At 36.6% G+C, this 72,089-nt stretch overlaps 3 protein-coding genes across 3 annotated transcripts in view; 1 reads left to right on the top strand and 2 right to left on the bottom strand.

Moving 5' to 3' along the window:
- Window positions 1-33,610: 33,610 nt before the first annotated feature.
- On the bottom strand, window positions 33,611-47,676 carry LOC114269890 (protein DEHYDRATION-INDUCED 19). The gene is given in 6 exon segments (XM_082887815.1): window positions 33,611-33,945; window positions 38,491-38,774; window positions 39,524-39,621; window positions 47,040-47,072; window positions 47,075-47,182; window positions 47,282-47,676. Coding segments are annotated over 6 exon segments (717 nt in total). The 5' UTR covers window positions 47,367-47,676; the 3' UTR covers window positions 33,611-33,836.
- A 1,752-nt stretch (window positions 47,677-49,428) lies between these two features.
- On the bottom strand, window positions 49,429-50,108 carry LOC145799831 (uncharacterized). Its single transcript, XM_082889461.1, has 2 exons — window positions 49,913-50,108; window positions 49,429-49,667 (listed from the first exon to the last, which is right to left on the bottom strand). Exons 1-2 carry the CDS (start codon window positions 50,106-50,108, stop codon window positions 49,429-49,431), a joined length of 435 nt encoding a protein of 144 aa, XP_082745587.1.
- A 20,795-nt stretch (window positions 50,109-70,903) lies between these two features.
- Window positions 70,904-72,089, top strand: part of LOC114269891 (uncharacterized protein At4g28440) — a 2,851-nt gene continuing 1,665 nt past the window's right edge. The window contains exon 1 of the mRNA XM_028211259.2: window positions 70,904-71,538. Coding sequence (XP_028067060.2) covers window positions 71,244-71,538 — 295 coding nt within the window. The 5' untranslated portion in view covers window positions 70,904-71,243. The remainder of the gene's footprint in view (window positions 71,539-72,089) is intronic.

Raw genomic sequence — 72,089 nt, 5'->3', positions numbered from 1 at the left:
TTCAGAAATTATACACTAAGACGTATAGCTTTAAGCCCATCTTTCCTATGTGAGGTTTACAGAAAAATTAGAGCTTCATTTTTATATCTATCTTTGAGAGATAATTCTTGTAACTTTCTGTGAAAACAAAAATACTTTCTTTTCAACCTTGTAGGAGTGTAGTACACTCAATATTCTTGACTTAGAAAGTCTATGTAAAATCCGTGGAGGATTGCTCCATTTGTAAAGAGGTTGCTAGCACCCTCGTGAAGCTAGAGTATAGTTGAAAATCTCAAGTGAAGCTTGAGGAGTGAACGTAGGTCGAGTTGAAACCGAACTACTATAAATTTGTTTGCCTCTTTCTCCCTTATCTCTTTATTTTATTTAAATTATTGTAGCTATATTTCACATTTTCACTGTGCTAAAATCATTAACTGACATAATTGTTAGAACACTTGTTTTAATTATTTTTATTTCATTAACTATATTTATCTATTGTGCTAATCATAATTTTTATTAGAATATTATTAATTTTTAATTGTAAAAACCTAATTCACCCCCTCTCTTAGGTTATCTTTTGGGTAACAACATTTTTTTTTGGTAACAACATTTGTATTACAAAAAATGAATAATTATTTTTAAAATTATAATTGTCGTCCATTTTTTTAAAAATAAATGTGATTCAAATGTATATAGTTATGAATATTCGATCATCTTATTTTTTTTGTACAAATATTTTAACTAATGAGTCTTAAAAAATGAATAATTCAAATTACTAAAATTGATCTCAAAATAAACCTACCAAATCTAAACACTTTCTCTAAGTTGAATGACTAATTTAATGTTGTGTTTGGTTGAGGGAACTAAGAAGGGATTTGAAAAGGGAAATGAAAAATGTAAGTGAAATGTAAATAAAATATACCTACATTTTACCTAGTTTCACATTTTTTCTTTTTCAAATCTCTTTCCAAATCTCCCAACATTCAACGTAAGAGAATCTAAGTTGCAAAGCACGGGACCTCACTTCCTAATGAAAAAAACCAGTTTAGAGGGGGATTATTTTCACCCACGTTAAAAGTGTTTTTATTTATTTATTTATTAGTATATATGTTACTACAATGAGTTCAATAATAAATTACAATCATAATAAAAATTAAATAAAAAACAAAATTAATATAAAAAAATCCTCAAAGTGAGAAAAATTTCAAATAAATACACTTAAAATAAAACTCACACACAAGTCTAAATATTGGAACAAATAGCTCCTTAGCTTACGTTAGTGCTGAGTTTATCAATAACAAATGAAGGAAAGACAAACGAAATTAACTTTTATAAATTTGTTTAACTTGAAAATGGAGGAATGTAGAAGAAAATAAATTTTTTTGTACAACTCATATTAACATTGTAGTTGAGAGAGAGATTTATGAAGTGGAATGGGCCATGGTAAAGGCCGGGCAAAATGAGGGGCCGAACATGTTTGGGCCGTGATAGCTTGGGCTCGTCCAGATAAGGTTTTGCTCGGTTGAGACCCAGGACCATGTTGGGACCGAGCTACTTGGGCTTGTCTATGTAGAAAACCGAGCTACTTGAGTTGCTCGGCCGAGATGATTGCCTGCCATGCTGGATTCCACGGTTCACGCGTTTAGCGTGGTAGGAAGGCCTTCGGTTTGCTGGCTCGACCTATCTTGAACTCGACTTTGCCAGAATGCAATCGAGCTCGGTCGTTCTGGAGCTCGACGAGTGGAGCACTCGGGTACGCTGCGCAGCGCGGTCGTGAAAGGCCGAGGTGGTTCCGCCGGTCTGCCGGGCTTCGCTAATATAGCCTGACGGTTTGGTTAGGTGGTGATTGCAGGATTTGTGCTGACAGATGGGAGAGCAGCACCACGTGTCAAGAAACTAATGGGAGCAGATTTGGGTGCAGAAAGTATATAAGCGTGTCTGCGCCCCCCATGCCTGGCATGGAAAAAGATAATTTGGTGAGATAAATCTACACATTCAAGTCTCTCCTCTCTCTCTCTCTCTCTCTCTATCTCTGAGTGTATGCTAACTTGACCATCGGAGGGGTTTTCCAGCCACACACCGTTGGGTAGTTGTTAGCTATATATTTTGTAAAAGCCAGTTACAATCCGACACGTGGCAGAATAAGGGTATTATTGGAAAATAATTTAAGTCTCCAATCCTGATCGTACACGTGGTGATGATAATTGGTTCTCACATGGTCTGAGCAACATTGGATCAGTAAAGAAACGCAAGGTGACGTGGCTTCAACGGTTACTCATATTCAAATTCAAATACAGGAGGGAAGCCTAACTGCAAATGGTGGCATAATGGAGCTACTTCTAAGGCAACATGATCAACGATCATGGAGGAGCAGTTCGACGGTTCGAAGAGCAGTTCGAAGGTCATCTTTGACAAGTATAAATAGCAGAGAGACCCCCAGGAAAAAGGACGGAACTCAGATCATACATACCAGTCTTTATTTCATATTTTACTTTCCAGTTTTACATTCCTGTACTTTCAATACCTGCACTTTACATATCTGCACTGCACTTCAATTCATAGGAGTAGTCTCAAGTAGATTCAAGTGGACTGTTGCTGTAAACCTCTTCGAGGCTGAGTTCGGACTATTGTAAGTTTTTCATTTTTATGAAATACTTCCATTGTTCTTCATATTAATTGTTATTTCTCTTAATTTCTCCTAAGTCAAGCCACCATTAAAAGTCCTCTTCATTGAGGCTGAAAGAACTAAAACACAATCGTCTGGTAATTGGTTGGCAATCACAATTTCTGTAAGGACTGATTGATCCTTGCTGGCACGCTCACATTTACAAAAATACCCTTCGAAAAGCCAAAAAGCCAACATATATTTTTGGCACGCCCGGTGGGACTATTAAAATATGGCTAGACGAAGACGACAAGGAGAAAATGAACGCTTGGAGGAAGGCGTAGAAGGAGAGGTAGAAATACCTAATCCAGAGGATAATGTGGTAACACATCCTGTGGAAACTCCCATGTTATCAGAACCTTTGGTCGAACAGACCAGTACTTTTGAACAAGAACCATATGCTCGTAGTATTGGACGAAACCAAGGAATTGGACCATCCACCGTTCCATCTACTCAGCCAACAAATCCATGGGATGGCTTAGTAGATGCTATGGGACAACAACTAATGAACACAATGGAAAAATGGGCAACATCCTTCTTGGATCGAATGAATAATCACCAACCAACAAACACAAGACACACGGAGGAGGTTTTAAATGTCCCTCAGCAAAGATTGGCTAGAGATAAACAGCCTATGCAAGTTAATGGACATTCTAATGGTCAAACTAGTACCCAAAACTTTGAAAGACCATCACCTCAGTCTTGGTATGAACCTGTTTCGAGGCCTGCAGCGGGCCAAAATGCCTCAGTAATCAACAATGAAACCACACAAATTGGTGGACCTAGCCAAATACAAGAAACTGGCATAAGAACGGTTACAAATCCCATGTTCGAAGCCATACCTGGTACTAGGGGGTATAATAATCCTTTATTCGAATTCATACCCGGGGGGTTGGAAGGTTTTCCACAAATGGAAGGGATACAACATCTGTTCCAACACCTTTTGCAGGTCCTTTCACAGGACAAGCTCAAAGGGGTTACCCACACCCCCAACAGCAACCTGCACCACAGGGGCACCCAGTCCCAAATATGCAACCTTATGGACCAAGAGGACCACAGGCACAAGTTTGCCCACCAAACCCTGTGTTTGCCCCTCCAGTAGTGGTTCAACAAGCACAAAATTTGGTTCCTAGAGACCAGATTGCTGATATTGTTAGGGAGATATGTAGACCAATGGCTCGGGGGGTCCAGACTCCTATATACAGAAAACCATACCCAGAATGGGTAGATAGGGTACATGAATACCCAAGAGGATTCAGAATACCAGATTTTACTCTATTTTATGGAACTGGAAATCAGTCAACTGTAGAGCATATTGCTAGATTTGCTGCTCAATGCGGTGAATTCACTAATCATGATTATATGAAACTGAGATTATTTCCAAATTCTCTGACTGGAGGAGCATTCGTATGGTACATCAACCTTACACCTGGGTCCATTCAAAATTGGCAACAGATGGAAGAGGCATTCCATGCCCAATTCTTCCAATCAGAGCCAGAAGTTTCCATGGCAGACTTGGCTAGATTGAGTCAAAGGCCTGAGGAAAAGGCTACTCAGTTTATTGCCATATTTAAAAGGGCTCGGAATAAATGTAGAGTCATTCTCCCAGAGCCAGAGTTTGTAAGATTGGCTCAAAACGGTTTAGAGTTCAGGCTTCGAAAGAAGTTTGATTCAACTGAATTCAGGGATTTGGTCGAATTAACCTATAAGGTGTCTAGATATGAAGCATTATTAGAAGAAGAACAAGATCGAAATAATGCCTCGTATAAGACATATTATAGAGATCCCAATTATGAAATTGATGCAGCAGAGATTGTGGGCAAAGAACCTATAATTTGTGAAGCATTGATTCATAAAGACACCACCATCGACCAGCAGTTTAAAAAGAAAGATTTCCACAGAAAGTATTCTTTCGATCTGGCAAAAGCAGATGACATTTTTGACCATCTGCTTGCAGCCAATTTCCTTAAGTTACCAAAGGGAGTAAAACTGCCATCTCCAGATGAACTTAAAGGAAAAATATATTGTAAATGGCATAACTCTTGGTCTCACTCGACTAAAAATTGCATTGTTTTTCGAGACAGGATCCAGGAGCAGATTCGGAAAGGAAGTCTGAAATTCCCAACCAAAACAGAAAAGATCATGGGGATTGATAGTAACCCGTTTCCAGAAGTTGGAGAAGGCACAGTTAATGTGGTTGTACCAAACTTCCAGAATCTATCTCTGCAGGAGTTGGAAGAGGTCAACGTGCAAATGCATACTGCCAACCAGACAACTGCTAAGAAGGAGACTAGAAACCCACCAGCTATTGGACAAGGTTTCTCACATCAGAAGGAGCAATCTGACGAAGAAGCACTAGATGACAATTCCTTGGAAGCAGCTGTAATGCAGAGGATGTGTCCCAGGTGCAGACTGAGTCATAAATGGTTGAGGGGACTTCCAATTGATGGAAAGCAATACTACAGAGATGTTCAAAGACATTCTAAGCCAACCAATGCTTACAACAAAAGGCCGTATCCGGGTAGTGATAGGCAGCGACCATCAATGGTTGAACCTGCAGTGGACAGAATGCATGCTAAAGGCAAGAGGTCCTTGTATGAGTCTAGACCACCTAACTACTACAGAGTAGAAAGCAACCATTCTGAAAGAAGATTGGGGAAGAGTTCAGGTTACGGGATTAAAGCCAGGGATTGGCCTCCTAGACTAACCTCACGCAGAACTGAAAGTGGCCACTTTCATCAAAGGCCAGAAACAGACTCGAGACATGAAGTCAGGAACAAGCATCTACCTTCACAGCCAGTTTCAAAGGCGGTTTCGAAGGTAGAAAGAAGCAGTTCCACATCTGGATCAGTAGGTTCGTGGGTGCCTGGAGTCCCGGACTGGTTTGTAATGCAAAACAAACCTAGGGAAGTGCTTGCTTATGGAGATGTTGTAAACCAAGGCAGGATGATCAAGCCTCCTATGGTGGCTCCGAATAACTGGGTGCTGCTTAAACACCCAAAGACGAGGGAACCAGACATGGTCCCAGTCATCTCAAGATCACAGAGGAGAAAAATTCAGCGTAGGTACACCCAGTACCAGAAAGATCTGAAGGAAAGTGGAGAAAATTCTTCACCAGTCAAAACGGAAGGAAGGAAGAACCCAAAGTCAGACCATGCTCCAAAGCCGATTCCACAGAGCAAAGTGGTCTGCAGCCGAGAACAATTGGCTAAGGTTCATGCCGAACTAACAGCCAGAGAGAAGGCTAGTTTAGCTGGATTGGAGAAGGCTCTGATGGAGAGTAATAGTGAGACAGAAAAAGAGATTGGTACAAACTAAAAGAAAGAAATGATGGAAGAAGAGATGTTCGAAGCCTTCATGGCTGAATAGACATTTCTGACTGAAGAGCCAGTTGAGAAAGATCCTTCGAAGGGATCAGTTAGCAATGAAATACCAGAATGCATCATGCAGGATGTTTCTGAGGAAGTCGACCAAAGTGACCAAGAGGGGAAACAGGTACAGCCAGCCATCCAGTTTGGCTCGTTTCCCCCAGTATCAGTGAACATGGTACACATACTACCACAGGAATTCCAAGCTGGAGATGAGAATCAAGAGGGGAAGGAAGCTGATCCAGTTCAGATCTCTAGTGAAGACTCACAAGCAAGTATAGTGCAAGATAATTTCGAAATGGTTACCCCGATGGAAGATGAATATGAGAGCGAGGAAGTGGTAAGCATCAACCTATCGTATCCATTCGAGTATCCCTCGAATTCCATGACACAACATGTTAAGCCTTTGTACATCAAGGCTTTCTTCGATGGGATACAACTGAATCGAGTCCTAATAGACAATGGGGCAGCAGTAAACTTGTTGCCAAAATCTTCTTTGAAGAAACTAGGGAAAAGGAATCCCAGGTTGATCCCAACCAGCACAACCATCGCTGGTTTTGCTGGAGATAAGCAAATGGCTCAGGGGATTCTACCCATTAATTTAAGTGTGGGAACCAGGGATTGCATGACAGCATTCTTCGTAATCGACAGTAATGCTAAATATAATGCTTTACTTGGAAGGGATTGGATCCACACTAACAAATGTGTGCCTTCTTCTTTGCATCAGAAAATCATGATGGCTTTAGGCAATGGAGAGACAGAGGAAATCGATGCAGATCCTCAACCCTTCATAGCCTGTGCAGACTTTGCGGAGGCTAAATTGTATATTGAGGGAGTGACACCGCTCAGTATACTAATGAAAGATGACGGTTCAGCCGAAGTGACGGCTGATGAGGAAGTGACACACTTGAAGCACTTAGTCCAAGAAAGTGCTGATGAAGAGGTCGTTCTAAAGGATGACAATGATGCCTGGTTATAGGCAAAGAAGTGAAAAGCAAGAAGCCACATCCTTGGCTCTGATTAAATTCTCAACATTGGATGTAGAAGCTATAGTCCACAGAGTACAGGAGCAAGAAAGGGAGGCCATGATACTCGGCTGCAAGCAGAAACAGCAACAGGTCAGAATTTTGACCCTTGGGAAATATTGTGCATTGGACATTGAGACAAAAGTCTAGGAGATACAGGAGGAGGATGCCTTATGGACAGATTTTGTCTATGAGGAGGAGGGCAAGGATGTTGAACTAAAAAACCTAAGAGCAGAACAAAGCAAGAAGGCTACTTCGAAGGTTGAAGAAATCAAGGAAGAAGCTTTGGTAAGTCCTCAGGCACAAGACCCTTTAGAAGAAGTAAACCTAGGGGAAGGTTCTGTACAACAGCCCACTTATATAAGTGCTTGTTTGAATGCTCTGGACAGAAACCAGCTATTGGTTGTTCTGAAGAAATACAAAGATTGCTTTGCATGGTCTTATAATGAACTACCAGGATTGGATAGGTCATTAGTGGAACATAGGCTCCCCATGAAGCCTAATTTCAAGCCTTACAAGCAGAAACCAAGGAGGATGAGTCCAGAAGTAATTCAGAAGGTCAAGGAAGAGATCCTTAGACTCCTCAAGGCAGGTTTTATTAGAACAGCCAGGTATGTCGAGTGGCTATCTAATATTGTGCCTGTAGTCAAGAAGAATGGCAAAATGAGGGTATGTATCGATTTCAGAAACTTAAATCTGGCAACTCCCAAAGATGAGTACCCTATGCCTATAGTGGACTTGCTGGTAGACAGTTCAGCAGGTCACCAAGTCTTGTCAATGATGGATGGGCATTCCGGCTATAACCAAATCTGCATTGCAGAGGAAGATATCCACAAGACAGCATTCAGATGTCCTGGGAATATTGGCACCTTTGAATGGGTTAAAATGCCATTTGGTCTAAAGAATGCTGGAGCTACATATCAAAGAGCCATGAACACTATCTTTCATGACCTCATTGAAGGGTATTTAGAATGTCATATTGATGACATTGTGGTTAAATCCCAATCCATGGAAGAGCACCTGTTTCACTTAGAAGCAGCCTTTGAAAGAATGAGAAGGTTCAAATTAAAGCTCAACCCTCTTAAATGTGCCTTTGGCGTATCATCTGGAAACTTCTTGGGTTATGTGGTACACAAGAAAGGAATACAGATTGACCAGAACAAAGCCAAAGCCATCATTGCAGCCAGGCCTCCATCAAGTAAGAAAGAATTGCAGAAGTTCCTTGGACAGGTTAACTTTCTTCGAAGGTTTATTTCTAACACTGCAGGAAAAACTAAAGTATTTTCTTCCTTGTTAAGGCTGAAAGCTGAAGAAGAATTCGTGTGGTCAGCAGAGCATCAAATTGCTTTCGAAGGTATCAAAGCCTACTTGGCTAACCCTCCAGTGCTGATGCCACCAAAGGGGAACAAGCCCTTGAAGTTGTACATAGCTGCAGCAGAGGATTCATTGGGAGCTTTCTTAGCCCAAGACAACGAAGAAGGCAAGGAGCAAGCTATTTATTACCTTAGTAGGTTTTTAAATTCTTGTGAATGTAAATATTCAGCTGTTGAAAAGCTGTGTCTTGCTTTGTATTTTGCTGCAATAAAATTAAGATATTATCTTTTGCCTACAACTGTCTTGGTAATTGCAACCACAGATTTGGTTAAATATATGTTATCTAGACCAATGTTGAGGGGAAGAATTGGCAAGTGGATACTTGCCTTATCAGAATTTCATCTAGAATATGTCCCTCAAAGGGCAGTAAAATGGCAGGTTTTAGCCAATTTCTTGGCAGATCATCCATCTCAAACAGAGAGCCAGGAGATAATGGAGCTTGGTATGGCTAATGTTGAGCCATGGCAGATGTGGTTTGATGGGTCGAAAGCCAATGGTTTAATTGGAATTGGTGTTGTAATAAGATCTCCACAAGGGGTAGAAACCACACATGGTTTCAGAGTAGATGAAGCCACTTGTTCTAATAATCAGGCTGAGTATGAAGCTTTAATAGTAGGATTAGAAATCCTTATTGGGCTACAAGTACATGCAGTTGACATATTTGGAGACTCTCAATTGGTGGTTAATCAAGTAAAAGGGATTTTCAAGTGTCAAAGCATAAGTATTTTGCCATATTATGTTGCTGCATTACATTTGCTTTCTCAGTTTCAAATAGCAAATGTAACCCATGTTCCAAGATTCTTGAACATTAGAGCTAATGATGTGGCTCAAAAGGCTTCGAACTTCAAGAGAAAGGATAATTCTCAAAGGGACAAAAGTCAGACAACATACCAGAAATTAATACAACCTTTGAATAAAAGGAATATGGTCTTGGAAGCCAACCATAATGACTTACAAGAACAAGATTGGAGGCATCCAATAATGCAATATTTAGCTGGTCCATCTTCGAAGGCCAGCAGGAAGGTCAAATTGCAGTCCATGCAATATATGATATATGGTAATGCTCTTTACAAAAGAGGGGGAGATGGCTTATTGCTGGAGTGTTTGGGCCCAAAAGAAGCATTAACAGCCATGGCTGAGGTTCATGAAGGCATCTGTGGTGCTCATCAGCCTGGTGTAAAGATGAGATGGTTGCTTCGAAGGCATTCCTATTATTGGCCAACCATTCTTAAGGACTGCATCGAATATGCAAAACGTTGCCAGGCATGCCAAAAACATGGCGCAATAAGGCATGTGCCCATAACTGACTTACATGCAGTAGTGAAGCCTTGGCCATTCAGAGGATGGGCCATGGATATGATTGGCAAAATACACCCACCTTCTTCGAAACATCATTGTTTCATTCTGGTGGCCACTGATTACTTCACTAAGTGGGTTGAAGCCAAGCCATATAAGGCTGTAGATCAAACAGAGGTCATTGGGTTCATTAAAGACTTGATCCATAGATTTGGTATCCCACAAACCATAACTATAGACAATAGGACTGTGTTTGATGGGAAGATGGTGAGATCTTTTGTGGCAGAATTTGGAATTAGTCTTGTTAATTCCACACCTTATTATGCACAAGCCAATGGTCAAGCTGAATCATCCAATAAATCCTTGAAAAAAGGTATACAAAAGGTTGTGGAAGATAATCCTAGGGATTGGCACAACCTTCTGTTGGATGTTTTGTGGGCTTACAGAACTTCCCCAAGATCAAGCACAGGAATTACTCCTTATGCCTTAGTATATGGGCATGATGCAGTGTTACCTGTGGAAATTAATATTAAATCTTTGAGGGTAAAATGCCAAGATCAGTTAGATCCCGAGCAATACCATCAAAGCATGTGCTTGGAGTTAGAAGGCATAGATGAAGCCAGAATCCTGGCTTTGAATAACATTCTTTTACAGAAGAAGAAAGCAGCCAAGAATTACAACAAGAAAGTTAAACACATTGGCTTTGATGAAGGTGATTTGGTATGGAAAACAATACTCCCAATAGGAATTAAAAGCCATAAGTTTGGCAAATGGTCACCTAACTGGGAAGGGCCATATCAAATTCATAGAGTTTTGCCTTTTGGAGCATATCATTTAAGAAATTTAAATGGTTATGTACATCCCCAAAAAGATTAATGGCAGGTATCTGAAACCTTATTTTCCAACCATTTGGGAAACACAAGGAATAGGATAATACAAAAACACAAGGCTATTCGAATGATGCACAAGATTTGTTCTTTTATAAAGAATTAAATACGTTGTGCCACAGATTGGCCCAGAAATCATTACAATGTCTTAATTGTTTTTGTACAGTAGACTTTCTATTGCTAAGTAACGGAAATAATTGGATAGCTGCAGCCATGTCTCCTTTTCGATCAGTCAACTCTTGATTGGTGATGTGCAATTTGGTATCGGTTCGAACCAAGGCCCGGTTTACTGCAGCTAGCTCCTCTTCAAGTTGGGCTTTCTTCTCCAGCAGCTGAATTCGAAATTGAGAAGCAGAAGAGTGTTGTTCCTTGAGATCTGATACTTCAATATGCACTTGAGAAACAAAACTCTGATCCTTAGCCAGTTTCTCGTCTGCAGCCTTAGCAGCATGACAAATGTTGAGGTAGAAGTCAACAGTAGCTGCTGCCTGAGATAGATAACTTGAAACTTTCATGCCGGACTGCTCAGCGATTTTGCAACATTGAAGGAACCCATCTCTGATTATTGGCCTTTGCAGAGCCTCGAAGGGAATTCTTGAGAAAGAAATTAGCAGTTCTAGGCATGTGCCCATATCTATCAAAGGTGCAGAAGGCTTGCTGCTAGAGGAAGAACTCTCAAAAATTTCCAGCAAGGAGTCAGCCAAGACTAATGGCTCAGCTTCGGAATTAAATGATGGAGAGGTAGAGGGTGTGTCGGAGAAACTAGCCAGTTTGGCTTCAAAAATGTCTACCTCATCCATAGACATGAGGGGTGCAGAAAGTGTTGTGGTGAAAAGCACAGAGGACTGCATGGGAACAGGAGAAATAGGTGGAGCATTTCTGGCAGCCTCTATGGTCTTAACCACCAATGAATCAAGTGAAGAGGGGCTGGAAGTGGGTAAAGATGATGAACCAAGAGTTGGGGAACTATCAGCACCCTCTGAAGGAGAATCAACTACCATGTGAGATGGAGTAGTAGTAAGAGGAAGAGCGAGGATCGAAGAAGCAAACTGAGGCAGATCAAGAGTCAAGAAAGGAAGGTATGGCTCTAAGTCAAGGAAAAGAGATGCAGGGATACTTGGACTCGGAAAAGATGTATTGAATATAGGCTTAGGAAGTGGGAGCATGATTTGAATGGTTTTCACGCGTTGCATCTGGTCAACTTCAACTGAAATTGGGGAAGGTCTTGCTGGAAAGATGAATGCAGTGGTCGTTGCTGCAAAAAGAAGAAAATGTGAGGTAATGTCAAGTCTCAGTCTTGAAGATTCGACAAGAAAAGAATAAAGGCATGAAGAAAATTACTTGTTCCAGGGAATAGTTCAATAGTCTGTTGTTCTATTGCCATTTCCTTTGGTAATGCATCAACGGCAACGACCTTCTCTCTTAGGAATTGTTGCTGCTGCCTCCCCTCAGCCCTTTCAAGGACAACTATGGCTTTGGAATATTCTTGTTCTACAGCCTTATGGATGGGGTCTTCAAACGAGCCGGTAGCTAAAGCAGTAACCTTCCTCCTCTTTTCTATTACTTGGGCAATTGTCTCGGAATCAGAATCTTCAGTAAAATCGGAAGGAGAAACAGTAATTTTTCTTCTCATTTTCCTTTGAATTGATATCATTCGTTCCTCCATTGTCTTCTCGACCTCTTTAGGTTGGGGTCCAGACTTTTCAAAAATGATCTCCTCCTCTACCTTCCTAGCGGCCGTCTCCTCTTGAGCCAATTGAGGTACTCTTTTGCTTCTTTTCAAGGGAGACTCCTGTTCTTGATCTTCTTCTTCTTCTTCTGTCTCTGGAAGCTCAGTTTTTTCCTTTTCTAGCTCAAGGAGTCTCTTCTTCTTTTGTTGTTGACCACCTTCATAGAAGAAGGATTAGAGATAAGATAGCAAGCATTATGTGGAGAGGTTAGAGAAAAGGAAAAAGGGGTACATACTTCGGGTGACTCTGGGAGGAATTGAAGCAGCAGAAATAAACTGAGTTGTAGCAGGTATTGTAATTGAAACAGTGGAAGAAATGACAGTCTCAGCTCCCTTGGGCTTGGGCACATCCAGCACCTCCAATAGGTTCTGAGGGGGGATAGCCAAATAAACCTCCATGTTGCTCACCCACCAATTTTGATATCTCTTCAATTCAGTACCTTGAGGAGAGAAAGGGGTGAACTCAAAACTGGCCAAATCATCCATAAACTTGAAGGTTGCCTCTTCTAACCTTGATTTTCGAACCTTCAAATCCCTCTTAGTAAGGCTCAGATTGGTGTTGCTACAGAGAGGGATTGGGACCCCTTGTGTGAGACCAAATTGTCTAGCAAATTGGGCAGGACAATAGGGCTCAGCTATACATTTATAAGCTCTAGGATTGGTGGTCCCGATGAATATCTCTCGAGGAATTAGAAGAGAAGCCCATATCTCCTTATGAACAGGTAAGGTGCAGAGCTTGTCACTTAGGAAATTATTCAACCAAGTTGGGCCAATATTGGATTCGAAGGGACGGAAGTAATGAAGAGGAGGGGTGGCTGGTAGCTGATGAAAGAAAGAAAAATAAAAGGAAAAAGTAGAGGGATAGAATGAAGCATTGGCCAATCTTATGCCATGGGTAAGAGAAAACGGCCCAGAAAATTTGAGGCATTTGGATTGCAAGTCGGTGAAGTAGGCGAAAAGCCAAAGCTGAAGGATCCAGAATGGCCCCCCTTGGTTAGCATCTAAGGGTTTTTCACAAAAGAGAAAGCAAGCTCTATATGTATGGCCTAAGATATATGGGGCCAAGGCTACTCGTTTCCGCAAGACGAAGGCTTTGGCAAGAGGAGCAAATTCTGACATTATTCCTTGGGAAGAAGTACAGAAGAGAAATTTGCAAAGCCAGTATAACAAGAAGGAAAAGAATTCCCTATCAGTTACCGGACCCTCTTTTTTATTCTCAGCTCTAACAAAATCACTATAAGAGGAAGTAAAAGAAGGGAGAAGGAAAGGGACCGTTAAATCAGGGAAATCTGGGGTAATGGGAGTACCAATAGGGGATACTCCTAAAAGATGGCAAATGTCAAGGACAGTGGGAGCCATCATCCCACACCTAAACTGAAAGAAATTGAAAATAGGGTTCCAAAAACATAAAGCAGCAGGAATTAGAAAAGGGTCTTCTGAGATAGTTACCCTAGATAGTCGAAGAGCATCGAGAAGGCAGAGTTCTTGAAGGTCTAGTGTCCTAGCAGGGACAACCCGGTCGTACCATTCTTGCCACTCTGGTCTCATCGTGGGCCAGCATCGGTGAGGACGATTGACTTTCCAACCTTTCCAATCGAGACCACCCTCATACAGAAGACATTGATTCTCCAAACGAGGATATAGGGCGGGAAGCTCAGAAGGGATCTCCTTGAAAATGGGCCCAAGCACGTACTCTCGCTGCACATGGCGACGAGGGATAAAGATACGCCCATCGATGACACTTTTCTCATCACCCTTGTATTTCTCACATTCAGCATCAATAAGCCGTTTCAAAGCCACAGATGAGCTTACGCGCTCTATGGTCGGAACTTTTGATGAGGAAGAAGCCATTGATAGTGAGTTTTTTCGGAAAATATAGAAGGGAGTAGAGAGAAATGGAAATCTAAAGGGGGTTTGAATGCGTAAGCAATTCCGGAGCACAGAGTAAAAAGGTTTTAAATAACTTTTGTGTTCGGGAATATATCTCGTAAGTCGTTAAGTACTAAAACGTGCGAATACAAGGAATCTCTTTCAACATCGATAATTTCTGGAGGGAAAAGCACATTGATGCCAGCTTCGAAGCCAAATTTTGGCGCTAAAATTTCAAACAACAACGACTTCGAAATGCAGAAGCCGACTTCGAAGCATACTACATGCTTAAAAATGCTTGAATGCTCAAAGTATTGGTCTACTTCAAAAAGTCCAAAGACCTGTTTGAAGGTTATCAGTCAAAGTGACAACATTCGAAGCAAACCCTAGGACTCTTTAAAGAAGAGGGGCACTGTTCGAAACATCTAAAACCAATCATTGGTTTCTATATGTGCAAGAAGGAATCGCCATAGGTTGCCTTTCGAAGCCAAAGAGATCAGTTTAAAATTGATTGGCTATATCAACCATGACCATATATTGGTTACAGTTAGTGTTGAAGAGTAAAATTGTTGAAATCGAAGCACTAAGATAATACCTGCCAGAATTGTCAATTTTACTCCGTGAATTGGAAAAAGACATGATTGGTTCCTTCTAGTGTTTCATTATTATCATTAAAAGAAAATGATTGAATATATAATTCGAAGGATGAGGTTGTCCAATTCGAAGCTCTAAATTAGTTTTAAAATATAAAAGGAAGCAGAGTCGAGCAATGGCGAGTGCAAAAGAACTTTGTTTGTATTAAAGATAAAGAGATTACATTGAATAACCCCATTTGGGTACAAACTCAAGTTCATAAAAATAAGGAATAGAATAGATAACAAGATCATGAAATTTAGTCCAACAATGGTCAATGAATTTCTGTTCTTTCTTTATTATATCTTCTATTTCTTCAAGAGTTGGCTGCATGAGCTGATGTGCTCTCACTTCATAATAGAGCTCTTCAGCCTTTATTTCAAAAGCCTCCTCCCTCAATCTTTGTTCCAATTCATCTACGATCAAATCATCCCAATATGCAGAATCTTTATTCTTGAAGTCGTCGAATTCTTCAGTGAAGTTTTCTACTTCATACTGGGCCTGAATTCGCAGAGACGAAAGTTGGTCTAAAGATTGCATGGTGACCATGGAATTCCGATGCCAATAAAGGAGCACTGGAAGTTGGTCCAAAAACAAATGAAGCTCTGCTTGGGCAAGAGGGTTGAGGACATAACCCCTAGTCAGGACATCACAAACCCATCGAAAGTTCTTAAGAGGAATGTCATCCTCAAGAACATTGAAGGGCAGGTGAGAGAAAGCCGCGAGCAAAAGTTGAGCTTGTTTTCACTCGGCTGGAGAAAGGGGTGACGGAGGTTGGTAAGGTGGGAAAACTTTGTCCATTGGAAGGGCAAGCCTTAGTTTCTCCGTCCAAGACAAAGTAGGAGGAGGAGACGGAGTGGATGGTTCTGCTTCAAACAGTGAAGAAGAAGATGTAAATGCTTCAGCTTCAAAGGATGGAGAAGAAGATGTGGATGCTTCCATTATAGGAGATGGCGCGGGAGCGGAAGGAACAAAGGCATTAATATAAGCAAGCCAGTCAGAAGAGCAGATCTTCGCCTTCTTGGCTAAGAATGATGGGTTGTACCCTTGTGCTTCTTCTGAGCGCCGGATAGCAGGCATTATCTTCGTAGGTATAGAAGATGTATACCAAGCCACAAGCAAGTTCTCCTCCAAGCTACGTCGTTGGTCAATGGGCACATAAGGATAGACCACTGAACTTCGAGCGTAGGAAGGAAATTCCAAAGGGTCAGTGAATTCAACGAAATGGTGATTGATTCGCTCCCTCAAATCACAAGTCTCAGGTGTTGACCAGTTGGTCCAGCCAGAGGCCCCAGGAGATGAAGAAGTTGTAGCCTCAGCCCATGCAGAATTTTTTCCTAAATCCATGGCTGCAAATTGCTGAATCGAGGGATCGAAAGCAGTTTGTTCGAAATACAAGGAAGAATCAGAGGAAGAACTTCTTGTATCTATGGCTGTAGTTTGTCGAATCGAAGTCTTAAGGGCAATATATTCGTGGTCCAAAGGATGATAATTTGCAAAGGCATCCATAACCTGAATATAGGAAGGTGGATAAAGGTGGCTAATGAATGCGTGGAGGTTCTTTCGAGGGGGATCAGCATTACCCAATGACTCTTCGTATACTTGATCAGTAGAAAGGGGAGTTGGTTTAGCCATGGTCTGTTCGAATACTAAGGTGTTGGGATATTCAACAGAATCAAAAGGGAATTAATGCAAATAATCATCAAATAGGTGACGGTTATGTTTCCTGGAGATGAATTCCATACACGATCCAAAAGCGCGGGAAAAGCTTCTTGGTCCACTAATATCACCAAGTATTGGGTATATTAGTGCGGGGGGTAATGTTAGCTATATATTTTGTAAAAGCCAGTTACAATCCGACACGTGGCAGAATAAGGGTATTATTGGAAAATAATTTAAGTCTCCAATCCTGATCGTACACGTGGTGATGATAATTGGTTCTCACATGGTCTGAGCAACATTGGATCAGTAAAGAAACGCAAGGTGACGTGGCTTCAACGGTTACTCATATTCAAATTCAAATACAGGAGGGAAGCCTAACTGCAAATGGTGGCATAATGGAGCTACTTCTAAGGCAACATGATCAGCGATCATGGAGGAGCAGTTCGACGGTTCGAAGAGCAGTTCGAAGGTCATCTTTGACAAGTATAAATAGCAGAGAGACCCCTAGGAAAAAGGACGGAACTCAGATCATACATACCAGTCTTTATTTCATATTTTACTTTCCAGTTTTACATTCCTGTACTTTCAATACCTGCACTTTACATATCTGCACTGCACTTCAATTCATAGGAGTAGTCTTAAGTAGATTCAAGTGGACTGTTGCTGTAAACCTCTTCGAGGCTGAGTTCGGACTATTGTAAGTTTTTCATTTTTATGAAATACTTCCATTGTTCTTCATATTAATTGTTATTTCTCTTAATTTCTCCTAAGTCAAGCCACCAGTAAAAGTCCTCTTCATTGAGGCTGAAAGAACTAAAACACAATCGTCTGGTAATTGGTTGGCAATCACAATTTCTGTAAGGACTGATTGATCCTTGCTGGCACGCTCACATTTACAAAAATACCCTTCGAAAAGCCAAAAAGCCAACAGTAGTTCACCGCCGTTGTGTTCGCAGGTCGATCGGACAGACAAGGAGCTTGGTAAAAAGGAGTACGGCTAGGCAGAATATTTGCTCCCCGTACAGTAGCTAACTTTTAATTTCTTGTAAAAAGCACAAGAAAACACACACGCACGTGCGCAAAAAAAAAAAAAAAAAAAAAAAAAAAAAAAAGTGAATGTGGAATTATTTATAACTAAACTTCTAAATTTTTCTATATTTTTCTTACAAAATTTCCATCTTAATCAAATGCTTACAAAAAATATATATATATTTTCTTTTCTATTTCATTTCATTTCTTTTATTTCATTTTCTTTTACTTTCACTTTTTACTATTTTTTTTTAATCAAACGAAGCTTACAGTTGAGTGAACAAATCAAACTCATTAATCATTATAAGAAATTGATTAGTATGATTGTAGAGTTCCTCATAAAATTGGATAGTTGAAATTAATACACTACATTCTCTAACGATATTTTATATTTTTTTAATTTCAATAATGTTTTAAAAGTTGATGTGATAATGATGTGAACGAGGAGAAAGATAGAATGGTTTTTCTTATTTTTTATTTTGGGAAAGCCAATTCCCTATTACAATTTGAGATAATTTTATCATAAAATTTCGTATTATTAATCGCAAAATATGTAATATTGTTATAAATTAATATAATAAAATATTTAAAATTTTGTGATTTATGTTACAAAAATTTATAGTTTGGTTACAATATTTTTTGTTATATTAATTTGTGATGAGATTAGACATTTTGTAATTAATATTAAAAAAATTTGTTATAAAATTATGACAATTTATAATAAGATACCTATCCACTCGGGTGCATAGGAAAGGTTTCCCTTTTATTTTTTGAAAATCAATATAATATTTAATAAAGGGGCGAGCTACCCTCCAGTCCGATCACAGACTGGAGGGTATTGCTGGGCTCGCAGGGACCCACCACGAGTCCCGTTTCGATAATCTGAACCGTTCAATGTGTATAACTTGTTGAGTACTATATGTCTATGAAAAATCACATCGATCAGATATCAATAACTACATGGTTAAATCAGTTTTGTATTAAAAAAATGGACGGTGAAAAAAAAATGGTTGACAGAAATTTGATCCGATGAGATAGTTATCGATATTCGATCAACGTGATGTTTTACAAGCATATAGTAAACGACGAGTTCCACATATTGAATGGTTCGAATTATCGAAATGGGACCCGTGTTGAGCCCCCACAAATCTAACAGCACCCTCTAATCTGATTACGGACCAGAGGAAACCCTAGCCCTTTGCTAAATTTATTGAGCCACATATAGCCTCTTGGAGCCTATTTTAGTTTTTTTTTTTTATTTATAAAAAAAACTTTACTATCATTATTGAAAATACGTTTAGAGCATTTCCATTAAAATAGTGAGTAAAATATTAAATTTTAACTCCATCAAATTAGTAATGCTTCAGTGTGCAATATGCACCATATATAATTTTACACAAAATTGCTCAAATGTTCACGAATTTATATAAGTGATCATATAAAAATGTATAAGTTGAATATAAATTTGTATAAGTTCATGAAAACTTATATAATTAAATGAATTTGTGTTGAATTTACGCATTTTTGTGAGACTATTTATGTAAGTTTGTAAAAACTTATGTAATTTTGTATATGATTGCACATTATATGCAATGTACACCTAAGATTTTTCCATTTTAATTTTACTATAGTAGATTTGGCTCAACAAATGTAGCTAATGGTTTGTACTAGTCAAACATTAAAAATATTACTTTCGATATTTTGAAATTAATTGTGTAAAGTTTATAAAAAATAATTTTAAATCAAAATTAATAAAAATAATGTTTAAATAGCATGTCAAAAGGAGAGAGTTTATTGAAGAGTGTATTTAAATAGTAATGTTACATACACAGAGGATTAAACACAGAATCAAACACAAAAACTATTTATTCGGACGACCGGTCGGATGACTAGGTGGTCGACCGGCCATACCTTGTTGACTACGGTTATCATCTTGTCAACCGTGACTATCATCTTATCGACAACAACTATCATCTTGTCAATCATGATTGTCATCTTATCGACCGTGGCTATCATCTTGTCATCTGGTCGACACGTCATTTGGCCGATCATTCAGATGAACAATTTTTGTGTTTGGTCCTCTGTGTACATAGCATTATTGATATTTAAAATATGTATCAAAATAGAAAATAGTACTAACTTTTTAAATTAAAATATAACAAAAATTTAACTAATTAATGATGATGCTCTTAAGATATTAAGAAAGGTAAAATGTATTAGATAAATAGTCGTCCACATCAAGTTTGGAGAAAGAAAAAAAAATGAAAATGGTAAGATAATTTCTTGAATTCTTTCATTCATGAAAAAATATATATTGTTTATTTTATCGCGTCTATCTCTAAAAAAATGAAAAGCAAATGTGTTTTTGAAAATATATCATTTATTTTTTTAGACAAACACAATAAAATGAAGAGATTACAATTATCAAATCAATCATTTTTTTTTCATGAATAATAAATACGAAAAGTCTTACGAAAAGTCTTATGAAATGAACGATTCAGATCATTGAAATATAATTTATAATGAGCCTTGCAGACTAAAGGCAAACCCAATCCATTTTTTATAAATGTCTTAGACCATCTCCAATCCAGACTTTGGTGAAAACAGTGTTCCAACCATTCACTAAATTGGTATCAAATGAAGAGAGCCCTGCTTTTTTATCAACTAAAGGGAGCGTTTAACCTTTTATCAAATCTCGCAGGTGACCGTTGGTGGGATGACCAGATGGATGATCAACCGGGTGGTTGGTCGGGGAAAATTTGAAGAGGCCAGACGACTGCTTGGACATCTTCTAGGTCGTCCTATCGATCGACCGGTTGTTTGATGAAAATTAAAAATTTATTGGAATACTTGGTATCATGAAACTTTTAGCCAAATCTTTACTCAAATTTGATGGGAAAGAAGAGAGAGTAAACATTGAAGATACTCTTACTAATTTGGGGAAAGACTATGGTACACATCCCTCAAAAGGTGTGTACATATACACCTTACAACTAAAGAAAAAATGACAAAAATCCATACTTTCTGAGTCATAATTAAAAAATAATAATAATAATAATAACCAAACATCACACGAGGCATAACCAAAGATCTCATGAGTTATAACTAAAGAAAAAAATGGTATAACTAACGGTACATATGATACACTATTTTCAAGGGAGCATATAATAGAATTTCAGGTAAATTACACTTTGCACCAAATCTCACTTTGGCCCATACACATGAAATCATGATAGTCAACCTCCTGTACTTCTAGTCAAATCCCACTTTGGTCCATGCACATGAAATTGTTATAGTCAATCCCCTGTATTTTTGGTAAAATCTTACTTTGGTCCCTACACAAGTGTCAATGTCCCATTTCTATTACTCAGTTGTTTAAATCTTTAACAGAATTTAATCATGTGATAAGAATGTGACTATGACATGAGGTGTGACACCCTAAATTTTGGGAATATCGATAATATAATACAACGATACATTTGGGTTTAACTAGCAGATACACAACATTTTTAAGCACAAAATACAAATAATTATACTAAAAGAAAATATTAATAATGGTTACAGATAAAATTCTTCAAGTCTTTAAATACAGATCAGTTTCTTGATACAAAAAGATTATCCAAAATACAAGAAATATAAAATATAGTCTCTAAGGCAGCCATAGTTCCTCAAAACTTTTAGAGATTCCGTTCTCGGTGTAAAACTCGCATTCACTTGGTATAAAACGCCATAAGTTTGGAATGCCCAGTAAACACACACACCCCATCCATTTTCCCATTCTAAATACACAAGTAAAATAATGGGATGATCATAACACATAGCAAAAACAATAATTAAGAAAAGCTTATAATAAATTTTAGTTCTCATGAATAATAGTTAATTAAGTTAGTTCTAGGCAACTTCTCGCAGAATGTCGTTCCTACCCAACCACTAACACTGACCACAGGCAATTCTGATTCCCTCTTGGTTAATACAATATTAATGTGTCGCTTATTGCATAATCACCAGTGCGTCGCTTATCGCACAATTACCAATGGTGCCCACGTACCTCGGTTACATACACGAGTGGTGACATCACAGTTTGCCCCAAGGGAACGGGCTTCCAGGGATACTCTCCTTGTGTGAGACCCTCACTGCCACCCTTATACCTCCTAATTCCATTAAGCAGCCAGAATACCTCTCGTGCCATGTTAGGGTTCGAAAACGCACTTGCGCAAGACTTCACCAAAATGGAATACATTCCACTATATTGTACTTTTGAATCCATCATTATTGCAAACCATTACCACCCTATTTGATTTTCCCTTTATTAAGTGCATTATGATTCGATTATAGCAAAGCATGGTCAAGATAATTATGAAGCCAAGCTAAACATAAAGTAATTTATGCATAGTAAAACAAATTCATAATTTATCATAGTTTACATATCAAGACTTAAACATTCAAGAAACATAGCATATAAGAGTTGTAAGCCAATTAAAAGCATATTAACACAAATTTTTAGATTTTCAGATTTGAACTAGTTGGGAAATAATTATGAAAAAATACTTTTATTGGCCCTAAGTACCTGGCCTGTGCAGCGAATACACCGACCCGCCAAACCCAACCCAACCAGTAGTAGGCAGATGCGTGACACGTGGTAGATGGGTGCTGGCTCAATTTTTTGTGTTTTTCGGCTTCGGGTCGGGTGGCGGGTGATCCGCTATTTTACCCAGCAAACCCGACCCGACCATGCATTTTTTTAAAATTTTTATATTTTTTTTGTGCCTTTGCCTCTTTTCGTTCTGATATGCCTCAGTTTTACTCTAATTCAGACACACCACAACACACACAGACTCTCTCTCTCTCTCTACCCTACCCATCGTTCGACGATCTACACTGAATGACGATCGATCAAGCTACACTGCACAACCCTAATCTACACTAAACGGCGATCTACACTAAACGATGATCTACACTGAGGTATCTCTCTCTCTCTCTCTCTCTCTCTCTCTCTTTTTCTTCTTCTTCTCTCCTCTTCTTCTCTTCTTTTCTTCTCTTGTTCTCTTCTTCTTCCCCTTTTCTGGGTTTTTGATTTTTTCACCTTTTCCCTTCTGTTTTGTTCCTGAGAAAAGCTACTGCAACTTTCTTGAGAAAATACATGTTCAGTAATTGGATCTGGTTGTTTAATTTTGTTTTATGATTTGTTAGTAAGTAAACGTATCTGGGTTAGTTTTTTTCCAGTAAAACACATCTGCTTGATCTTATGACTGTTGTTAATTTTGGGTTTTCTAGATTAGAACACAAGCGATTCAGAGAGCTCATGAGAACATTGATAAGACCTTGAAAGCTGCAAAGGTTATATTGTCTCAATTTGACATTTCTCACCAAGTTAGTTTTGTAGACTACCTAATTATTTATGCTTCTTTATTTAGGAACTCTGTTTCTTTGTTGTTTTCTTTATTGTACTGATTTCAAAAGAAAAAAATGGTGGCTGAAACTTGCTCTAACTTATTGATGTTGAAATATCTATATACTTGGAATTGATAATTTACTAGGCTTCGAAAGCTTAAGGATTATGTGTGTATGTATGTATAGGTAAGTGTTAATTTCCTTGGTGAAAGCTTACCACTCTGTTTTTAGACTTGTCTGGGAATTTATATGTTGCCTTTAGTAGTCTTTGACTATCGGCAATGTTAGAACATTTATTTTTATATTGTTTTTAGTATTCAAGGGCATCCGTTTGTTCTTTCCCCTTATTTCTTAGGTTGCAAAACTATGTTTAAGCTTGCAACAGTAGATGAATAGCCCTGCCTGTAGCATTCCATTTTTTTTTCCTTTCTTATTCATTGTTTTTTACTTACTGGATCATGTACAAAGTCATAGTCAATTTGCATTAAGAAAGAAAAATAAAAATGGTAAATACATTAACTATGAAATCAATGTATTAAGAATGCTTCTTCATAGGATATTGATAATGTTTTTAGTTTTTGTGGATTTGAAAATCATATTTTGAATTATTTTTTATTGGTTTTTGGCAGCATATTTGATAATCTTTTAGTCATCGATCCTCCAAGTGAAGAAATTTTTTTGTAAGTCCTAATGTTGAGCCCAAATCATCTTCTATTGATCCGTTTACCCAACCTAATGCTCACCCTCATAGACCACCCCTGGCCAAAACTAGTAGTAGTAGGAGAACAACATCAAAGGCTTGAGATCATTTTGAAAAGATTAAGGGTATTGATGGGAAAGATAGGGCTATGTGCAAGTATTATAAGCAAGAATATATGGCAGGGTCTAAGAGTCACGGAACAAGTAATTTGTTAATTCATTTGAAAAATTGAACAAAGTATCCATATAGGGATACTCATGGCCAACAAGCATTGGGATTTCAACCTAGAAAAATTGGTGGGGAGGGTGTTGTTGATGTTGTGGCTACGTCATTTTCTATAGAAGTTGTTTGGAGGTATCTTGCCGAGATGATAGTAATTGATGAATTGCCCTTTAGATTTGTGGACGGGGTTGGTTTTAAGAGGTTTTGTAATGTCATGCAACCCAAGTTCAAGATCCCATCTCGATACACTGTTGTTAGGAACATTGTAGACATATACACCAATGAAAGGAAAAGGTTGACAAAAATTGTGAAGTGGTATAGAATTTGCTTTACCACAGACACGTGGACTTCTATACGAAATTTGTGTTATATGTGTCTAACTGCACATTTCATTGATGATGATTGGAAGTTACAAAAGAAGATCATAAATTTTTGTCAACTTGAAGATCACAAAGGAGAAACTCTTGGTAAAAAAATTGAGGCACTCTTAAAAGAGTAGGACATTGATGGCCTTTTTGCTTTAACTGTTGACAATGCGAGTTTCAATACTCTAACCATTTGATTCTTGAAACGAACCACAAAACTGTGGAAGGGAACAATCTTAGGCCATGAATTTTTACATATGCGTTGTTGTGCACATATTCTAAATCTCATTGTTGGTGATGGATTGAAGGACCTTGAGTCTTGTATAGCGAATGTGAGGCATGTAGTGAGGTATGTGAGGTCTTCTTCAAACCGCCTTGATGCTTTTAAAAAGTATGTAGAAAGTTTGAAAATTGAGAGTAAGAGTCTCTTGTGCCTAGATGTGCCAACACGGTAGAATTCCACATATTTTATGTTGGAGGCGGTGGAAAAATTTGAGAGTGCTTTTCAAAGAATGGCTGAGGAGGACTACAATGAGGAGAACTATAATTATAAACATTACTTTTTGGATAATGAAGGGGGTAAGAGGAGAGAGATGCTTACAGCCAAGGATTGAGATAATTGTAGGATGTTTTTGAAATTTCTTAGAATGTTCTACAATGCAACAAAGAGATTTTCTAGATCTTTATTTGTTACTTCAAATACATTCTACACTGAAATTTTTGTCATTGAAAATATGATTGGACAATTAATCAAAGACAATGATCCTATTTTGGCTTCAATGGCAAAGAAAATAAAAGAGAAATTTGACAATGATTGGGGAAATGAGAATAAAATCAATCTCCTTTTGTATGTTGTGGTTGTGCTTGATCCTTGAAGAAAAATGACATTCTTGTAATTTTGTTTTTCAACAATTTTTGGTGGAGATGTGGTAAAAGTGAAAGAAATGTTAGACAAGATGAAAAATTGTTTGAGTCAATTGTATGAACATTATGCCACGCTTGATTCAACAAATGTGCATGCCTCTAATGTAAATAAAACAGTAGATATGGTGATTGATGAAAATGACCCATACTCTATTGTGAACTCTCAATTTCACGCATTTTTTGAGGGGCAATTTTGTAGTAGTGGGAGTATGTCGGAATTGGACAAGTACTTGGGTAATATTGAGAAAGGTGGGAAGAATGGTCAATTTGACATCTTAGAGTGATGGAAGGCTAATGCAACAGAGTATAGAGTGTAATCACTTATAGCACGAGATGTGTTGGCAATTCCTATTTCCACTGTTGCTTTTGAGTCGGCTTTTAGTACAAGAGGTCGTATACTTGATCCATTTCGTAGTTCACTTGCTCCAAAGATGTGGAAGTTCTTGTTTGTACACAAAATTGGCTCCAAAGTAACATTCCAATATGCCTTCAACAAGCAATGTATGATGTTGAAGAATTTGAACAACAATATGATTTGGGTAATACATACAATGATTTACTTTGTTTTAAATTTCATTTATTTTGTATTATTTAAAATTCAGTATTTTCACTTCACATGTTTTTCTTGTATTATGTTTTATGTGTAGTTGTTTCGAATCAAGTTTTTGTTCAAACCCAAGTCCAGAACCTAGTTTTATTGAAGTTTAATATCATTGGTAAAATACCTTCCATTTGTTAAATGTTGTTAACATATGTTTACTTATTTTAAGTTTAAGACTTTTTAGTGTTTTTCGTATTAAATAATTTCATTTTTTTGTTATATAGGTTTAGATGGCTCATGGTTTGGCTCAAGGAATTAATGACTTTTTTGCTTCTTTTTGGATGACTGTAATATTATTGTTTGGATGCACAATGTTTGTTTGTTTGATGCACAATGTTTTGGATAATTGTAATTTCTTTTTTTTTTTTTTTGAATGATTGTAACTTTTTTTGGATGATTGTAACTTTTTTTTTTTTGAACTTTGGATGATTTTCAACTTTAACTTTGGATGACTGTAATGAATTATGTTTTTGCATTGCCCACTGGAACTTTGAACTTTGGATGCCCAGCTTGTTCTTGCATTGCCCACTAGAATCAATAAAAATGAATTATGTTGAAAATGTTATTTTTTAGGAAATTGCCCAGGTTGTTGTGAATTGCCCAGGTTGTTGTTAATGAATATTGCATTGCCTATGTTGTTTTTTAAGAAGTGCACAATTAAATTATGTTGAAAATGTTATTTTTTTGAGGAAGTGTACAATTGAATTATGTTGAAAATTCGTAAAATTTTCAACCACCAAACTGATTCGTATCCATCTGCCAATCCACTCAATCTGCATCCGTCGGATTGGCGGACGGATACGGATTGATTTTCTTCAATTCACCAATTTGGCGGACAAATGTTAGATTGGGGGTTTCGTGGGCGCAACTGATTCGAACCACCCCTACCTGGCCTCATGTGAGTTTGTAGATAAATGAGTTTAGTTTCAAACTCAATTTACAAAAGTAGGATATGTATTTTAGATTTTGAGATAATGCAGAATTAAAAAGATCTATCCAGATTCGTTGACTGTTACACAAATCGATTTATCTCTCAAACTTCTCACTCTCTTGAGTTCAAACAAATTTTAATTGGAATATAACACCAAGATTAAGGTTTTAACATAAAAGTGGACTCAAGATTATTTTTTTGAAAATTTTTAAAAATAGAAAAAGTTGACTGTTTTTCTGGTTTTGTGAGTAACAAACTTTGAAAATTTGTTTAGGTTATAAAAATACATCCTTAGGTCCTACCAAAATTATCACATACTCTAGACATACCAAATATTACCCCATAAAAACAGATTTTGAGTTTATGGAGTTTTGATGGGAAAATAAATTCAAGAAAGGGAAAAGAATTGTTGTTGGAAATTTAAGAAAGAAAGAAAAGCACACCATTTCTTGATTAATACACATCTATACAAGAGGCCTATACTACAACATGTATATACAAATAGCATGTATTAGGAGTAGAAAAACAAGTGGTAAAAGAATTGGAGAGAAAAGGTGATGTAGGTTTACCTTTGTTGTACAAGACTCAACACAATTCTTCTTTTTCCTCTCTCTCTCTCTCTCTCTCTCTCCCAAGATCACTCTATCTCACTCCTCTAGTGCATGGCTGAATATGTGTAAAATGATGGGGAGAAGTGTGCATATATATAGAGAACAGATTGTGAGGTTTCTTAGGAACTAAGTTCCATAAGTGTAATTCAAAGTTGTCCATCAATGCCATCAAGGCCCTTTCATCCATCACATGGCCAACTACTTGGGCTCCAAGAAATATATATATATATATATATATTTATAAACATAAAATAATAGGCACAAGTACATTAATTAATAAAATATTACAATTAAGGTTTGGAATGAAATAAAATAGAAGCATATAGGGATCAAGTCTAAATTTATGAAACCTTGATATTTATTATTGATATACTAACATTAGAAAATAGTTAAAATAATAAATTTGGGTCCCGTTAAATTAAAGCGCAAAGAAATGTGAGAAACAGAACGAAAACGGTGTTATCGGGAATTAAGATTTTAAAATAATTAATTTATAATTATAGGGAGGGTTTTAAAGGTGATTATTAATCTACCGAGATCAATTAGGGTTTACTCAAATTAATTTGCGATGCTTCCTGATTGTAGGGTTTAAAACACAATTAAGCAAAAATTCAAGGACTTTATTGAAATAAGCTCAAGGTTAGAGATTTAATAGTAATTACAAAAATTAGGGTCTCTACATGAGGGTAAGAAAGAGAAATCATCTACATTTTTTCACCAATACACACTTTATTTCAAAATTTACATCAAAATATTATTGTATTAGAATAAAACAAAACGTGGATTGTGAACAATTAAGAAAATGAACTAATTTGCATAAATTGGAATCATAAAATTCTGTCTTTCACAGTAATATAGTCTTCTATTTATTTATCTTTCTTTCTCTTTGATTTCTTTATCGCGTTTTTGTTTATTTTAAAAATTCTAATTTGTTACTTTTTCATCTCAATTTTTACCATATGAATATATATATATATATATATATACAAAGGAATCAATCTTCCGAGCTATTTTGTAAAAAAGTAGTTTTATAAATTTCTTTAACTGTTAATTTTGGGATATTCCAGCATAAATCAATTTTATCATTCTGTATTTCAACATCTTCTTCATTAATTATTAATCCTTGATTAGGTATTGAGGGCAAAGTTGTAGTCGACCTAGAACTGACTGAAGAGTTGCTTCTAAATAATCGACTCATTTTTCTGGTAATTAATCTGTATTACAGGAATCTTAATACATTGTTTAAATTTATCATGTTTTCACATACTCGGGTTTCATACATACCCATTTCGTTGACCCCTGGATCCAACACTGCCTAACCAAAGGACTTACTAAGGACTGGGATGAAGACTAGGTGGCTAGTTCCAAAGTGGAAAGACACAGATAAAATTTTGACAGATTAAGATGACAGAGAACAGATTAATCAAAAGAAACGTGCGTTGACTCAGAAGTAGAATGCAATCAATAATAGATATCTACATAACTTGGCTTTGATACCAAATGGTACGGAAGTAGGGATAGAGAAGAAGAAGTATGCGAATACAAATAATTGAAATAGCACAAAAATATTTAAAACATTTTAATACAATACTTACAATTGTTTAACAAACGTTTTTTGCCCGATGGCAATCTATTTTAAGTATTTTTTATTTTGATATTACCTATATACCTGGTAGTCAAAATTCTATTCCTAATTTTCTTACCTGGAAATTTTTACAGGGAGGATAGGGATGGCCACTCCTTTTATCACTTACCATAAATCCCAAATTACTCAATATCAAACCCTGATATACCAACTTGCTTACTGTATTGCCCACCTCAAATTAGCCAGAAAAACTACTAAACATGCTCAGTATATTATTTACCATCAAATTCAAGCTCGATGCCATTTACTTGCTGATTATTACAACTGTTTAGATTATCATCAATCATATCTAGATCTTCTTAGTGGTTGTTAATCTTTGTTGCTAACCCCCTTGTTTCTATTAAACAGATGTCTCACCCCAGGCCTTCTTCTAAAGCCTTGGTCCCATCTAGTCAACCTTTTGTTCCTCCTTTGGAGCTAGTAACCCAATATCATCCTATTGAAATGATTAATCGTTACCGAGTCCTTGGTAACATTCCCAAACCTAGCTACACATTTGCTTTGGCTACTGATCCCTTTGTTTCATCCAGCCAAGCAGTTACTCCATATTCTCCTAATCCTATTAAGATTGTCCGATCTGATTATGTTAAATCAACCACTACTAACCTATTCTTCAAAGAACCTAGTCACCCAAAAAGTCAGTCTGTTAATGACTTGGTTAAATCCTATTTTCCTCCTGGATGGCATTTTGTTCCCATGCATCCAGAGAAAACAATCACTTTCTATAAAGACATTCTGTTCAACCATCAATCCATTGTGATTAAACTCATTTATGATCGAATTTACACTAGTAAAGTTGTTTACCATTCCCTCTATATTCACAACATTGTTTCCCTGGCTGAATGAGGTTCTCCTTATCAGCTTCGATATTTGCCTAATCACTCTCTTCAGTATAGTTATTATGACTATATTGATGGTTGGTTCAAAATATTTCTGTATCAGACTGAAACCTTTGGTCACTCTTGGTTCATTCAGTTTGATCAAAAGTTTAAATCTGAATTCCCTACTTGGTTTCTGCGATGGTGGACTCATTATGGCGCCATTTCAGATATCTTACCATATGAATATATATATATATATATATATATATATATATTGTATTATATAACTCTCATGTGCTTATCATGTAGGAAAAAATATATCAGTGAGAAACATAGATGATTTTCCTCTTTTACCTTCATTTCGTAGTCACATTTTTGTTACATGACTAAATTTTGTTAAAGATTTAAAAATGATGTAACAAAATACGGATATTGACTGTCACGATTTCATGTGTAGAGACTAAAGTAAGATTTGATCAGAAGTGCAAATAGTTGACTATTATGATTTCATGTGTAAGGACCAAAGTGAGATTTGGTACAAAATATAAAGGTGCAAACTGTAATTTACCCTAGAATTTCCTACTAATTTGGGAAATTCTATTTCCACACATTTGATTAGCTCAGTGCACATATTTTCTCAATACATACACCTATTAATTTATTTATTGATTAATTTTCTTAATCCACACACTAAAAATTATAATTATATCCTTCACTCATAACTATTGAACACAGACCACTTAACCCTCATTTCCACATACTTTTGATTTACTCAACTTCCACATTTTTAGATTTATGGTTTTGAGGACCCAATGTTTCTTTTTCTGTTTTCCAATTTTGGGTTTCTAAATGTTGTTATTAATTTGGATTTTTTATCTAGCTTTTGTTATTTGCAAAAAAAATGTAGGAATTAAAAGATAATACAATGGTTCATAATGAATTGGTTTTACATTCCCAATAAACTGAATTAGCTGAGCCAGTAAGTAGTAGATTGAATATGTTATAGGTACGTGTTTGGTGGGTTAAGAAATGAAAAGCGAAGAAGGAATTTTTGAAAAAAATAAATAGAATTTGATCTTAGATAATGCAAATTTATGTTGTAATTTAATGAAAATTTTAACTTCACTTATTCAAAGTGATAATAATAAAAAAATTAGGGTTTATTTCTTTAACTTAAAATGTGTGCATTGAGATTTTTTTGTTCTTAAAAGATGTGCACGGAGAATTTTTTCATATAATATTATGGGTGTTGTTAGATGTCTATCATGATCATTTTAATTTAAGATATAATTATTATTAAATTAAAATTTCTTTAAGTGTGTCTCTTGAATTAATTAGGTATGTGAAAATAAAATTTCTCAACTAATTTTGAGATTTCGCGTATTTAAATCAGCTTATCCCTAAATTAGTTGGACCCAACTTATCAAAACATGAAACAAACTGTTTTCCATTATGTTGGGACATTCTACTTGTAGCTTTTTAGTACACATGCTGTCGAGAGAACAATAATCAAAATAAAACCTAAAACATAAGGGGAAAACAAACAATTGAAAAAAATATTTTTTGTACAAAAAAGAAAAACAATATATATATATATATATATAGATGGATATTTTTTTAATTTTTTATTATTTTTAACTTTTCAGCTCTGAAAATATTTACTTCAAATACATTTTCTTCAAACTCTATATCGGGGTGTTAATTTTATTTGTGTGTGTGTGTGTGTGTTGCGCGCACAGGGAAATGATAGAGGTGTTAGGTTGAAGGAAATTACAGGGGTGTTAGGTTGAACCCCTATTATTTGATCAATGGACAATATAATAACATTACAAATTCAGACTTATAAGCCCAAAATTTATTCAAAAAAAACAATCATTAGTTTAAATTCATTTTATTCATAAATTTTATATTTTATCAATTTAAGTTTTAGCTCATAAACACACGGGATAACTTATGAGTTAATAAAAGGGATGTCATAGCATTTTTGGTGGGCAACATATGCATATCTTTCACCCACACTCACATTCACACACAAAAAAAAGTTGACCCTCATCTTTTCATACCATTAAAATTCTTTATTTTTTTTTTGATAACTTAGGGTGTCCGGATCAGCTTGTGCGCACCTCGACTAATCCTTAGGGGACTAATCCCACCGTCCACTAGCGGAGGCCCATTTAAAGCCAGAGCAAAGTTCTGTATAGACTGACCCAACACAAAAATTAACAATACCTAAGAGGTTTTGAACTTACCATTAAAATTCTTTAGTGCACCACAAGTCGAGGCTGACTTTGTTTGGAGCCCAAAATAAGCTTTTTATACATTAAAAAAAAAACAAAAACAAAAAAACAAAAAAGAAAAAAAAAAAAGTGGACTTCTAACGTGGATCAATTTTTTAACTTTTCTTTTTTGGCAAAATTAAATTGGTTTGTAATTTAAATTTTATTTAAAATTTTTGAACTTCCTAATTCTTGAGTATAAAATTCAAATTATTAACTTCAAAATTACTAATCAAACTTGTATAATTCAACTTATTAACTAAATCCATTCAATTTTATTCTAATAAAGTAGCTGACTAAAGTTAAGGACATAATAGATGACCTAGTGATATATGTAGCTGTCAATTAAGATAGTAAGAATGTCAGAAGTTTAGAATTGCGACTTTTTTGTTGTGTTCTAACTTGTTAACCCACTAACATCCTATCGTTTACAAAAAAAGAAGAAGAAAAAAAAAAGATCAAATGTAAGATTTAATCAATTTTAATTTTAAAAAGTTTATTTCCTCAAAAATAATTGTAAAAAGTTTTTCAATTTTAAATGGTCAATAGCATTCTATACATAATCCATATATTTAGAAAGCAACTGTCCACTAGTTTCAAATTCCTCGTCACTATATAAAGTTATAAAATAAAAGAAAAAGAAGACATACATTGCATTTTAGCTAACACTTTTTCTAGTTACTCCTAACTTCAAAACATCATTCCCATGCCAATATTTCCCCCTCTAGTTCAAGCTCCTCAACTCATCATAAAATTTATTTTATAGAATGATTGTCCAAATAAAATTCAGCTCTTGACAAAGAAATGTGAACTCATTTTCCCTGCAAGCTTTTCTCTTTATTTTTTTATTTTTTTATTTTTTTTCCGGGGATAAATATAGCAATGTAACAAATGAAACAGTTGGAAACAAAAAATACATAAGAAATCACACTTTAATTTAACAACATTTATATGACAACAGTCTGAAGTGTTGCTACCCAAGTAAAGAGCATTTCTATTCCTAAATCATAACAATTATTCTGTTCAACAATATTCTTTGAAATAAAAGAAGCTAAATTTTCTCTTGTTATTCGTACCAGGGATGTGTAAAATATCGCCTAATCGATTAAAATCACATTGATCTGCATCAATCTGCATCGCTTAATCCACTAACTGCAAATTAAACTTTAAAGTTTATAATCTGCCTTCCAAACAGCCCCACTCCGCTATAGTTAATACATATATATTTTTTAACTTCCAATGAAATATTAAAGTAAAAATAAGTGTGAGAGATATTTAAGATGTAACATTTGTAAGAAATTAATAGTTATATATATGAAACATATTATGTAAAATTAGTTCGTGCTATATATATATAAAAAAAATATCATACAAATTAGTATTATATATTATGCAAATGATTGATAATTAGTTAGAATATTTTTTAATACTTTTGCCAATCCGCTAATCTACCAATTCACCATTTGGTTTATAATTTCTCTCAAACCATCCGAACTGCACCACGCACACCCCTACTTCCTAGCAATGACCCGAGCATGAGAATCCATTCCTGGCTTGCTGAAATTTTTTCTTTAGACGGTATAGCTTGGACTGTAACAACCATGTCATGAGTAAACTTTACTATAAACTATATATATTTTCTCGGGAAAGCAGTACAGCTCCAGCGGAGTAGGCATAAAAACAATGATTAAGCACTCACTAATGCTAAACATTTGAATGAGGCCTTGGGTTGTCTAACAATGTGAAAGCGTTAAATTAACCTAAATTGCCTCTTATCGGGATTACTGAATAGCCTAATTTTATCATTATTTTGTATTTTAACTTACTGCTCCACTATTCACCTAACAGAGACGAGGCTAGCAGGTCCTGGAGAAAAAAAACTCTTCTAGCAGCCTGTCTCATCCTTTCTTCTCGCTCTTCGTAACTCAACGATGGATCAAAACTGCAAAGCAGAGAGAGAGTTAAAAATAAGACTTAAAAAATAGTAATTAAAGCAGCTCAGGTGCATAAAATATGAGTAAATGGGTGCAACGGTTAAATCGCCAATTGTTCCAAAAACTTAAACTGTTAGAAAATAGGCCTAACAAAATATACATCAAGTTATCTAACAGACATACAAAGAGAAGCAAAAGTGAAAATGGGTACCAAATGTAAACGAAGAGAGTTGAAACCAATAGCCCTCCAAACTTGAGCTTTCATACCATGTCAAGTCATTAATTGTCCAAACAAGGTTGAGTTATTAGAAAATGAGTCCTATCAAGCTATCTAACAACAACATCAAAAGTAGTGATTCAATGTCTCCATGATTTATTGAACATTAAGCATCATTTGGTCCATCAGAACAGTGATTCTACCCATAAAAAATAGTGATTCAATATTTCTATGATTTATCGAACATTTAAGCATCTCTAGGTGCATCAAAACAAAGGTTCTCCATAAACTTGCTTTGGAGCATATAAAGCAGAATGTCTAACATGATTCTTGATGAACTTGAAAGATATCAAGAACACATGAAGTTTGTAAGATTATACATTTTTCCCAAAGATGCCAAAATATCAAATGAGTCTAGATTAGGAGGACCATCGCTAACCCACAAACAAAGTGACATGTTTCCTAAAACTTGTGATGGTACACTAAAATTATCTATGGAACACTAGATGATAGGATGAGACTTTCTATCAAAATAAGTAGATCTTGACTACATGAACCATACTCCTACCTCTAGGGTTGAATTTTTTTTCATCGTATGGCCTTTCATCCTCTAACACAACTTAAAACAATGAAGGTGGTCAAGAATCACCATCTACTAGAGATTGCACAGTGTGGGGGGTCATGCTGGGTGAATGAGCCCATTTATTGTGTGTTTGTTGACAACTAATGCTTCATTTGCCTTGTTTCGGCAGAAAACATTTTTCGGAAATGTACAAAATATTTTCTCATATTTGGTTGGGACCTTGAAACTAATGTACTTGGTTGTATTAGTGGTGGTGGTGGTGGTGGTGGAATGGAGGTGGTGGCGGTGGTAGTGGTGATGGGGTAGTGGAGATTGTGGCGGTGGCAAGACGTTAGTTTAGAAAAGTTTTCCATCCACCTAAATAAGTTTGTCTTTTGTTGACTACATAAAACTTTTCTATTTATTTTTATTTTGTAAGAATTTATGTGTAAGAATTTATGTATTATTGATTGATATTGATTACAAGATTGTTGTGTTCTATTACAAATCAGAGTAGCTCATTATATAGGAGAGGGTTTGGGTAGTAGGTGAGGAGTAGGTGAGGGTAAATTGGTGGTAGGTGTAGTAGGTGTGGTAGTAGGTGGTGGTAGGTGTAGGTAAATTCTAACAGCCCCCCGCAAACTCAAGGAGGATAGAAACTAACCAACTTGAGTTTGAAGAGAGGAATAAAACAAGAAAATACATAAAAATAAAAAAGGATAGGAGACACTGTATGGTCGTGTCAGATCATTGGTGAAGACACTGGATGGTGGCGTCATAACGTTGTAGAGGACACTGTATGGGGGTGTCATAACCATGTAGAGGACACTGTATGGTGGTGTCATAACGGTGTAGAAGACACTGGATGATTGTGTCAGACCAATGTAGAAGACAGTTTATGGGGTCATGTCGGACCGTTGTAGAAGACAGTTTATGGGGTCATGTCGGACCGTTGTAGAAGACAGTTTATGGGGTCATGTCGGACCGTTGTAGAAGACAATGTTGTGACAGTTTACGGAGTCTTGTCGGACCCTTGTAGAAACTAACCGGAATCTATGTCGGGACAGTTTACAGAGTCTTGTCGGACCCATAAAGGAGCTAACCGGAATCAATGTCGGGACAGTTTACAGAGTCTTGTCGGACCCTTGTAGAAACTAACCGGAATCAATGTCGGGACAGTTTACAGAGTCTTGTCGGACCCTTAAAGGAGCTAACCGGAATCAATGTCGGGACAGTTTACAGAGTCTTGTCGGACCCTTGTAGAAACTAACCGGTATCAAATGTCGGGACAGTTTATGGGGTCATGTCGGACCGTTGTAAAAGTGGCACCCTCAAAAGGCGTGCCCAATTTTATCAAAAGGCGTGCCATCAAAAGGTGTGCCCAATTTATCAAAAGGTGTGCCGGACATGATGGCGAGGCACGTGAGTGTCTTGGTTGGCGTGCCCGTTTGTCGTCTGGCGGCAAGTGGCGCGCGATACGCGTGGCTGCCCCGACTATTTAACCAAGGTTGAGGCGTAGGCTGTGCAAACCAGTCTGAAACCGCCGAAAATCCTTTGAAAAAACCCTTCCGTTTCTGAGAAAGAGATTCTGGAACACTCTGTTGCCATTCTGTCACCAACCCTTCCGAACATTACCAGTCTGAAATTGCTATTTCACTGAAACACTTAGCAACCCAAAAACATGGCCTCTTCTTCCCGTCCAGTTACCCAGAACCTGCTCACGCTCTTTCCAGAACTGAACGAGCCCACAAGAGAAATAACTGGTGCGGTGGCCAGTGAACCGCAACCAAACACCTCTGGTTTTGCTCCATTGAACTTTCCGATGCGGTCGGTGGAGCAAAAAATGGCGATGCAAACTGATATTGAGGCTAATCAGTATACTCTGAAGTCATGCGTGGAAACCATGACGGCGGTCACAAATTTGTCGAACCGGCTGCAGAGTAGGACAAATGAGGTGCAGCATTTAAATTCCCAGCTGGCTCTGCTCCAACGCATGTATAAGGATGCGCGAGCAGAGATAAGTGTGCTGAAGGCGGAAAATAAGGAGCTGAAGCGGAAGGCCACCGTGATGTTCCGATTTGGAGGTCCGCCATACGCTGCAGTGGAGGAGTATGGGGGATTGAACGTGCTCGGCGGCGTGGAAAACACGGAGGCAGTACCGTCAAGGGCCGTCCAGGACGGAAACAAGAAGAAGAGACCGGCGGCAGAGTAGAGAAAAAATCTGGCCTGTGGATGTGGTTGTTTTTTTTTTTTTTTTTTTTTTTTTTTTTTTTTTTGGTGAAAATTGTGATCGGGGTTGATCCCCTGATATGAATAAAATGACAAGGTTGTGGAATGTTGTTGGTAAAATATTTGTGGATGGGTGATATGAAAAACATCGGTGTGATTTTTTATTTTGTATATATATATATATATATATTTTTTTTTTTGTTGGTGAAATATAAAAAAAAAAAATAATAATAATAATAATAATAATAATAAAATAATAGAAAAACGGGTGATGATCACAAGAAATATATTATAATAAAAATATATATATATATATATATAAGATAAAGAATGTTTGGGCGGTGGTATGTGATGATGGTGTTGGATGGAGAATATTTTAAAATGGAGAAGCTGGTGTATCCACTTCAACCTTTTCAAAAAAGCTGTCTAAGGCAGCAGAGGATAGCACTGAGATCTGAAAACTCTGATGCAAATGTTGCCTTTCACTGGTTAAGCTGACAGGGAGTGGGTTGCTTCTTTTTACCATTCCTAGAAATGATTCTCTTGATGTTGTTGATACTGTGTCAAAAAATTATTTGTTTTCTGGAATCTGGGAGTTTAAATTCACCACTTTGGTGTCATCGCATTTTTCCTATCCAAGCAACTTGTTGTTTGAATGAGAAGGACCAGATTCAGTTGTGGACCTGAAATCTCCGGAGTTATCAGTTCTGGTGATCTTGAGGCTGAAAGAGAGAGGATCTTGAAAGCTGGTGGTTTTATCCATGCAGGACGTGTCAATGGCAGTTTAAATCTTGCAAGAGCCATAGGTGACATGGAGTTTGGAGATCGACCGAGCTGACTGAACCCGTGGCCGGGTCGCAGGTGATGCCGGTCCAGTTGCATGGGGTGGCGTCGCGGTCGTTCCAGTCGGAGAGAACACCGTTCGGGTCGGACAGACCGAGTTTGACTCGCTGGAGAAAAAGTCCATCTTGACTCAGTGAGAGACCCAGATGGGGTAGAGAGAGAAGGAGAAACAACAGAGCTAGCATGGCTGTGATATAGATTTCTGTTACTGGCATTGCCGTAGACATAGAAGAGCGAGAAAGCGCGGGAAACGTGATTCTGAGAGTTCTGCGTCAATTGGTTGAGATCCGGCGGGCGGTCAAGGCAAGGTTGCCGCCCGCCGGAAGGCGAAGAACACCAAGATCTTTAACCTTGCTCTGATACCATGTAAGAATTTATGTATTATTGATTGATATTGATTACAAGATTGTTGTGTTCTATTACAAATCAGAGTAGCTCATTATATAGGAGAGGGTTTGGGTAGTAGGTGAGGAGTAGGTGAGGGTAAATTGGTGGTAGGTGTAGTAGGTGTGGTAGTAGGTGGTGGTAGGTGTAGGTAAATTCTAACATATTTTTTGTCACACCAAACGCCAGAAAATATGAAAAATATTTTCCAAACAAACAGAGCTAAAATATTGGATATCCACCCAAGTTGAGTAGACGGGGTGCTTAAAAATAGACGAGAAATTTCTCTGTACCATAAGAAACTATAGTGACCACAACCTTGCTTTCCATATATGTGATGATGTCACACTGTTAACAGAATTTTCCTCAACATTGGATAGCAAGGATTTTGAAATATCTTTTGATTCAAATGCAGGGAAATTCAAAATAAGAGATGAAAGGAACGGATCAGTAACAGCATTAGATGAATTAGCATTGCTCGATCGATATCCACTGTCTCCTAAAAGAACCTGCAAATGGGCCTCACGAAGATCCTTTCCCAGGAGGGACAGTGCCCGACTGTTGGGAATTGCAACTCTACGTAACCTGCGACGTCTTCGCAAGTAATATCCAGTTAAAGAAACCTTCAATCAGAATTGAATATGGTTATGACATTAGCAGTGCCGTTATTATGATATTGTTTTAACAATGTATAGAAAGAATGGAGAAGAAGGATTCATGTAACCGATTCTATTTAATGGGACTTAAATCTTGGTTTGATTTGATTTGACTTAGAAAGAAAATATACAATAATGCTATGAAGCACGGGTACACATACGCGTACGAGTATTGGTACGATACGGGTACGTCGATACGGTAAAAAAAAAAAAAATTGAGTATAGGTACGGCTTAATACGTTTATAAAAAAATTTATTTTTAATTTGGAGCAATACAAAAAGTGATTAAATGATTTAATTTGTTAAGATCCAATCTACAATTAATATTTAATGTCAAAAGTAGGTATAAACTAAAATTAAATATCATTATATTAAATAACTTACAAACCATAACTTAATTTTAAAATCATACTAAGTATAAAATTAAAATAAAATGTAGTGAAAGAAATTTTATCTTTGTAATAGAAGAAAATATTGTTTCAGTTGAGATACGGTGTGTGGCTTGAGTATATATTAGGTACGTCTGAATATATCAAAAATTAAGAAAAAATAATTTTGAGTACGTGTTTTGTGTATTCGGTATGCATGTAAAAATACTATACGAAGTATCATACACTGATAAGTACTGGATATGAATACAACATGTTTGTCGAAGTACTCATGCTTCATAGCAGTAATGATATTTCAAAGGATATCTTGAATAAATGTCCATGTTGCAGAGTGATATGACTCAACATGTCCCTCGCAACTTTAACGGAGCATATGGGACAAACCAGCAAGTAAAAAATGAATGCTATGTAAGCTTCTTGTGACAGGATATTGCTGGAAATTTGTGTTAATAAGATAGTGGCATATGATAGTGGTGTTGGTGGCATATAGTGGCATGTATAGAATATGATAGTGGTGTTGGTGGAAGATAGTGGCATGTATATAATATGATAGTGGTGTTGGTGGCATATAGTGGCATGTATAGAATATGATAGTGGTGTTGGTGGAAGATAGTGGCATGTATATAGTATGATAGTGGTAGATAGTGGTAATATATAATAGGTAAGTGGCATATAATGGGTTATAATGATGTTTGTAATATCTCCTATATAAGGAGTGTCATTTGGTCTTGTAAGATAAGAAGTTTTGAATATATTCCTTCTTCCTCATATTTTCGGAGTTCTTCTTCCTCATATTTTCTAAGTTGGTATCAGAGCAACAAAAAACACAGCAGCCCTAAAACCGTCATAGCCATGTCGGAAGTCATTCCGGTGAAAACGTCCAACTCTCACTCTGTCCAAATCACCACCATCCGCCTAAATGGTGATAATTTTCTCCGCTGGTCACAATCTGTCCGGATGTATATCCGTGGGCAAGGAAAGATCGGTTACATCACTGGTGACAAGAAGGCTCCTGCTGTTAATGATCCGCTGTTCGACAGTTGGGACGCTGAAAACTCCATGGTTATGACATGGTTGGTCAATTCCATGGAGGAGGATATAAGCTCTAATTACATGTGCTATACTACTGCACAAGAATTGTGGGATAATGTTAGTCAGATGTATTCTGACCTAGGAAATCAATCTCAAGTTTTCGAATTAACTTTGAAGTTGGGAGAGATTCGTCAAGGAGATGATTCCGTCACCAAATATTTCAATTCGTTGAAAAGGTTGTGGCAGGATCTTGACATCTTCAACACATACGAATGGAAATCGGTTGACGACTGCAACCACCACAAGAAAACTGTGGAAGACAGCCGTATTTACAAGTTTCTTGCCGGCCTCAACATTGAGTTCGATGAAGTGCGAGGAAGAATTATTGGCAGACCTCCTCTCCCATCCATTGGCGAAGTATTTGCCGAAGTCAGAAGGGAAGAGAGCCGAAGGAGCGTTATGCTTAAGAAAAAAGGTACTGGTGAATCAATTGAAATTTCTGCTTTAATTAGCGATGCTGCGGCCAACAAGGCTGCAAATTACCAGCGCAGGTTTGATGATAAGCCACGGGTCTGGTGTGATTTTTGCAACAAGCCTCGCCATACACGCGAAACGTGTTGGAAGATCCATGGCAAACCTGTCAACTGGAAAAGCAGCAAACAAGGAGAGAAGAATCGTGGCTTTCCTACCGCTAATGAAGCCGATTCAGGTCCCTTCAACAAAGAGCAGATTGATCAACTCTTAAAGCTGATAAAATCCAACTCCTCATCCGGTACTCCTAGTGTTTTGTTGGCACAAACAGGTAGAAATCCTAAAGCCTTCTCTTGCCTAAACTTCTCTCCGTGGATCATAGATTCCGGTGCCTCCGATCACATGACTAGTTTTTCCCATTTATTTAGTACCTATTTCCCTTGTTCTGGTCATGACAAAATCAGAATAGCCGATGGTAGTTTTTCACCTATTGCAGGAAAAGGATTTATTAAACTAACTGAGAAAATTAATCTCAATGCTGTTCTTCACGTCCCCAACTTAGCCTGTAACCTTTTGTCTGTCAGTAAACTATCTAAGGATTCTAATTGTCGTGTTACATTTTTTGAATCCTATTGTGAATTTCAGGACCAGAACTCGGGGATGATGATTGGGCGTGCTAGGATGCTTGAAGGTCTTTACTACTTTGATGAAGTACCTGTTAGTAATAAAAAAGCTCAGAGCTTTAATAGTACTAGTTCAATCTCTGTTCGAGAAAAAATAATGCTATGGCACTATAGGCTAGGGCATCCTAGTTTTCTTTATCTGAAACATTTATTTCCAGCATTATTTAAAGGGATTGATTGTTCTTCTTTTCATTGTGAAAGTTGCATTTTTGCAAAATTTCATCGCTCTACTTATTTGCCAAAACCTTACCAGGCTTCCAAACCTTTTTATTTGATTCATAGTGATGTTTGGGGCCCTTCTAAAATCACTACTCTTTCTGGTAAAAAATGGTTTGTTACATTTATTGATGACCATACCCGCTTATGTTGGATTTATTTGATGAATAAAAAATCTGACGTGAAAAATTTATTCACAAATTTTTACAATATGATTGAAAACCAATTTCAAACCAAAATTGGTATTTTACATTCTGATAATGGAACAGAATATTTCAATGAGCAGTTGGGTGAGTTTTTGGAAAAAAAGGGGATTTTTCATCAATCTACATGTCGGGATACCCCTCAACAAAATGGCATTGCAGAACGAAAAAATAAACATCTACTTGAAGTAGCACGTGCTATAATGTTTTACATGCATGTTCCTAAATATTTATGGGGTGAAGCAATTTTAACAGCCTCTTATTTGATAAACAGGATGCCTACAAAGGTGTTAACATACAAAACACCTTTTGATTGTCTCAAAACTTTTTTTCCTGACACGAGGTTGTTTTCTGATTTACCTGCCAAAGTTTTTGGATGTATTGCCTATGTTCATGTTCCCAGTCAATTTCGTTCAAAACTTGACCCCCGTGCTATAAAATGTGTTTTTTTGGGTTATTCCTCAAACAAAAAGGGGTATAAGTGTTTCGATCCTCAAACCAAGAAATTTCATGTGAGTATGGATGTGTCATTTGTGGAAACAAAATCCTATTTCCCCAACACTTCTCTTCAGGGGGAGACAAGTGGAGTAGAAGACCGTTTTTGGGATATTTCTATCCCGCTCCCCAATGTCATTTATCCTACACAAAAACCACATCTGTCTGATAATGATCACTTAGGAGAACCAAGTTCTATGGTGCCTAGTCATGAAGATTCTTGTTTAGGGGGAGAAGTACTACAACATGATCTAAATCCTGAGCTTCAGGTTTATACTAGGAAGCGATTTCATCTGAGGAATAATGACCCGAATGTTCATCCTAATGACCCGAATGTCCACCCGAGTTCTGGCATCGAAATTTTAGGTAATCCTATTCCTTCTATTTCCGACCTTGATGTTCCTATAGCAATTAGGAAAGGTGTCCGAAATTGCATTAAACATCCTATTGCAAATTACCTCTCCTATCAAAGACTGTCTAAAAATCATAGAGCTTTCACATCTAGGATTTCACACTTGTTTGTTCCAAGGAATATACAGGAAGCATTGGATGATCCGAATTGGAAATTAGCAGTCATGGAGGAGATGAATGCTTTAAGGAGAAGTGGTACTTGGGAGATAGTTGATCTACCCAAAGACAAGAAAACAGTTGGGTGTAAATGGGTGTTTACGATAAAATGTAACGCAGATGGAAGCGTTGAGAGATACAAGGCGAGACTGGTGGCTAAAGGCTTCACTCAAACTTATGGGATCGACTATCAGGAGACGTTTGCTCCTGTTGCTAAAATAAATTCCATCAGAGTACTGTTATCTCTTGCAGTAAATTCAGATTGGCCTCTACATCAACTTGACATTAAAAATGCATTTCTCAATGGTGATCTTGAAGAGGAGGTGTTCATGAGCCTACCGCCGGGATTTGAGCAGAGACTTGGAAGCGACAGAGTATGCAGATTGAACAAGTCATTATACGGACTCAAACAATCACCAAGAGCGTGGTTTGAACGCTTTGGGAAGGCAGTTATCAGTTGTGGCTTCTCGCAAAGTCAAGCAGATCACACAATATTTTATAAACATTCAAAAAACAGTAAAATTGCAATTTTGATTGTTTATGTTGATGACATCATTTTAACTGGTAATGATGAAGCAGAGTTAGCAGGCCTCAAAAAGAAACTCGCAAAAGAATTTCACATTAAGGATCTGGGAGCCCTCAAGTATTTCCTCGGAATGGAATTTGCAAGATCCAAGGAAGGTATATTCGTTAATCAGAGAAAATATGTTCTTGATCTCCTTGGAGAAACAGGTATGCTTGGTTGTAAGATGGTGGAGACTCCGATCGAGCCTAACTTGAAGTTACAAGCTGCTAAGGCTGAAGAAGTCAAAGAGAGGGAACAATATCAGCGACTTGTAGGGAAATTGATTTACTTGTCTCATACGCGGCCTGATATTGCCTTTGCAGTCAGCATGGTAAGTCAGTTCATGCACTCACCAGGGGCAGAGCACTTTGAGGCCGTTTATAAGATCTTAAGATATTTGAAAGGAACTCCAGGGAGAGGCTTACTGTTCAAGAAACATGGACATCTTCAAGTTGAAGTATACACAGATGCAGACTGGGCAGGAAGTGTTACAGACAGGAGATCAACATCCGGATACTGCTCCTTTGTAGGTGGAAACCTAGTTACATGGCGGAGTAAAAAACAGAATGTGGTAGCTAGAAGTAGTGCAGAAGCAGAGTTCAGAGCTGTTGCCCATGGAATCTGTGAAGTAATGTGGATTAAAAGAATTCTTGAAGAATTAAAGCTTTCTCACCCGACACCTATGAAGGTCTATTGTGACAACAAAGCAGCTATATCTATAGCTCATAATCCAGTTCTACATGATCGCACAAAACATATAGAAGTGGATAAACATTTCATCAAGGAGAAAATCAATGCTGGCATAATCTGTATGACCTACCTTCCAACAGGTGAACAATTAGCTGATGTGCTAACGAAGGGACTACACAAGAAGCAATTTGATAAGCTGACTAGCAAGCTGGCTATGGAAGATATCTTCAAACCAGCTTGAGGGGGAGTGCTGGAAATTTGTGTTAATAAGATAGTGGCATATGATAGTGGTGTTGGTGGCATATAGTGGCATGTATAGAATATGATAGTGGTGTTGGTGGAAGATAGTGGCATGTATATAATATGATAGTGGTGTTGGTGGCATATAGTGGCATGTATAGAATATGATAGTGGTGTTGGTGGAAGATAGTGGCATGTATATAGTATGATAGTGGTAGATAGTGGTAATATATAATAGGTAAGTGGCATATAATGGGTTATAATGATGTTTGTAATATCTCCTATATAAGGAGTGTCATTTGGTCTTGTAAGATAAGAAGTTTTGAATATATTCCTTCTTCCTCATATTTTCGGAGTTCTTCTTCCTCATATTTTCTAAGTTTATACGAATCTGCACCCGACGCCCATACTCGAGTCCATGTAACATAGGGTATAAGTGTGTATGTAAATTGAAATAAAGCAAATTAGGATTTCCATACAAAAGGTCAAGGAGCATACATCCACCAAGGCATGTCCACATAGTATTTATTTTACCATACTTAACATCTTCCTCTAAAAGAACTCCAATAAAGTGCTTTACCAAAGTGACTGAATTAACTATGTAGAAACTGCGTTAAAATTGGAAGCCTACTACTATCTCTCGAAATGAAACTAGATGATAAACCACCGTTATCATTAAATGAGCAATTCCCTTAGTTTGACAAGTTGAAACAGGTTCTTAAAGAATCAATTACATATCAATAATGCTCAAGGTTCTATTTTGTTATCCAAAATAGACCTTAAACAGAAGTTATTCAGCCACACTAGCAGTTTCCTGTTGCGGATTACACAATCTTTGTCATACCACAACATAGAAAATTCACGTCCTATTCAATTAGGATTATCCATGCCAAACCACCTTCATGGTCTTTAATCCCGTGCTTGAACATGTTCAAGAGAACACCAATGCTGTTATTCATTAAGTTGGCTTTATTTGTAGTTCACATGTCCATCTTTACAGCTTCAATTTCCTTATATTAATATTTTTTGCCAATTTAACTCTCCGCTATGAAACAATATATCTATATTTCAAAACATTTATATTTATATCCACAAATAGTAAACTATATATATATATATTCTATCTATAACAGCAAGCCAGTCACAACTCTCATATTGCGTTTTTCCCTTCAAGTGGTCTTCCATATTACAGTAGGAAAATATGCATTCTCATCCAGTGATTTATGCACACAATAGGTGAGTCAAATGTTCTAATTCCAAATCTCCCCTGATCCTTGAGTGAACATGTTATTAATATTCAATTAACCATTAGCTTCAGTTAAAACAGACCAAATAATATCACAAATTCACACCCTCCAAATCTACTTCCTTCAGTGTTCTTAAAGAAGATTTCATTATTCTTCTATTAACAAAAAGAGTAGTTGAAAGGATGCCTAACCGTGAGGTCGAGTATGGAATATGAAATGTAACTCCAATCATAGCAGAAGTAACCACCCTCCCCACAACAACAAAAAACAAAAACAAAAGATTAGGTTAATGCTGTATGCTATGAAGCATGGGTTCTTCGAAAAACATGTTGTACCTGTACTGGGTATTTACCAACGTATGATACCTCGTATGATAATTTTGCATACGCACCGAATACACAAAACACGTACCTAAATTTTTTCTTCTTAATTTTTGGCATACCCAGACGTATTTAGTATATACCCAAGCCGTATCGTACCTCAATTGAAATAATATTTTATTGTACTACAGAAATAAAACTCTTTTCACTAGATTTCTTTTTTATTTTTAGTTTTATACTTAGTATGATTTTAAAATTAAATTATGGCTTGTAAATTATTTAATATATTGACATTTAATTTTGATTTATATATTTACTTTTGGCATTATGTTAATTATAAGTTGAATCTTAACAAATTAAAACTATTTAATTAATTTTTGTATTACTCTAAATTAAAAATAAATATTTTTTACAAGCGTATCAAGCTATACTCGTACCTTACTATTTTTGAATTTTACCGTATCAACATACCCGTATCATATCAGTACCGGTGCTTCATAGGTTGTATGCATATGTTTCTCCCACATATATATTATGAAGTGTACAATAGTTTCTTTCTTTAAAGTTAAAGGCGACATCATCCAACCACAAAACCAGACCTTATCCTCTCCCAAGACAAGTCACCATAGGCTAATCAAATTCATCAAATTTTGATTGCAAGCACAGATAGCCTATCTGCTTGCCTAGATTGTGACCTCTCAGCATACCCAACAAAGTAACAATTTCTTTCTTTCCTTTTTTTTCACAAAAGGAAAATATAACAACTGATAGAAGAAAAATTGCTAGTCCACAAAATCTGATCACAAAATTAGAAACAAACCTTTTACATTTCTGGTTCTATTATCGGATTAAATGTTGATATAGAATGATTCAACAACAATAAAAGATTTAATTCGCACATTAAAAAAAAAAACAAAAACAAAAACAAAAACAAAAACAAAAACAAAAGAAGCAATTTTCAAAATTTGATCAGATTGGATTTAACAAAAACAACAAAGATCAGAACTTTCCAACAAAAGAAGGAAATCAAAACATAACCCAAAAATGGAAAACAATTTTAAAGACTGAAATGATGAATTAAAACATAGAAAACTCACGGAGACTTCGGACTCGCACGAGTGGTCATTTCGAGGTGGGAACACAGAGACGCGATATCGAAATTCTCGTAACAGTATGGCCATGGGAAATCTGGTCGTACCTCATCGTCAGCTTCGAAATCGTCGATATTCAACCCATCTGAAAACAAAAAGCACCCAAAACATCAACAAATTGTTCTCAAAAACCCATTTACGGATCGATCAAAACCCAATTGAAAACCAATAAAACAATACGAACCCAGTTGAGAGATTTGATGGTGGTGCAACGTGAATTGCCGCTTGGCGGCGGCGGCGAGGTGAGAGGTCCAGAAATCAGAATCCATCAAGAGAGAGATAGAGACAGAAATGTGGATAAATGAATAAAAACCAGTTCTAAAAATGTATTTTCGTTGTTTTTTAATTATTTGTTTTAGATTTTTTGTGTTTTTTTAATTATTATTTTGTGTTGCATGTAAATCAGATATGACAAAGGAATTGAAGAGAGATATACATTATCGGATTTCAATTCGGTTGTTTCAGAGGTTTAACTCTGTGTATGTCTTGTGGTCTAAAATTTATAGGCAATAACGTTAATTTGTCCGTTGGTGTGGTTTCTCATGTATGATGGTCAACCACTGCTTATCCTAAAAGCATACAAAAAATCTAGCATGTTCAAGATTTGTCGCTATGAATAATTAGATCGGTAAATTGCATATTTGGTTTCCGATTATGGTTTAAATATTTTTCCACTTTAATTCCTCAATTATCAAATATTTCGTAATTTGGTTCAATTTGTAACGGATGTGATAACACAATTTGAATTTTTTAATTTTTGTTTTTTCAATTCACACTATTGATTTTTCTAAAATGCTTGGTAGTCCGAAGAGGGGCTTGAAAATGGTCCAAATGGGTGTTTACCGAACGTCCGTCCGGACGACTGGGTGAAAACTTATCTATCGCGGTTGTCACCTTTGTCGATCGCAACTGTCAGCCTTCTCGCCAGACAACTGGCCGGATGTCCGTCTGGACAACCGATAAAATGAATTTCGAGCCAACCTTTTTTTCGAGTTACCAAGTATTGCTCTTGATTTTTAAATAATACTAAAATAGTCTCATATTTTCTAATATGAAACCTAACCCTACCTACCACTCGTTGTTTCCACCGTCATCAACTGACTATGCAGTCGCTGTTGTTCCTTTCCAACTGCCTTTCTAGCCCGTGGCCCTTGTCTTGTCACCCCACGAAGTTCTCTCTTAAGCCTTGTCACCCTCTTCCGATGTTGTTGCCATCATTTCTTTCTTGAAACCTTCTCTCTCTCTCTCTCTCTCTCTCTCTCTCTCTCGTGTGCGTGTGCAGGGTAAGGTCACAAGAGATAAAAGCTGCAAAAGTTGTGCATTGCGAGGGAATTGTAAGAGGTGGTAGGTTGTTAGTAGTAGTAGCTGTGATGATGGTGGTCATGAAGTAGTTGGGCAACAACTACGCTACGAAAAACGTAGCGATAAAGCGAAGAGACTGGAAAATGGGTGGTGGAGAAGAAATGGGGTTCCTGGTAGTGGCTAGTAGTGGTGATGGCAATTGTTGGTGGTGTGTAATAATAGTATGTATTCACAGGCCCAACCCTGAGATTTGTGGGGCTCAAAGCCGATAATCAACTAATAAATTTCTAAGGTCCTTCACATTTTTTTTTTTCATTGAATGAAATTTTTTTTGAAGGTAAAGGACAAAACATTTGTGTCAAAATCACAAAAACTATTTAGCATTACATTACAACAACTAATAAATATCACTTGATCATCGTTCTTTTTGCATTTTTAGAAGCAAATAAATCAATTATACTTGCAAAATCATTTTCAATGAATAACAATGCTAACCCATTTAATCTTTCTTGTGATATGGTTGATCGAAGGTAATTTTTGATCATTTTTAACTTTGAAAAGCTTTTTTTCCCTGATGCAACTATAACCAGAATAGTCAAAAATATCCCATAAGCAACCCATGAATTTGGGAAACAATTTTCCATCAACTGCAGATAATTGAGCACTTTAATTGGTTTATTGACTTCTTTTGGCAATCTCTCTGTCAAGACTTTTAGCTCATTCAATATCAAAAATCTCACTATGTTTTAAAAATTCTTCAAGGTTTACACACCCCATATTCAACGATTCATCGCTGCACTTTTTCAAGTCAAACAAAAAGCCAAAGTTTGCCTCATATATTTTGAATTGTTCGAATCTATTTTTGAGTGAACAAAGGGCTTGATCAACAAAATACAAGAAGTAACCAACTGTAAATGATTCTTTAGCTGACTGGGTCACCTCTTTGCTAACATTCTCATCAAATTGTTTCATTCTAGAAATGATGCACTTTTCAACAAATGTAGGTTCAATTCGCAATTCACTTGCCATTTATTTAGCTTCAACTATAGCCTCCATGAAACCAACTTCTTTATACATTGCAACATACTTAACAAGCCTATCTAGCTGCTTTACAGCAACTGCTATATGTATATCTTTACTTTGAAGAAGCTTGCTAGCAGAGTTCACATGAAACAACAAATTGTACCAAATTACAATACTAAATAAGAACTCAAAAGTCTCAAGTTTATGAGTTACCAGGGATTTAGCTTCACTTTTTGCAATCAAATCTATGATAGGATTATTGTACAAGTCAACTAAAGCATCTTTTATTTTTGAAGTAAGGTATCTTAGTGGTTTAAAACTTTCAATGCGACTTTCCCAATGTGTTTGCAACAATGACTTAACCGCGAGGCCTTTCTTTAGATTATCTTTTAAAATTGCCCAACGTTGAACGCAAGATGAAAACAATACATATATCCATTGTACCACACCAATTTTTTTTTTTTTTTTTTAGAGCAAGAGTTGGCCATACCACAAAGCACAAGGTTAAGACTACGACAACCACACGGCATATAGAATGCTCTAGGATTTACTTGAAGTACTCTTGTTTGAACACCTTTGTTTTTGCCTTTTATGTTAGAGCCATTGTCATATCCTTTCCCTATTAAGTCACCAATATCAAGTTGAAGGTTAACTAATGCTTCTTGAAGTTTATCAAAAAGTCCCATCCCCGATGTATCATCCACATTCAAGAATTCCAAAAAAAAACTCTTTTACCGTAATTGGACTTGTTGAAACATCCACGCATCGTACAACAAGAGTCATTTGTTGTCACGCCCTCAAAATAAACCCATAATAACCATAACATTAACATGCATTTATGAAAGAAAACGAATCATTTGAGTTATTCATCAGAGTATTCTTATTGAAAGACATCACATGTAACATCCTGCAACATCAAAATAAATGCCCTAAGGGCTTACATCTTTCCAAGCTAACACTTGGACACAAAAAGGATGAGTACTAACTCATTTACAAGTTAAGCCCTAGGCTTGAATGTTTACATGAAATATCAAAATAACAAAATAAAACCTATAACTAAAGACAAGTCTTCAAATCCCAAACATCAAATCCTTCCAGGCTAAGTCCGTGGAGGTAGCTTGTCACCTGAACCTGAAAGTGATGTTCCCATAAAGGGTGAGCCACAGCCCAGTAGAAAAATACTAAACCAAATATAAGCATTGAATAAAGCTATAGCATTCAATAGATGGTTAACCAAGATAATCAATTTTATCATTAAACAGTCTCATGACACTGATGTCTAAGACACATTTCACTTTCCATTATTATCAACATGGCTCAGAACCTGGCCAACTTACAACAGTGAATTGTATATCATATTCACATTACTTCCAATATCAACAAAACAAATGAGACTCATGCTCATATCAAAACACTTCATACTTCCCATTTGATACACATTTTAGTGCTGTATCAATAATCATGTAAAAACACTTCAATATAATAAGCACACATAAAAATGGTGCTAATGGAGTCCATCCCCTATCTCCTCCCAAACAAAAATCCGGTTTAGAGGTCCATCCCCTATCTTCCCCTAAACCGTGGAGTACATCCCCTATCTCCTCCCAAACAATATGCATATGCAATGCTCAATCAATACATGTAATTTCTGTATTAATTCAATAGTCTAAAATTATGACTTAACAAATTGATTAGTTTCAATTTTTCCTAATCCGCATGCAATGTTTACAACAAGCACGACTATCCTCCACCGATAGCCCAAAACAGTTATTTCTAGACTCGAAAAATAAATATACCAACAATTCAATAGGCGAGTGATTTATATTATCCAACTACACCATTTAATCAATAAATTTCCCAATTTCATGGATTTAACCAAATTCCCCAATTTCCTTAAATTAATTACTCAAATCAATTTAGTAATTCAACTAGGGTTTGTTTCCAAAATTTTCAAAGTGTCCCCAACCTATCAAAATACCAAACTTAGAACAAAGCATATAAAATGGAGTAGGAAAATCCCTACCTTGAAGATCACAACTAAAATAGAGAAGATGGAGATGGTGACCCAAAATCCAAAGTGCTCCAACTCCTCTCTTTTTCAGATTAAAAGAAAGATCTCGCGAAGCTCTACCTTTCTTCCAAAGGAACTAGGGTAGAAGACCACAAGGAATAGATCAAATCTTAGAGAGAAGGTGAGAGTAGAGAGAGAAACTCTCAAATGGCGGTTTTTTAAAGGTTAAGAAAGAAAAGGTAGGTCAAAAAGTGATCCAAAAAGTGAAATCACGGACTGATATAATCGACTCTACGCTCGAGCGTAGAAAGCCCCGCTCGAGCGTAAGACACAGAATCATGCTCGAGCGTGAAGAAAGCCGCTCGAGCGTCGTTTGCACCCTTCCAGAAGTTTTGCAGGCGCTGGCACCCGCTCGAGCGTCAAACTCCCCGCTCGAGCGGAGGAGCAAAAACAAGGGATCACGCTCGAGCGTAAAAACTACCGCTCGAGCGGAAGAACTGCAGAGCAAAATACTGGGAGATGGAAAATCCCGCTCGAGCGTCAAAATTCCCGCTCGAGCGGAGAAGCAACAACGAAGGGACCGCTCGAGCGTTAAAACTTCCGCTCGAGCGTGAAGGCCAAAATCTGGGCATCACCTCTCGGCATCTAAAATCAACTAACCTGTAACAGACCCGTCCAACACAACCTATACTTCAAATACAAAGAGATTAAAGGACAACAACAACCAATAAGTAATGACAGGATCCACGGAACCTAAGTCCGGATACAATAATTTAAAGAGAAAAAACCGGGGTCGCTATAACCTCCCCTCCTTAAAAGAATTTCGTCCCCGAAATTTAGCACAAGGTTTCGAAAACAAGTTTTTCTCAAATTCCAACAATATGATAACTCACTAATAAACAACTTGACCCAACACCGGCCATTCCATCTCTTAACAAAGAGGCATGCCACAATATGCAAAACAACCATATATTCCAACCTGCATTAACACTATGCAATTTTCTTTCAATTTCAACAATTTTCAATATATTCAATATATACAATGTTCCCTTAAACTTCCATTTCGAGGCAAGTTCCAAAATATTTCCATTAACCAAAACATTCTAAATGTTTTACAGCTTAAGACATATATAAAAAGCTTTAAAGTTCGACAATATTACAAAATCTAACTACAAGATTACAAATCAATAAACATGTCCGGATATTTCTCGCGGACTTCCAACTCACGTTCCCATGTGGCTTCCTCCACCCCGTGATGTTTCCACAAAACTTTCACCAAAGGAATGGTCTTGCCTCGCAAGACTTGATCCCGCTTATCCAAGACCCTAACCGGTCTCTCCTCATATGAGACATCCTCATCAACTACTAAATCGGTCCAATCCAATACATGTGATGGATCCGGCTCATACTTCCGAAGCATACTCACATGAAACACGTCATGTACTCCGGACAACTGCGGCGGCAAAGCTAAACGATAAGCAGTCTCGCCAATCCTCTCAAGGATCTCAAAAGGACCAATGAATCGAGGTGACAACTTCCCGCTCTTCCCAAACCTCATCAATCCCCGTCTTGGTGATATCTTCAAAAAGACATGATCACTCACCTCAAACACCAAAGGTCTCCTCCTACGGTCGGCATAAGATTTTTGACGACTCTGGGCTGTAACAAGCCTCTTACGGATAAGCTCAACCTTCTCCGTGGTTTCCCTCACTAACTCCGGACCCAACAGAGGTGCATCACCCACCTCGGCCCAGCAAACAGGAGACCTACACGGTCGGCCGTACAAGGCCTCAAACGGTGCCATACCGATACTAGACTGGAAGCTGTTGTTGTAGGCAAACTCCACTAATGGCAAGTGCCTCTCCCACGACCCGCTAAAGTCAAGAACACAACCCCGAAGCATATCTTCAAGGATCTGAATAGTACGCTCAGACTGCCCATCAGTCTGAGGATGATAAGCTGTGCTAAAGGTCAACTTAGTACCTAAGGCGCTCTGCAAGCTCTGCCATAATCTGGCAGTAAAACGAGGGTCCCTATCGGAGACGATCGTCACTGGAACCCCGTGCAACCTCATTATGTCCCGAATATACAAGTCGGCAAGATGATCTACTGAATCTCTAACGCGCATAGGAATGAAGTGCGCCGACTTAGTCAACCTGTCTACAACCACCCAAATAGCATCATTGCCCCGCTGAGTCCTCGGAAGACCTACAACGAAGTCCATAGTGACATGCTCCCACTTCCACTCGGCAATAGGCAAGGGTTGCAACAAACCCGCTGGCCTCTGATGTTCGGCCTTCACTTGCTGACAAGTAAGGCACTTAGATACGAAAGCTGCCACATCTCTCTTCATACCCCGCCACCAAAACTGGCGACCCAAATCCCGATACATCTTAGTACCTCCCGGATGCACCGCAAGGCGTGAATGATGAAACTCTCGGAGTACCTCCTCTCGATGAGACTCCGGCACAAACAGACGGTCTCGGTATCTCACACTCAGGTCGGGATACACCGTCAAACCTTTCTCAACCTTCCCACCAGAAATCTTCTCACGGAGGGATTCTACCTCAGGGTCGCCCCTCTGAGCCTCTAACACTCGAATCACAAGTGTAGGTTGCGCAACAACAGAAAACAAGGCCGCAGCCTCAACGGATTCGCCCAGAAGCAAATCAAACTCTCCAAGTGCACCTAACATCTCCCACTCTCGGATGGCTATACTAGCTATGTCACCAACAGGTTTCCTGCTAAGGGCGTCGGCCACCACATTGGCCTTTCCCGGATGATAATGCAATTCAAAGTCATAATCCTCAATAAATTCCATCCACCTCCTCTGCCTCAAGTTTAAGTCTTTCTGTGTGAACAGATATTTCAGACTCTTATGATCCGAGAATACCTCGAACCTCTCACCGTAAAGATAATGTCTCCAAATCTTCAAGGCAAATATCACAGCTGCTAACTCTAAATCATGCGTAGGGTAATTCTTCTCGTGAACTTTCAACTGACGTGAGCCATAGGCAACCACTTTCCCCTCTTGCATCAACACACAACCAAGACCCTCTCGTGAGGCGTCACAATAAACTGCATAACCCAACCCTCTCTCCGGAATAATCAAGACTGGAGCAGTGGTCAGTCTAACTTTCAACTCCTGGAACGACTTTTCACAAGTCTCACTCCAAGCAAATTTGACTCCCTTCCGAGTCAATCTAGTCAAAGGCGAAGCTAATCTGGAGAAATCTCTTACAAACCGGCGATAATACCCAGCTAATCCCAGAAAACTGCGGATCTCAAACACACTCTTAGGCTGTACCCAATCTTGTACTGCCTCTGTCTTGGATGTATCAACAGACACCCCTTCCCTAGAAACTACATGGCCTAAGAACTTCACCTCCTCTAGCCAGAACTCACACTTCCCAAACTTAGCATAAAGCTGATGGGCTCTAAGTAAATCAAGCACCACCCTCAAGTGTTCCTCGTGCTCTTCCTCTGAAGGTGAATAGATAAGAATGTCGTCCACGAAGACGACTACAAAACGATCTAGAAATTTCCGGAATATCCGGTTCATCAAATCCATAAATACTGCCGGTGCATTGGTGAGCCCAAATGGCATCACCAAAAACTCATAGTGGCCATACCGCGTACGGAATGCCGTCTTTGGAATATCCTCCTCCCTGACTCTCAACTGATGATAACCTGATCTCAAGTCTATCTTCGAGAAACAACGGGAACCTTTCAACTGATCGAACAGATCATCTATACGGGGCATAGGGTACTTATTCTTAACCGTAGCCCGATTCAATTTCCGGTAATCTATACAAAGTCTCAAAGCACCACCTTTCTTTTTAACAAAGAGGGCCGGTGCTCCCCAAGGCGAAACACTAGGACGTATAAAGCCTTTATCTAGCAACTCCTGGAGTTGGATCTTCAACTCAACTAACTCAGCTGGGGCAAAACGATAGGGTGCCATAGAAATCGGCGCCGTGCCGGGCACTAAGTCAATAGAGAATTCAATCTCTCGATGCGGTGGCAAACCAACAAGATCCTCGGGAAAAACGTCCGAGTACTCACACACCACCCTTGGCAACACAATCTGAGTCTCACCGTCCTCACTAATCGAAAGGTTAGCAAGTAGACCACTAAGCTCACTCCGTCCTCGCGGAACATACCCCGGTGGCAAAACACTACCAACACGGTCCCCCAGAAAATGAAAACACTCACCATTCACGGTACAACAAGTGACTCTCTGGCGGTAGCAATCAATAACTGCCCGGTATGACGATAACCAGTCCATACCCAAAATAACATCGAAACCTCTCATAGGCATAACTACAAAGGAAAATGGAATTCTATGGTAATCAACCTCTATATCACAACCCCTAACACCGTGTTTCAAAATCAATTCACCCCCAAGAGGCGACACTACACAAATAGGAGATACTAACTGTGCTAACTCCAACTCCAAAACAGATGCAAATGCAGCAGACACAAAGGAATAAGATGCACCCGTATCAATCAAAACATTAGCAACCGAGTTGCAAAACAAGAAAGTACCTCTCACAACAGATGGAGCCGGTACAAGATCCTGCGCGGTAACAGCATACACGCACCCAGATGACCTCTGATCAACCTGCTCACCCCTAGGAGCATAAGATTGTTGCACCGACTGAGACGATGAAGCCCCCTGATTGGCCCTCGAGGCCTGACCCGACTGAGCTGGCTGTTGACCCTGAATCTGCCTCAAACCAGATGCACCAGGTGTGCCACCCAACTGCGGGCAATACCTCTTCATATGCCCTGGCTGACCACACTGATAACACGAGAGTGGCTGGCCTCTACCCTGACTCTGGCTCTGAGATCGAGCCGAAGATGATGCTGCTCTCTGCACTCCTCCCCTCTGAGGACAAACTGGAGACTTGTGGCCCAGCTGGCCACACTTGAAGCAGGTAATGCCTCCTTGACTGCCTTTCCCCGAACTAGCACTCGGCACAGGAAAAGTCGATCTAGAAAAGCTACTCTGAGACTGTTGGGGATTAAAACCCTTCTGTCTCCTACCATCACTCTGACCATCCTGACTCCTCTTGGAGCCCTTCTGTCCTTCCTCCTCCTCCTGCATCATGATTTCCATGTGGGCTGCAGCATCAACCAAACGCCCATAATCCCGAATCATAGTTCCCCCAACTCTCAGCTTGAGGCCACGCCTCAACTTCCTCTCAAACTCAATACAACGGCGTTCCTCAGACGCCACCAATTCAGGTGCAAACCTGGATAAACTAGTAAATGCAGCCTCAAACTCGGCCACTGAAGAACTCGACTGCTTAAGCTGGCAGAACTGGTCTCTCAGCTTCTCCCTAACTGCTGGAGATAAGAACTTCTCCTGGAAAGCATTCACAAAAGCCTCCCATGTACCTCCTATACGCCCCTTAGTGAACTTCCACCACTGACCCGCATCCCCTTTCAACTGGAATGATGCCAAGGTCACCTTCAACCCCTCGTCTTCGATGCCAAGCATCTCAAACGTCTTCGTTGTCTGTTCGAGCCATTCGTCTGCCTTAAGCGGCTCTTTAGGATCACCCACAAATTCATCCGGATTAGACCGGAAGAACTCCCTCTTCAGAAAGGAAGGTCCTGCATCCGCAACAACAACCTGGGCTTGATTCTCAGCCCTAAGAATGCCTACTGACTCCCTGAATGCCCCTGCTATCTCTCGGGCTAAAGCGCCCATAGCCTGCTGGCCTACTGGCTCGGCCACATTGGCCTGGCCAATTCCCTCATGGACTGCCGGAATCTCCTCTGGCACCGGTACCTCCTGCCTACCCGGCCTACCACGCCTACCGCGTCCTCGTCCTCGCCCTGACATCCTAATAAAGGAAACAAACAAAGACGTTAGCACATTAATAAATGTGCCGAAACTAAACACTCGCGTCCTAATGCATTGGACAAAAATAATTCATTCCACGTAAGCACATAATCACATAAGCACCTACGAATTTCATTCCTGGATAATAATAGTCCCGAAGCGTTACTATAGTTCCGGTTGGAAACAGCATTGATCAAGTGCCTTTCCAACAAGACTACTAGAAACTCAAGGGTCCAATTAACATCCTAGAAACTACGTTCCATACCCACATAATCACATAAACATGCTATCATATAAGCACATAACAGTACATCTAAGTCTCTATCAAGCGAGACGAACCCATTGTGATACTAATCACTTCCCACGTACCCAAAGTATTCCAACCCGGTACGCTCTGATACCAAGTTGTCACGCCCTCAAAATAAACCCATAATAACCATAACATTAACATGCATTTATGAAAGAAAACGAATCATTTGAGTTATTCATCAGAGTATTCTTATTGAAAGACATCACATGTAACATCCTGCAACATCAAAATAAATGCCCTAAGGGCTTACATCTTTCCAAGCTAACACTTGGACACAAAAAGGATGAGTACTAACTCATTTACAAGTTAAGCCCTAGGCTTGAATGTTTACATGAAATATCAAAATAACAAAATAAAACCTATAACTAAAGACAAGTCTTCAAATCCCAAACATCAAATCCTTCCAGGCTAAGTCCGTGGAGGTAGCTTGTCACCTGAACCTGAAAGTGATGTTCCCATAAAGGGTGAGCCACAGCCCAGTAGAAAAATACTAAACCAAATATAAGCATTGAATAAAGCTATAGCATTCAATAGATGGTTAACCAAGATAATCAATTTTATCATTAAACAGTCTCATGACACTGATGTCTAAGACACATTTCACTTTCCATTATTATCAACATGGCTCAGAACCTGGCCAACTTACAACAGTGAATTGTATATCATATTCACATTACTTCCAATATCAACAAAACAAATGAGACTCATGCTCATATCAAAACACTTCATACTTCCCATTTGATACACATTTTAGTGCTGTATCAATAATCATGTAAAAACACTTCAATATAATAAGCATACATAAAAATGGTGCTAATGGAGTCCATCCCCTATCTCCTCCCAAACAAAAATCCGGTTTAGAGGTCCATCCCCTATCTTCCCCTAAACCGTGGAGTACATCCCCTATCTCCTCCCAAATAATATGCATATGCAATGCTCAATCAATACATGTAATTTCTGTATTAATTCAATAGTCTAAAATTATGACTTAACAAATTGATTAGTTTCAATTTTTCCTAATCCGCATGCAATGTTTACAACAAGCACGACTATCCTCCACCGATAGCCCAAAACAGTTATTTCTAGACTCGAAAAATAAATATACCAACAATTCAATAGGCGAGTGATTTATATTATCCAACTACACCATTTAATCAATAAATTTCCCAATTTCATGGATTTAACCAAATTCCCCAATTTCCTTAAATTAATTACTCAAATCAATTTAGTAATTCAACTAGGGTTTGTTTCCAAAATTTTCAAAGTGTCCCCAACCTATCAAAATACCAAACTTAGAACAAAGCATATAAAATGGAGTAGGAAAATCCCTACCTTGAAGATCACAACTAAAATAGAGAAGATGGAGATGGTGACCCAAAATCCAAAGTGCTCCAACTCCTCTCTTTTTCAGATTAAAAGAAAGATCTCGCGAAGCTCTACCTTTCTTCCAAAGGAACTAGGGTAGAAGACCACAAGGAATAGATCAAATCTTAGAGAGAAGGTGAGAGTAGAGAGAGAAACTCTCAAATGGCGGTTTTTTAAAGGTTAAGAAAGAAAAGGTAGGTCAAAAAGTGATCCAAAAAGTGAAATCACGGACTGATATAATCGACTCTACGCTCGAGCGTAGAAAGCCCCGCTCGAGCGTAAGACACAGAATCATGCTCGAGCGTGAAGAAAGCCGCTCGAGCGTCGTTTGCACCCTTCCAGAAGTTTTGCAGGCGCTGGCACCCGCTCGAGCGTCAAACTCCCCGCTCGAGCGGAGGAGCAAAAACAAGGGATCACGCTCGAGCGTAAAAACTACCGCTCGAGCGGAAGAACTGCAGAGCAAAATACTGGGAGATGGAAAATCCCGCTCGAGCGTCAAAATTCCCGCTCGAGCGGAGAAGCAACAACGAAGGGACCGCTCGAGCGTTAAAACTTCCGCTCGAGCGTGAAGGCCAAAATCTGGACATCACCTCTCGGCATCTAAAATCAACTAACCTGTAACAGACCCGTCCAACACAACCTATACTTCAAATACAAAGAGATTAAAGGACAACAACAACCAATAAGTAATGACAGGATCCACGGAACCTAAGTCCGGATACAATAATTTAAAGAGAAAAGACCGGGGTCGCTATATTTGTTCTTGGTGGCTAATATCCGGAGTACAATCAAGTATGACCGAAAAGTATTTTGTTAGTTTGATTATCGACAAAATTGCACTTTTGACTTCCCCGGCCAACATTTGTATCACCTCGTTTTGAATTTTGTGACTCAAATAATGGTAATGAATCTCACCATTTTCTATCCGCCGCAAGTGTTTGTTCCATCGTTGGATCAAACTCGCCAATCATTTCAATTATGCTTAAAAAAAGTCCATTGTTTTCTTCATAAATCTTTTCATGGCTTCCACGAAAAGGCAAATTATTCTTGGCAAGTGTTTTCAAAACTACAATTATCATCAATAAAACCCATCTCAAGTGCTCTCTTTCTTTGTTAACTTGTTCTTGTATACTTTTATCTATTGTTTGATGCTTTCCCAATCTTTCCAGGAATTCAATTCATTTGTTCATGCAAGTAATGTGCTCGTTACCATTTTCATGGCCTTTAAGTCTTTCACCAATATTTCTCCAGTCTTTAAATCCTTCAGTAGCCAATTGAGTCTTATTTCCCTCTTGCTTAAACTTATAACAAAAGAAAAATACTCTATCCAAAAGTTCAAAGTATATCAGCCATGTCCTATCTAATTTTTCTCCATTTGGTAAATGCCAAATGTAATGAACAGGTGAGAAATGCCTATGCCTTGAAGAATCATCCTTAGGGAAGTTGAACTCGCAATTTCTTCTTTACAGGACCTCTTTCAACTAAAAAATTTTGTAAATTCTGGTCAATTATTTTCCAAGTCCCTGGATCATTTATATTTGAACGCTCACATTCCACATTCATTCATCATCTTGATTGGCTTCTGCACTCTCAAATTCCCCATTTCCTTCTTCATCCACCAAATTTCCATTCTCATTATTCACCAAAGTTTCAAATTCTTCATTATTCAAGTTTTCAACTGATTGTTTTGCTTGTTTGTCACTCGTAAAGAACTTATCAATATCTCCTCTTTGACACTTGACTAATTTTTTTCCTTTTTGCGAATCCAGATGGATAATTTCTTTTAAGAGTCATGATGAACTGAGATCAAAATACTTTTTTAGATCAAATTTCAAAATAAGAGCACCACCACCACTTAACAAAATAAAAACTATTAAATTATGTGATGTTACAGAGAAGGCCCTATGAGTGACAGGGAATAATTGTCTACAAGGCAACTAAATAATCTGTTATAGCTGTTTTAAATTTTTGGGTGAAAAAAAAAAAGAACAGAACTTGAAAGAGGGATAGAAACAGTAGGTTTGTGGAGGTAGAACTGAAAAAAAACAGAGTGCGTGAAACAAAGGAGGCAGTAGCCATTGTAAGTATATCAGACAAACTATTAAACTTAAACAAATTACTAAACGTAAACAAATTCTTAAAAAAAGACAAGACAAATTCTTAAACAAATTATTAAACTATATTAGACAAACTATTAAACTTAAACAAATTCTTCTTGATGATGTAAATACCAATATTATAATAGCAATTGAGCAAAAGACAAGACAAATATTTAATTAATTGAATACAAAAAAAAAAACCTACTTGTGCTTGCTGTGCTGCTGCTCATTCATGTGCTCTGTTTTGTTTTGTGTGTGAGACCCCTAACTTTTGTAAACCTTATTAGGTCCCTAAATTTTGAGTTGTTATAATAAAGCCCTTAATTCGTTGATTGTTCGCAAATTAAACCCTAGAATCGAAAACGCATCACGGACGAACCTATACAAACCCTAATCGACCCTGGAAGCTTAGAAATTATTTCTGACACTCTAATATTAATTATTTAACTCTCAAATTTTAGATTAATTACTCTAAACCTTAACTTCCGATTTTCACAGTCTTCGTTCGTTTGTTTACCTCTAAATTCAAAGCAAGATAATACAAACCGAATTATTTTTCATAACACTAATTTATTAACTCTACACTTAAAATAGATACTTTAATTGAGCCCAAGCCCTCACATTTCTATTAAATCACAAATTGACCCCAAACAAGTACCATATATATTTATATATACACTTGTACCCTAAAATCTTTTTTTAACATTATATTTTACAATTTTCAAGATTTGTACACAGAAAAAATATAAAATAAGTCCATCAATTCACCATCACATGGCTAGCCATCATACCTCCTAGGCTATAATCATTGTACTTTAGTACAAACAAATCCCTTGAAATCTTGGAGCAATAATGACTTTGGTACCTATAAAGATTTGCTATATATATGTGTGTACTTCTAACTAGAAGGTATTTAAATTAGCCCTAAACCTAACTAGATCATAATTAAATACATAATTAAGGTTCTAATCCTCCCTCATTCCATTACATTTAAACTAAATCAAGGCACTGTTCAATTGAATTGGAACCAATGGGCATTTGGGACTTTTCACACCAAATTCTCTATAAATATACCACTCATCCCCATTTATTGTGCACATATACACACCCACACACACACCCACACTATATTCAAGTGAGAGAAGAGAGGGATGAGGGTGAGCTTGGTGGAAAATATGAGAAAAAGTTTGCTAGCAATTCCAACAACCCTCAAGTAAGCCACAACATAACTTTTTCTTCCATTTTCCTTTTTCAAATACATGTTATTAGAAGTTTAAAATGGTATTTTCAGATGTGTTATAATGGTATTCTTGTGTCAAAAATGAAAGGAGTTGAGCCTTAATTCTACCCTTCTTCTATTTTTCTTAATCGGTATAAGACTACATTTTTCCCTATCAATCTCTCAGAATTTTCAAAGGCACACCTTCACCTTAAATTTTTGAGTTTAATACATATTATTTAGCATGTTTTCGTCACAAGATAAGTGGAAAATTTCCCCTAGCTGACCTCTTTTCTCACCAACTTTCTATTTTCAAGAACTGCGCCAGAAAAATCTATTTTGCAGCCACCTTACAAAAATTGTATAAAAATATTATGGACCTTCATTGTATGTCAAAATCTTTCTTAAGGAGTTATCTTTCAAGGAAAATTGTTTTCATTGAAAACGAGTGACCGGTTTGTGAGAAAATTTGATTTTCGTAACGGTTGATGAATCTGGATAGAGCTGGAGTATTTCTAAGATAACTACAAATCTGGAAAAACTATTCCATTTCTGAAATATGTTCTGAAAACTAGATAAAATTCCCTATGAACCATAGAAAGGTCGGGCTCTGAAAAAAAATCTAAAATAGCCGTTTTGTGTATAATCTTTAGGTAGTACTGAATCTGGAAATTTTGTTTTCATTATTGTTTTATGCTCTTGTGTTCATGAATATGCTTATTAATTTATGATCATGTCTCAGAATGATATTACACGTGCCATAAGGTTTATGTATTTTATTTTAATCCTTCAATGGTGCTCACACTTATGCAAATTTGGAAATTATATTCTTGTGCGAAGTTATCCCCTTAACTTCATGAATATGACTAGAGCTACTTGTGCCTATCTTCATATGTGGATCTCATGTGTTGTAACTTTATTTCCTTCTATTTGTACTATTTAGTTGTTCATACTTGTGCAATAAATGTTGTTTCAAGAGTATGTCCTAACTCTGACTTAAATTATCTAACTCAAATGAGAAACTTAATGGATGGTAATGGGTTGCGAATTTTTGGACAAGATTACTAAGATATTGATTGGTTGACGGGTTGCGTTCCCTATTTGGAAGTTAAAATCTTGCGCAAGTGGTTTTCGGAACCCTTGAACGGAGCGGCTGTATTCGGACCCTAGGTATTTGGTGTAAGGAGGTATTTGGGCAAGGCCCATTATTACCGTCTCTTTTGAGGCTCTGCGGTTGGCGCTACGTGGTATATAACCGTTGGTACGTATCCAAGGTTAGTTCTGTAGCAAAGCAGTAAAATAGGAGGCATACCGAATAATCCGCGTCCGATTCTTGTGGTTGGGAGGACGAAGTCTCTTTGGGGGATTTCTAAATTTTTAACATCTAACCTTATAATCCTTTATTATTGAATGATTATCATACTTCATTACTTGCTTGTTATAATTGTGATGGTGTATTGAATTAGGAAAAAATAATGGGGTATGTGTGCGTTTACTGGGCATTCAAAGCTCATGGCGTTTCATGCCAGGTATCGAAGAAACGTACGAAGCCAACGAAGAGTCAAAGTCATTTGAAGACTTAAGTTTTCTTTGGAGAAAGTTTGGAACCATTTCGCTCATTAGTCCAATTGTGCCTTTACTTATTCTTTTTGGATTGTAATAGTAATGGAACTCGTTTTGTAAATTTAAAATTTGAGACGCTAAAATTATTATTTACCTTGTAATCCTATGCCTATCATATCAGACCTTGCGTCAATGCCTTTTAATATCTGTCAAAAGTGTAGTGCGCTACCTAAGAAAGCTGGACTTAGAAGAGAGGCTAACTTGACTCCTGCGGCGATCTGGGATCTTACTCGGTTATTAGCCATAGGACTCATTAGTGTCGTTTCCTAGACTCCTAACCTTAGATAAACTCTGTATTTAATTGATAATATATTCTTTGAAGTTCATGATTTTTGGGGTGTCACATTGTGTGCTGTTGCTCCATTGTGCTCCTTGTTGGGTTGCTGCTGTCAAGTTGTTGGAAAAATTAGATTAAGAGAAGTTAGGGTTAGGAATTAGATAGGGAGAGAGAATGGGCCCTTTTAATTTTGAATGAGCCTTTCAATTTTTTAATGGATCAATTTATTTTAAGTTAGTTTGGGCCTTCTTTAATTTTTTGTGGACTTAAAACATACCTCATATATTACACTAAACTGTAATAGGAGGAAGCCTTATTTTTTGGGTCTATTTTGAGGGACCTTAGGCCATGGCCTGGTAGGCCTATACCCAAGGCCGACCCTGTGTATTCAAATATTACATTTTAGGGTTTTGTTTAGAATAGTAATTTACTTGAATCATATAATGATAAAATTAGGTAATGATGTCAACTGAGATGAATAGTTGTGTATAAATAGAACTAGGGATGTAAATTTGGTTCGGCCCAACCCACTATCGAGCAGCGCAGGCTTCCGTCAAAATTTGGGCCAGGTCGAGCCTCGAGCCAGAAAATTAGGCACCTAGGGGGTACTTGGGCCTCGAGCGGACTGGTGGATTGGGCCGGACCTCACTATTTTTTTTTTCTATTTTGTTCTACCAAAATTTTATTTCTTTTTACAAAAAATGACACTAGGCCTCTAGCAGGGTGAACGGGGCCTCGGGTTGGGCATTAAGTGGGCCTTTAGCGGACCTATGAGCTGGGCTTGGAAACATAAGGCCTAGGCCCAAGCTCGAGGTCTCGGGCTAGAATTGATCCTAGACGGGCCTAGCAGCATCGGGCCATGGGCAAGTTTCGGGTGGGCCGCAGGCCAGTAGACAAAATTTACACCCCTAAATAGAATTATCCATAATTTTGAAATTTTATATTTTAAATTTTCTACTTTGGCCCTTGTTAAAAAAAGAAAAAAAGAAAAAATCACTCTGATTGGTTTCATTTTTGAGAATTCACTTTTTAGAAAGTTCTACTTTTTCATTTTTTTGTAATTTTTTTTTTGTTTTCACTGATTTTTTTAATATTTTAAGCATTTTTTTTAATTTTTAGACTTATCTAACATAAATACGTTTAAAAAGGGTATTTGTGAAAAAAATCTTTAAAAAATTCACTAAATACCAAAAATACAAGGGTAAATTACAAATACACCCCCTGAGATTTGCTTAAAATACAAATTGCCCCATGTGGTTTGGAAAATTACAAATACCTTCTTGTCAAAAATTTTTATTTAACAAAATTAATTGAAAAAGTGAAATTTCTAACTATTCACCTATACAATAATAAAATTATTTGAATTATTAATTGAAATAAAATTTTAACATTATTAAAAACTATTAATTAATTTGATGATTTATTAATAAAATGACTTATTTGTTATGAAATTAGAAATCTTAGGGGTATAATGTAATTTCTAGAACCATATGTTGTAATTTGTAATTTAAATAAACCTCAGGGGGTGTGTTTGTAATTTACCCAAAATAGAAAAAAAATGAAAATGCAACACATTTTTCATATTTTTGTGTATTTATTAATTTTTTAATTTTTACAAATATTTTACTATTTAGATACATTTAAGTAAGGTGCATTTAACAAAGTAAAAAAATTGCTTGAAATTTTAAAAATATTCACTAAAAATAAAAAAAAATGAAAAACAAAAGACTTAATTTTTAAAAAATTAAAATCAAACACATTGAATAGTATTTGATTATGAAGAAATCAACAAAGAGAGTAATGTGCCAAGACTACAAATTACAAACATTGCAAAAAAAATAAAAATAAATAAATAAATAAATAGAAAAAGAAAAAGAAAAAGAAAAAGAAAGGCACTATAAGTTCTACTCGATAGCCAGTGATTGGTCAGAGGAGACTCTGATACTTGAAGTTAATCATCAATAACAAAAAAAGAAAATATGAAATTATTGTATATAGTGTCTTTCAAGGAAAATGGAGGAGACTCCAGCACCTCTAGTAGGTGCTGATTGGCCTAAATTTTTTTTTTCTTTCATCCTCTTTTGGACCCTCACGTGTATGTGGGAGTGGTGAAAATCACCCCCAACTGAGGGTCTGTAGCATGATTGTTCTCCCAATACATCCCCATAAATTGTAAATGACTTATACTTTACTATTTTAAGTATTTGACACGATCTTATTGAATGGAGAAAAATTCTCATCACAGAAGGTCTCACCACCGCTGAACCCTACGCTTCTCTCTTCGGCACGATCGATAAACACTTACCTTTCTATACTTTTTTCGTACGACAACCCCCATTACCAGCAAACTCCCTCTACAACTACCATAAACAAAACCCATAATTTTCTTCATGTTGGTTACTCAATTTCTTTCTCTGTCACTAAATTCATCATCTTCTTCTTTTTGCTTGATGAATTTCTCTATTTTGGAGTCAAAAGCATAATGGCAAGAAGCCAATAACTAAAGATTAATGAGCATGAATCTCGCCTTAGAGACTTGAATCTCAAAAATAATGAGCAGGAATCTTTCCCTAGAGACTTGAACTCACGTCCTTCTAGTTACCAAATCACATAAGAACAGTAAACTCCTGCCATTCTTAGAAAGTCATTTAAAATGAAGCATATAACTGTATTAAGTGAATACACCTACTTTTATTATTCCTTATATATATATATATTAGAAAATTACGCTAATAGTCTCTATAGTTTGAAACTTATGTTACTTTAGTTCCTGACTTTTCAATTGTGACACATTTGATCCTGAATTTTGAATTTTGTTCTAAATAAGGACAATTGAATATACCATTGCTTAATTTCAAGGGAAAAATCATCAATTTGATAAAATATAAACTAATTTGACAAAAATAAATGTCAAAAAAATATTTTAAAATATTTTAAAAATTATTTCTACCCACCAAAAATAAAATTATGTAAAATTGATAAAAATTAATGAAAATTACATGATAAATTTTTAAAAATTAATTTTACATGATTATCATCCAAATACATAATAAAAATTAATTTGGTAAAAAAAAATAAATGTCTAAAAGATTTATCAATTTTATATAATTTTATCTTTAGTAGCTAGAAATAATTTTTAAAAATTCAAAAATAATTTTTTGACATTTATTTTTGTCAAATTAATTTATATTTTATCAAATTGACGATTTTGCCCTTAAAAAATTCAATAGTATCTACAATTGTCCTTATTTGGAACAAGATTCAAAATTCAGGATCAAATCTGTCTCAATTGAAAAGTTAGGGACCAAAATAATACAAGCCCCAGACTATATGGACCATTAATGTAATTTACCCAATATATATATTTACAATCAAACAAAGAGAAATGACCCATACAATCCCTTCTCCATCCCTATGTATAAACATAAGGGTGGTAATGGGTCGGGTATAGATCAAATCATGTGCTTTTAATTTACCTTTGGACTAGTTGGAGCATGAAATAATTTTATTTTTTCTCCATCATCCCTGTATTAACTAATCCATATATATAATGGTTTTTAAAGAAGGAATATATAGAGAAGTTACAGAACATGGATACAAACAACCCCTTCCATCGTCAAAAAGTTGTTGCGAAATACAAAAATGTACAAATGATAAAATAAAGAGACCATGGTCTCTATGAAGCAATCATTTGTCAAAATAGCTGCACATTTGTTTCTCTTTCTAGTTGCGCTTAATCTAATAGGACCCATATAGGAGAGACCTGCAATCATCACTAATCTATATGAAGTATAGTTCAAGCAATTTTGCACTCAATTGGAATTGGTTGCCCAGACACTTTGCTAAATCATACTTGAGTGGTTTGTGAGAGCTTCATTTATTTATTTTTTTCCAATTACCAAAACTCATGTCATTTAAATGGAAAATTTTACCATATGCACCCCTTTACTATATGCATCCTTAAATTATTCTATTTTTTTTTTAAATTATGATCAATTTTTTTCCTTTAATTATAACTCATAAAATCTTTAATTATGACTTATGTTTATTTGGTCTTTTTTTATTTTTTAATTTTTTTTTTTATAGTTATGACTAAAAAAGTATGTAATTATATATTATTTTCTTTTTTAGTTATAAAATGTATATAATACACACCCTTTGAATGGTGCATACCATAGTCTTTCTCCATTAAAAAGAGGGAAACACTATGGTGCACATCCTTCAAAAGATATGCATTTTATGTACTTTATAACTAAAAAGAAAAATGGCATAATCAAATATTTTAGTCATAACTAAAAAAAAAAAGAAAAAAAATATTATAACTAAATACAACATGAGGCATAACTAAAGAACTAATGAGTTATAACTAAAATAATGTCATAATTTAAGAAGAAAATTGATCATAATGAAAAAAAAATTTGACAAACCTAAGGATATATATGATACACCTTTTTTAAAAGAGTATATATTAGAATTTCTCTTTAAAAGCCTATTCTCAAAGTTGAACAACTTTGAACTTATTCTTAAAGTTAGGATGAATTACATTTACCTGTCTTGAGATTTCTGATAATTATAGAAACCTCCCTTATAGTTTCAAAAATTACGCTAACATTCCTTACTTTTGAAATTATTATCAAGATTCTCCACTGTTAGGCTTTTTAATAGAATTTGTTGGTGTCATGTTGATGTCATACCAAAAACAACGAAATTGCCCATCAATTACTTTATCTATTCAAATGAGAAATTTCACTCACCTCCCCTGAGGTTTTGCGTATATATTATCAAAAACTCATACATATTTTACCATTATTTAATTAAAATTTTAAATTTCATGCAATATTAAATAGAATCTCTAAATTGTTAAATGGATGGTTTGGGATGTTCTAAATAAATGCATTTTTTTTTTTATTTTTTATAAAAAAAATGTGTAAAAAAGTAGAGAAAGTGGGTAGAAAAGTAGAAATGAGATGTTGATAGATATTGATTGATGTGACCCAAATAAGTGTATGTATACAAAAAAAAAAATACTTTTTTAGTACATGCCAAACACCTACTACATCAAAAAAAAAAAAAACTTAATTTGTATTGATAAAATAATTAAAAATCAATAATCTCTCTAAAATTAATATTAGATAACATCATAATAATTTAAGAAAAATGCTCCGGACCTTGACTAGGAGTGACCCCCAGGACCCCCAGTGGGCTGTGATTGGCCAGGATTTTTTTTTTCTCCAATCACTAACCCCCACGTGTGTGTGGGGGTAGTGGGGGTGGGGGGAGTGGGGGTCTCTATCATGTTTGATAATTTAATATAAGACTTATTTCACACCGCATAAACAACTTAAAATTTATCATTTTAAGTAATGCATTTATTATTATTATTATTATTATTTTGTTAAGATAGATAGATTTTTTTTCCGGAATTTTGCATTACTTATTTATTTATATGAAAAAAATATTATTTTATCTTTTCTCAATCATATATTATTCTCAAATTTTAATTTTTATCTTTGAGTATTAATACATATTTAAAAAAATGCGAGTTAATATTTCTTACATGATTAAAAAAATTAAAAATAAAAATATAAGTAAAAAAAAATTAATTGCCTCACACTAAATTAAAATTAGTCAATAGGGAATGAAAGATCAAGAAATCATTTGAGAATAATAAACAATTCAAACAATTTCTCATTTCTTACACCTAAAATTAAAATTACTCTTTACTTGAATAGATAAATTATTTGAGAATAATAAAATACTCAATTAATTTGTTATGTATGATACTTAAAATCTATTTCTCTATCTTTATTTATCTCATTTAAACTATTTTTATTAAATTAAATCTTAAAATTTATTTCTCACCTTCATTGATGGTTGAATTTTTAATTTATTTTTTGTTTATAAAAGTTCAAAAACTTGTTGTGGAAAAAAATAGAGTCAAGAAATTACATTTATATTTTAAAACAATTATGAAAAATAAATAATAATTTCAAATATATTTAATAGGATAAATTAAATTACATTTATATTTTTTCTTTAATTTTTTTTTTTTAAATTTTGTTGTGTGTTTAAATTAGAATTAGAGTCTGATTTTTCATTATTGTTAATAAAATTATATGAGTATTAGATATATGGAAGAAGTAAAATTAGATAATTTAAATAATAATATTTCGCTATAAATAATAATAGAACAAAATAAGGGTGAGAAATTAAAAAATAAATTAAAAATTTAAACATTAATGAAGGTGGAGAAATTAATTTTCAGATTTAATTTAATAAAAATAGTTTAAATGAGAAAAATAAAGATGGATAAATATATTTTAAGTATCATACAACAAATTAATTGAGTATTTTAGTATTCTAAAATAATTTCTCCATTCAAGTAAAGATTAATTTTATTTTTATGCATAAGAAATGAGAAATTATTTGAATTGTTTATTATTCTCAAATTATTTTTTAATCTTTCATTCCCTATTAACTAATTTTAATTTATTATTAGATGATTATATTTTTTTTACTCCTATATTTCTTTTAAAAATTTTTTAATCATGTAAAAATAATCTATTTTTTTTTTTTTTTTTAAATATGCATCAACTAAAAATCATATAAAAGATGTTGATATTTGTCAAAAATTTCACCAAATGTGAGAGTACATATGACATCCCTTTTTAAAGGGGTAAAATCATATAAAAGATACTTGTATTTGTCAAAAAATCTTACGAGACGTGAGAGTCCATATGGCAACCCTTTTTAAAGAGGTTTTAAAAACATATTCTCAAAGTGAACAACTTTGAACTTATTCTTAAAGTTATGTTCCAAAAACATGATTCTGTATAAATACTGTCCTACGTTTTACAAAAAAATAAAAATAAATAAATACTATGTTTTACGAAACGTCGTCGTGTCATACACGAAACTCCTGCTCTATAGAGCGTCGTTCCATTTTTCCCTGTAACCCAAAAATTCTGGGTTAGGGTTAGGTTTGCGTTTCAGTACCTCCAAGACTCCAAAACCAAAACCAAGCACAAAATTCTCTCTCTCTCTCTCTCTCTCTTCCAAACCCATGGCGTCGACGACGGCACCGCATCAACAAGGCGGCGGCGGCGATGGTGGAGGAGGTTCAGTTTCGAAGCCAGGGATGAGGAAGCCGGTGTTTGTGAAGGTGGATCAGCTAAAGCCAGGTACAAACGGCCACACTCTCATCGTCAAGGTCCTCTCTTCCAACACCGTCTTGCAGAAGAAAGGTCGTAACCCTCATCTCACCCGCGGTGCCGCCGCCGCTGCTCAGACTCGCATCGCCGAGTGCCTCATTGGTGATGAAACTGGCACCATTCTCTTCACCGCCCGTAACGACCAAGGTCCTCTCTCTCTCTCTCTCCCTCTAATGAATTTGGGATTTGAGTTGGGAATATATATGTATATTTATATGTGTGTGTGTGTGTGTGTTCTTAATTGGACTTAAATAGAGTGCGAAGGTTGATTGATTTCACTGCTGCAATTTGAAATTATCAGAAAAAATGGAATTTTGAATAATTATTATGTGTGTTTTGTTTTGAAGGTTCTGTGCATTTTGTAAGACAATGTAGGGTTCTGATGAACTTGGAAACTTTTACTGTGGCTGTGGATTTAGTAATAGTTTTTTCTACATTGCTATTTTGTCTTGTCTGCTTTGATTTTGCTTCAAATTATTACTTGTTTTTGCAGTATTGAATAGAATTTTAATGTCCTTTTTGTTATTGAAATCAAAGAGATGGAAATGAAATCTGTTAAAAAGATTTAATTGAGAGTAGACTGTAAGCATTGTTCTTTTCTTTCCACATTCTGCTGGAGATTTATCTGGATTTTGAAGATCTTATATGGATTAATTACACCAAGACCCCCTCAACTATTAGCGAATATAAATTTGTCC

The sequence above is a fragment of the Camellia sinensis genome, chromosome 9 (assembly GCF_055761805.1).
Source record: "Camellia sinensis isolate YWXY chromosome 9, ASM5576180v1, whole genome shotgun sequence".
In the NCBI taxonomy this organism is placed as follows: domain Eukaryota; kingdom Viridiplantae; phylum Streptophyta; class Magnoliopsida; order Ericales; family Theaceae; genus Camellia; species Camellia sinensis.
This window is presented reverse-complemented; position numbering and strand designations above follow the sequence as displayed.

Excerpts from the sequence above, each read along its gene's own strand:
- LOC145799831 (XM_082889461.1), bottom strand. The coding sequence starts at position 50,108 with ATGGGACTTTTTGATAAACTTCAAGAAGCATTAGTTAACCTTCAACTT. Across the intron at positions 49,668-49,912 it reads TCTTAACCTTGTGCTTTGTG|ATTTGATTGCAAAAAGTGAA; the intron begins GTATGGCCAACT and ends ATCCTATCATAG.